This window comes from Paramormyrops kingsleyae, chromosome 20, assembly GCF_048594095.1.
Source record: "Paramormyrops kingsleyae isolate MSU_618 chromosome 20, PKINGS_0.4, whole genome shotgun sequence".
Lineage (NCBI taxonomy): Eukaryota > Metazoa > Chordata > Actinopteri > Osteoglossiformes > Mormyridae > Paramormyrops > Paramormyrops kingsleyae.
Window position 1 is genome coordinate 6,112,066 of NC_132816.1, and position 66,911 is coordinate 6,178,976.

Consider the following 66,911-nt stretch of genomic DNA (forward strand, 5'->3'; position numbering starts at 1 on the left):
TGTGTCAGCAGCACCTTCAGTAGATTTGCTACAAATTAACAATAAATGAAGTAAATAAATCAAATAAATAAATCAAAGCAGCTTATTGAACCAGCTTATTGAACTCCGGTGACTGAGGAACATAAATATATTACGGTATATATATGTTATCCCAGCAGACTAACCAGTGGAAATATCTACATATTATGTCACATATCTATCATGAGGTAGCATGAAATGCTTGATTTAGGTAAAAATGCAGATGTAACACTCAAAAATGCTCTCTAACTAAAATAATGTAACGTTCTCCATTTGATCAGAAATGCTATTTTATATGTGGATAAAACGTACTTAGCTGATAAACAGTTTACACAATGACAATCATTTTGTGTTAGCAATACAGATAGTTATCAAAGTAGATTAATCATAAGTAACTTTCTAAGATGTAAAACTAATGGGTATTTGTTACCAGTTGAGCTACAATAAGCTCAAATAAATTATGGCACATTTATTCCAAATGTTTTTTGCTAATAAAGCAAAATATTTTTTTAAATAATTTATCATAATCATATGTATATAATGCAGTTGTCTATGGTTTTGTTTTTCTAACTAATATACAAAAGTGGAGGTAAGAAATGGTTTTATATATATATATATATATATATATATATATATATATATATACGTATATACACACACACACACACACACACAGACACACACACACAGTACTGTGCAAAAGTCTTAGGCAGTCCAAAGAAATGTTTAAAGCTGTTTATCGGGGTAGCAAGTGTACTTTGGCTTAGAACAAAAAACACAATTTAACATTAGAACATATGCAAATTAAGAGTAACACAATAAAAACTAGTAATAATTACACTGTTTTCAAAAAAGTTACTGATATCCAGTTGGATGGCTAGATGAACAAACTTCTCTTTAGGGGCACCTCAGCCGTTCCATGTTTTTGTTAAATTTCACGAACAGCTCAATCAAATAATTAAATAAATTGGTTTAAAAAGTCAGTGACAGATTGACTTGCTGTATGAGGCGTGCTAGTGGCCAAGTCAAAAAATACATGGCTGCACTGGATGGTCACTGCAAATACTGGGGTGATTTTAGCAGAGGTTCTGAAATGGCTACACTGACACACTGAAGTGAAGCTGATAATTATGAGGATTATTTGTCGAAAGTCACAAATCCATGGCGATTTCTTTTAAAACACATACGCTTGTTGACATGACAACTGCATCCCTGAATGACATTTTAAAATATTTTACTTTAAGGAATTTTGGGCAGATTATTAGTAAACAGATAAAACTATAGTGCTTGTATACAAGCTGGAATTGCAATGAAAAATCCAAATATATTTCTTCTAGTCATGTACAAATAGGATCACACCACGATAAAACGAATGTGCCAATTTACATATATATTTTCTCTCTGTTATCATTTCTTTGCAGTGATATGACAAAGAGTTTAATCAACTAACAGCTGCAAAGTAATTATCTTGAATAATACATCAAGGGGTTTCTGACTGTAGATTGTTTTTGAGAAAAGTGACATGCATTAGAAATTAAATAAATGGGACATTCTTTTGGATGGCAGGAAATAGAGGGTTTTATTTTATTCTGAAATGATGTTCAGGCCAACGTATCTGCTTCTGTAATTAACTACCATATATATTATTTATATAAATACATTTAAGTCATTATGACTATCTGCGCCCCCTCATTCCTCTGAACCCCAAGAACCTTGATATCACCCTAGATTACAACCTCAACCTTTCTCAACGTAAGCCACAGTGCTGTGCAAAAGTCTTAGGCAGTCACCGAAACTGATACTGAAATGATCTTCTTGTTTGTGTAGAACTATAATATTATGTCTCTCAAAGTCTGTCAGCTTCGGCATTTTAAAACCTGTCCTGAAATCGCCACAGTGTTTGCAACAATCATTTAATACATACCTGTACTTTTTGACTCGACCACTACCCCACCTTGTTTGGCTAATCAATACCCCGTTGAGTTATTTAACAAATCAAGTTAATTATTTAATTGAGCCGGTGGAGAAAATTAACAAATATCTATAGCTAGCAAACAAAAACATCAGTAACTTTTTGGAGAACGGATGAAATTCTTGTTTATTTTTTGTGTTACTGGTAATTTGTATGAGTTATAATGTTAAATTGTGCTTGTTTTCTGAGCAAATATGCAATTACTACTACGATAAATAGCCTTAAACATTTGCTTAGACTGCCTAAGCCCCATACAGCACTGTATGGGATTATATCATATACCTTCTGGATCTACCCATATTTCCTTACACTGTCTACAGAGCCTGGTGATGCTCCTTTCTCATCTTGTCTTTTGATGTTCAGTTCTGGCTGAGCAGTCTACTCCCGTGACATGTCACTCCCCTGGCTACCTCTTAAGGTCCGTATCAAATTCCAAGCCTTGGTACTGGAACACAGAGCTGGTGAGTTAATAACATCATCTTGCCGGGCAGAGAATAATCCTGCACCTTGTTATGATCACATGATCTGTAATCTTCAGGAAATCAGGGTGCCGTCTGTCGGCGGCCAGAAATCTTTACCCTGTTTCTTTCCACGCTGACCTGTCAATAGGGAACAGAGCTTACCTCTCACTCTGATGGAAGGATCCCTTTCACTCTTCAAAAAAAGACTTAAAATCAACATTTTTAAATGGCAGTCTGTTTCAGAACACCTAACAGTATCTGTGTTGTGTTTTGATATCTTACCTAATTTACTGTCAATGGGTATAAATATTGTTAAATCAATAAATGTTAACCATTTTAGCTTTCATTGAAAACGCATCTCAAAAGGCATTAACCCCCAGCTCCCTGGGCACCCCAACAGGTGGCTGTCCTTTGCAGACAGCTTACTCTACAAAAGAGCAAGTTGAGGGAGGCATAAAGACAATTTCCCCACGGGCATCAATAAAATATCAATTATTATTATTATTATTTATATTATGCGTTTTACTCATAATAGTTATATTTCATGCAATCTGTTGCTTACCTGCATGACTTGTATAGTAATCTATAAAACTATATGATTAAATCTCACATACCACTCATGCCATTTTCTTATTTAAATAGCATCAGAGTATTGTTTCTTTTTTTGTGTGAATTCTTGTTTTTCACAAAAAACAATTTGTAGTTATTGCAATCAGTTATGTTTGGAATGCATTTGGCTCTGACACACTTGGATTCCAAAGATTAGTTCAGTTTCTGGACTCGAGATCAGCATTTAATACCGTCAACACTCAAATGCTAGCAGCCATGCTGCGAAACCTTGGATTCAAAACTGCTCTGTAACTGGGTACTACATTTTTTAACTGGACCCCAGGCAGTTATCATGCCCTATCATACCCAACACTGGCGCCCCCTAGGGGTGAGTGCTGAGCCCCCTACAGTACAGGCAACTAATCCAGAACTGCTCAGCTAAATACCAGAACAATAACATTGTTAAATTTTCTAATGATACCACAGTCATGGAACCCATCATTTAACAATCACTTATCTTATCTTATCTCATCTTATCTTATCTTATCTTATCTTATCTTATCTTATCTTATCTTATCTTTTATCTTATCTTATCTTATCTTATCTTGTCTTATCTTATCTTACAGTGCCAGGTGAGGCGAAGCCTTGTAAGGAGCCATGATGTCTGTCTTTGCAGATCAGTCAAGTCTAATTTTGGTGTCTATAGTTGTGTACAATTATGTAGATAAGTCTGGGTGCTTCATCATGTCATCTTTGTATATCAGCTTTTACTGTAATTTAATTCCAAAACCTGTGACAATTAAGAAATGCTTGAAATTCTTAGATAAAGTATCCATGCAGAGTTATCACTGAAATATTTGTGGATGACCTCATGGATGATCTGGTGGATTTTTGGCTTGTAAACATGAAAATAATGTCTTTAGGTACAGCTGTGTAAGTCAAACGTGTAGTAACATTGTTCTTTGCCTCCACAGCCAAACAGTTAAAAAATGTGCTGCTTATTGTGCATTAAGCCTTACTTAGTTACAATTAAACATTATAATAGAACATTGATTCACTACTATGATTCGCTTGGCTGGCACTACAGTAGGTGTGCATTTATAGAAAATTAATCAAAACCGCTCTGACCAATCAGTGGCATGGTATAATGGAATAAAAAATATAGGAATTAGAGAAGGCCCATCTTTTCAAAGGGGAGTATTTTTTTTTATTGTGGTGGCATGACCTTGTCACTCAGGTCACCCAAACTGTGCAGCGTTTCATTTAGACTCATTTACCCCCCCAGCCAGACTGACGCTGGAGAGCACACTGTGTTTGCATCAGCATTGGAGGTTCTGATCTGAGAAGTGGTGCTAGATGCGAGACAGCAGCTTATACTTCCTGCAATAAATAGGACGTCAAGTGCTGGACATGCATCCAAATCCGAAAAACACGTGCGGCTGAATCGGGGGCAGAAGAATGACTCTCAGCAGCTCTCTTCTAATCAGCTTTTATGTGCCAGCGGGGGAGCAAAAGCATCCACACTGTCTCAAGATATTTCAGCACAGCAGGAAACTCTTGTCACCAAAGAGTTCTTAGAGAAGTCATTTTTTTCACAGATTTGTTATAGTGATTCTGAGGATGCACCCGTAGCTTCTGGGATATGCTCCAGACGGCCCTGAATAGGACGAGTGGTTGGGTTGTAGAAAATGTTTTGATAGGTGGATGGCTGGATGGTTCTGGGGCATCCTAACCTGATTTGTTGTCCTATCATCCATCCATCTATCTATCTATCTATTAGGGGTGTGCAAAGCAGCCGGTATTTGTATCTGTATTTGTATTTGTTGAGGGGGGAAAAGTATTTGTATTTGTATTCGTATTCGAGTAAAATTCAAAATAGGCGTAAAAATCCAGTTTTTTTGCGTTGCACTTCTAATTTACGTTATAGTGTAAGTATTCTTTAATTATAATTATGGATATGCAGTAGACAGAGTAACTTAAACGTACCATATACTGTAACTCCTACAAGTGCATACAATTCGACACAACTACACAAGCATTGTTTTAACCTTTTTAACCAAACGTTAACGTTACTCTGTCAACAGCCTATTGTCTAAATTACCGAGCTAACAGAGCTACGTAAACAGAGCGAACGTGAGAGCACCTGACTGCAGACGTCAATAATGCAGCGTAATGGAATAATCTCCCGATCAAACTCCGCTTCCCGAAAGTTATAAACTGCCTCCGGAACCCAGTTAAGGTACAAAAATAGTGATAGTTAAGTCTTTTTTTCGCTCAGCCGAGCCTTCTCTGTTGCTGTGTGGAGCAGCCTGTGTCAGTCACCTCTTTTACTCCCCTCCCCGACTCCTGAACTCACTCACTCATCCGGGCATGCACTGCGGTCTCAAGAGGAAACGCAGCTTTTTAATATAAAGTTTTTCTTGTTCCCGAATACAAATATTTTTTAAAGTATTTGTTCGAAATAAGTATTCGTAAAAAACACATTATTTGTGCCTTTCCGAATACCGTATTCGGGTTCGGCTCCACCCCTACTATCTATCTATCTGACTGTCTGTCTGTCTGTCTGTCTATCAATCTATCATCTTTCTTAGGATTTTTTTAGAATCATCATAAATATCGCTGATTACTCCGGCACACCTGTAATCATACATGCTCTAGTACTTCAATAACTGCCCTGAAAAGACCCAGTCTATGATTAATACACAATACATGACAAGTCTGTGTATTACTTTGAGAGAATGAACCATATTTCTTTCTGCTATTTTTTCAGCATTTCAGTGCTGCAGCACTTTCTCAGTGTCAGTAACCCAACAAACATTTTCTTTGAAAATAAAGACGTCATTGTTTGCAAATCCTCAAGTTATTATCAATTGAAATATCAATACCGGAAAACCTTTGCATCATCTATAATTATGATGTACAATACAGCATTGTGCCATCCGGTACCTCAGAGAGATATGCAACAAACAATGTTTCTCTACAAAGTGTATTGATGTTATTTTGTGTTATCTTGTGTGCCCATCAGGAAAATAAGAGTTTGTGTAATTTCAGTCAGCTAGGAACAATGAATACCGGGTAATGGAAGCTGGGAAACAGACTGGAATAAGGTAGGCCAGAGAACATTTATTATCCAATTTAAAATTACAATATCCTCTTAAAAATACCATCCAGGCACATTGTCAAGACCCTAAATCTGCTGCTGTCTCCAAATAGTGAGAACAGAGTCAATTTACATTTCTTGCTGGCCTTACTCAATAGCCATTATCATAAAACAGCTTACTGATCTTTAAAATAAAAACTGTAAAATTTAAGTGCTATATAAATCACTGTCAGTATTCAATTCAATCAATTCTATATGATATATAGAAAATCTTTAAATACGTCCTGCTGTGATCTTGTAAAGTGTAGTAAATCCTGTGTTAAAAAGTAATTACAACAAAGTTGTACTGTGAAAAATAAGTTTTTGGACTCATCTCTCTGTGAGTCAGAAAAATAATAATACAGTACATAATAATAATTATACAGTAGTAAAAAAAGTTGCTACAGACAGTACTGTACTGCACCTCGAGCCGCCGAATCACTGAAGCCATGTAATGTTTTCACAAGCATCACAAAGTGACTGCGTTTCTTATTATGAACCATTGTATTCAACCTGAATTTTTCATATAATGGGCTTTATGGCAGTCCATTCATATGTACAAGATATCCGTATAGTTCGGATGTTCTTAACCCAGCAACTGCCTGCATTGTATCTTCCAGAGTCAGAGCTGCCATGACCCTTTCCGGGGCCCTAAGCAGAATTTGATTAACCATTTGATTAACCGTTGCCATTTGTCGTCTTCCTTCTCATTCCGACAGGCTGATCAGATGGGGGCCCCCTGGTGGCCGCTGGGCTCTAAGCGGCCAGTCTTCTGCTTACACCTTAGACTGGCTCTACTGAGTCTTTGGAACTTATCATTCAGTTCTTACATACATCTCTTGCCTGATTCATTGGTTTTTGCTCTTCATCTTCGTAATAAGGCAAGAGCTCTACCAGCCTACACCACTCTAAGGTCCCTGAATGTACTCAGTGTTGCCCTCCATGACTTCAATAGTTGGATTTTGAATAGCTGAATATTTTTTCCTTCCCTTTTCAGGTTATTTTGGATCCTCATGTCATTATCACACAAAGTCGTCCCCTATCTTGTGCCCTTTACTTGTGCTCCTGTTTTCCTGGGTTACTGGTTTACTGCAGCACTGTACTGGAGAAGCAGCAAGGAAAATGAAAGCACAGACGGATAAATGACTGTGTTGTTTGGTGGTTGGTATGAATACATTTTAAATGTGTAATAAAAAATGTGGGCAGTCTCACAATCTCCAGACAAAAGGTTTGTTTTAATGATCTGTCCTTCTTTCTTTAACCATAAAGGGTAAGTGAAAATGAATCTATATTTTCAGACTGGCAAAATCAAGGCAATAATTTTTCAATAAATTTTTCAACCACACCAGAATTTGCCTAAATATAAAGTACATTAATCTGACTTTCTAAACTAATCAATAAACTAAAATATGTGCAAGTCCAGTAAAACTACTTTATTATGCTATCTGAGGGGGAAATTAATATTGACTCACTGACCATAAACAGAACAAATTATCAATATGAGAGAAACCAAAGTGAAGATGAAAGTCAATGAAAGTGCTAACTGACCCAGAGAAGATTATGTTAAAATAGCCGGATAAAAACCAAAATTAAAATCCATTCATGCATCTAGTAATCGCTTATTCTGGTCAGGGTCACGCGAGCAAAATAGTGAGCCATAAAATAAATAGTGAACTATTAGCACTGAGGTGTTGTTATGAAAGAGGTAAGTAAAAAAAATGCTTTATGAAAAATGCTTACATTTATGTACTCATAAAGTATTGGATTTTTTTCATTTCTATCCATTTTTAATAATTTCCTATCCAGTCAGGGCCACTGAAATTTGTTCCACATCCAAGGAAGAATAGGTCATACAGCTAAATGCAGAATGTCCAGAAGAGACTCAATCAAACACTGAGAGAACACATAAATCCAGGGATGTATTCAGGCCCACAAACCAGGTGTGAGGTAATTACAATATTACTTGAGCCTCTGCTATACCTTACGTTTATTTGTCTTTAATAAATGCCTTCCGCCTATTTTCAAAACCTCTACTCTGCACGGGTCATAGGGGTTAGCTTTAGAGCCATCACACCATAATCCAGGGGAAATCTCGAAGAAGCCATGAGCAATGGTGGGGCCACCTTTCCAGCGAGTTCCAGCTGTTGGGTTTAACATCCTTACTGTGGTATCAGAACTGGCTTGGTTGACAAGCCACACCATTAGCATGTGGAACAGTGCAACATGGAGGCTACATTGTACTACAGAGATCTTGGACAGTACAAACACCTGCGTATATCCAAAGAAACTAGCAATTCATATTGCCTTTCAATAAATTTTAATTTAGAACATTAAACTGTAACATGTTTACACCGTACATAGCATCAAGCACAAGAGACAGTTCTACCTTTTGTAACCTGAATGATCAATCTTGTTCTTTGAAAGATGCTTATGGATTTCCATTCGCATTGATATTACTGCCATGTGAAAGGAATCCTGTGCTCTAATCCAGTGTTTCCATTCATGGATTTTGTGGATTCTGAGGCTGCACATGCAGTCTTGCTGGGGAGAAAGGTATCCTTCTGTTATTGGAACGTCCACCCAACCACTATAGGGTAGATTGCTTTAGAAAAGTAATCCGATACAGATTCCAAATTACGAGACTAAAAATGTAATCAGTGATTTAATCCTTTAGATTACTTGAAATGTGTAATCTAATCTGATTACAGTTGGATTACCTCTGTACAGTGACCTGAGCTAACTGGTGTTATTGGTTTCACATCAGGGCTGGGCGACATAATCTATATATCAATTTATCCTCATATAAAATTTAAATGATAAAATGAGAGACTTCGATACGAGGTCGATAAGGAACATTGCTTGATAGCACACATCACGTCACAGAAATGAATGAAATTCCAAACAGTCATATAGTAGTCTTTCAAGGACAGACTACCTATGCTCAACAAATACACAGCAGGGTCAACTGAGTTAGCAGAGCACACCAAGGTAGTGTGGACTATGTATCCTTCCCTTCTGTATTCGATCAAATTGATTAAGTTAGCAGCCATTGTGATGTTTTTACAGTTACATGCTAAAGGGTCACTGAATTAATAGATTTATTAACATTTGTATAAGCCTAAATAAAAACTGTAGTCTGATTATGAGTAATTTTAAATGCAACCTACCCAAATGGGGTGGCTTGGTGGTGTGGTACTCACTGCAGTTACCTCACACCTCTGGGACCTGGGTTCAAGTCTCTGCCATGGCAGCGTGGGAGGAATTTCCATGGTCTCCCTGGGTTATTGAGGGGTTTTCTGCAGGTGCTTCTGTTTCCACTGCAGTCTAAAATGGCTGGATTTGCCCAAATTACAAGTACTTAATTTTTGTAATCCATTACTACACTGTATTTAACTCTATAGTTGAGCAAACAGGATATGGCTGAAAACCAAATATCAATATATAATCAAGCTAATTATTTTTGCTATATAAAAAGGGGCTATCATGGCAAAATTGTTTATATAGTATGTACAATAACATAACTACTTGTCTTTGTGCCTGATGTCCCGGAGGTGAACTAGCATATGAAGAAGCCATCCATCCAAATGTGGTGAAGTGCCCTTTCTCTCTCCCCACTTAAGGACAGAACACCAGAAGTTGGATGCTTTTATGCTGGTGTGAGCTTTTTAAATTGGAGAGCAGTATGAGAGTTTGTGGCTGTGAGAAAGTGTGGGATAGAGCTTTCATAGGTAGCGCCATCTTGAGGTGAACAAGCTGTAACTGCAGCTGGACTTGGGTGACCACTGCCTTTAAATCATTCTGATGTGTCTTAGCTTTTTTTGTCAGTCCATTACTCCTGAAATAACCTCATACGTACCTGGCACAAAATCCCTGCCTCGGTCATATTTCCAGTTACCCAAGAGTAATGTCAGTTGGTGTCTTAGTCTGGTTGATTTTCCAGTGTATAAAACTAGTGATTTGTTGTTTTGTCTGTTCTTATTTGTCATTTTCAGTGGTTGTTTTTTCATTCCTTGACAATTTTATCTTTCTAATTTTTGTGACTTTTGTCAACATCTGCAAGGATCTGTGTTTTTTCCAGTTTAGATATACATGCAAGATATTACATCTTGACACAAACTTTTGCAATTTTCAGATGATTTTAAAATCTGAACTGTCTTCATCCTTTGCACCATGTGTGGTCGTTTAACTCTATCATTCCAATGGCTTCCTGGAAGTAAAAGCCAATTAGCCTTCCATTGACTGGTACTGATTAACAGACCATTAGCTGCTATAAGTAACATATGGTGCCATTAATCCTGACTAGACCTGGGCGTTATGGCAAAAAAAATGATCACGATAATTTTTCCTGTATTGACCGATATCGATAATTATCAATATTATAGTTTCACAATGCTGTTCCATGTAATAATAATAATGCCTTCAATAATGTAATAATCAAAATAACAATAAAAATAACCCTATTCTGACAAATAGAATGAATACATTGAAATAAACAATATTAGTAAACAAATATTTATTTTCCAACAAATTTTACTGTTTACATAAAAAATTCCCTTAAAATTATAAAAGGTTATTGATTTTCAAGTATTCAAAGAAACATAGCTCAAATTAACAAAACCAAATAATAATGTAACTGTTACGATCGCGGGGCAGGCGAGCCGAAAAGCAGGCGAATAGAGCCGTGATCACGGACAAATGGGGTTTTAATGGGAACGGAATCGCAGACAGGCACGAGGACTAAATACAAAAGACAAGCTAGACATAACAGGACTCAGGTGATCACAATCAGGGCTGAACACGAGGTAACGAGGTGGGCGTGGCACACATCGGGATCGAACGGAGCGGATCGTGACAGTAACAATGTGAAAAACAGTATAATATTACAAATATGTTAAAGTATTATGATGTAATACTGTACATCAAAGTAATAGTAATAACGCAGTAATAAGCACCTACATGTGGTACCAAACTGTTCGTGAAGTCCAGATATTATGGACCTTTGTATTTAACTCGAGTTTTTTGTATAATAGACTTTATGACAGTCCGTTCCTAAGTTGGATGTTCTTAAACCATGCACTGGCTGTAAATGCAACTTAATAATTCTGGCTTTACTTTCCAGACTGTAGGAATTAACAGCTTTCCAGGGAGGGTGTAGCTGCTTAGTTTTACATTTCAGATGTCCACCGATATGCTGTAATTATAGGCCAGTATGCTAGTTTTAGGGCAGATCATCTGTTTTAAGACCACATGTTTCAATATCTCAGCATCACCAAGGGCTTAAGGGTCTGGGTCCCCGTTGTGCGACACACTGCTTATCACTGGGTCTATGTCGTCACTGTCATTACTGGAAACACTTGGTCCAATTCATCACTATGATTGTTTGTCGATGTCTTCCTGCATTTGCAATTAGAAAATCCAGGTGAGTATACATTGCATATAAACTACACACTACATCAATTAGGAAAACATTCACTGACTTGGGACTGGGGACTAAAACGCTATAGTGAGTGTAATCAGCTATCGATAATTCTCAGCTGCTCCACACCTGCTGAAGCTGCGATGCGGAATTTGTTCGGAATTTAGCGAGGACATTGTTTTACCGTATAGCTCTGTTTCCATGACACCTAAGTGCTGCACTCCACATAGCCTCAGGGTCGCTGTACAATAATTATTAGAACATTGTGCTGGAGGCCCTTTCTTTCTAAGCTGTACAAACACTTTCATCAAGGTCTCTGCAAATTGCAGAGGTTTAGACTTCTGCTATGCTGGGTTTCACTGTGTTGATTAGAGACACATTCTTACAGCTGTAAAAAAAAAAAAAACCTTTATTTTTATATTTACATTGTGAGACTTGGCTGGACAATAAAGATATATTCTATTCAATTATTCTGTTCCAAACAAATGAAGGACTTTGCACGGTTCTTGTACAGTATATGTGATTTTAAACTGCCTTTTTGCTGTTACAAGTTAATATATTTTAAGCCTTTGAATACATTAAAGACATGCTGCATATATAATATTTTAAGTATGACTATGTGTTTTTAGCAGTAATATCATTAATATGACACTATATGTTATTCACCAACAAATGGTGGATGAATCCAGTCATTAACCACCATGTGTGGAACTTAAGTTTGACATAGAGTATTGGCTCATGCAGTTAGACTGGGATGGAGGATTACAGATTACCCTGTGGTGGGGCAAGGCTGTAAGCGCCCCCTAGTGCTGGGGCTCATGCATTCTCTCATGTTTTAATCAAACCAAACCATTGCAGGCATTGCACTTCAATTGAAATCAGACCAAAATAATTATATATATATATATATATATATATATATATACACACACACACACACACAAATTTGTCCTCAGTGCTTAACATAATTAAATGATTAATAGAACCTTTTAACATTGGATGGCTGTAATTACCCTGGAATGGCTTGGCACGGAGGAGGTGGATCAATAACAGGCCAGGAACACTCTTTCCTAACTAATGCAAGGAAACACAGAAGAGCTGCCAACACTGTTGACACAAGCTGAGGTAGGTATACTCCAGTAAAGTTTCTTTGCTGATTGCAGAAGTCTGCAGGTGGTATTCTTGGTACCGTATTGGCCAAAATATAAGATGACCCCAATTATATGACCACGCCCCCTCCCACCCCCACTGTTTGGCAACTATTTTTAGAGAAAAAGTTTTTCAGGATACGAAATCTTGCCTACATAAACAAAAATAATTTTATTTAACAAGAATATATAATAAGTTAACCAGCAACCACAGCTTAAAAAGCATCCACAGGCAATCGGATTACAAGTGCATTAAACAGCAAATGTTCCAAAAAACAAATGTATTATTGAGGGGAGGGTGGTATACAATGAATATTACAAACTCTGCAACCCTTGAGGGTGCAGACTGTTTTTGATGCAGCAGACCCTCATGAAAAGGGTAAAAAAAAACCTCTTTTGACAGCCCTATTGAAAAGAATGTTACTGTCTTTATTAAGAGCCACTGTCAGTTTAATACTAACAGCAGCACAGCCAGGGAAGCCGACGATTTACACGACACTCAGGGATAGATGCTAAACACACACATTGCCAGGGCTGTCAACTGGGACGCATCTGGCGTGGCGTCACGCTTTCAGACTCTCACGCTTTCAGACTCTCACGCTTTCAGACTCTCACGCTTTCAGATTCTCATGCTTTCAGACTCTCACGCTTTCACTCTCACACTTTCAGATTCTCACGCTTTCAGACTCTCACGCTTTCAGATTCTCACGCTTTCAGACTCTCACGCTTTCAGACTCTCACGCTTTCAGATTCTCACGCTTTCAGACTCTCACGCTTTCAGATTCTCACGCTTTCAGACTCTCACGCTTTCAGACTCTCACGCTTTCAGACTCTCACGCTTTCAAACTCTCACGCTTTCAGATTCTCATGCTTTCAGACTCTCACGCTTTCACTCTCACACTTTCAGATTCTCACGCTTTCAGACTCTCATGCATTCAGATTCTCACGCTTTCAGACTCTCATGCATTCAGATTCTCACACTTTCAGACTCTCACGCTTTCAGACTCTCACGCTTTCAGACTCTCATGCATTCAGATTCTCACACTTTCAGACTCTCACGCTTTCAGACTCTCACGCTTTCAGATTCTCACGCTTTCAGACTCTCACGCTCACGCTTTCAGATTCTCACGCTCACGCAAGAAATCTTACTCCAAATCTGTATTACTGCAAGAATGGTCATTACAAAATGTTGTATTTGCCGGTATCTATAACCTTTTTTGTCGAGACCCTGCATATAAGACGATACCACTTTTTCAGACATATTATGAGAAAGAAAAATCTCATATTCAGGCCAACACAGTATTTTTTTTCACAAATTGTCGTTTTTGGTGATTTTAAAACGAGTAAACAGTACAATGAAATTTTTGTTTAAAGGAATAAGATTAAATGAAGACACAAAGCAAATGAGACCAGGACCTGTGTGAGTGTCATAGTGCAGTCTAGGGTGTAAGAATGATTGTTTACATATACAGTTGTCAGCCAGGTTTGTGAAGGTCGCCAGATTTTGCATGTAGAGTGCAATTTCATGACTTAATGTCTTGTAATTTCTATTTGTGATACAAAAAGCCACGCTCCACAGCTGAGAGGTACTCACACTAATTCATAATCATAGATGCCGCCCTTTGATTGAACTCTCAGATAATGATGATGGGTGCATTTTTATATCCACTCTTCAAACTACACAGTGTTTTGTCTTCAAATTGCATGTGAATGCATGCAAATGTAATAATTATTGGCCTCCATTTACCTTTGAAAACAATGCAGTTCATTGTTTACAGCACCAACCTCGTTCTTTGAAGCCTTTTAAAGTTTTTCATTTAATCCATTGCAGTATTGATTTTACATTCATTACATTAGTCTTTTAATGTCATTACCTGCAGTTATTATCCACCATGTGGAGCTGCGGAGGTAAACAAATGGCTGTTATGGAATCGGGGAAGATTGTGTTAACTGGAAGGATCAGGGAAGCAAATTCGCTCCAGGACCTGCTGCATGGTAGACATGGAATGTCAGGCCATGTAAGAGTCCATTATAAGATTAAATGGGGGGTGTGGCTTAGCCGGTCTCTGTGCCTGTGATCGGAAAGTCATGGGTTCAGATCCATGCTCAGAAGAATGGTCACCCCTCCCCCAAACATCACCTGACAAATGGCTGGTCTTGCACTCAGATCCAAAGCTTTGCTCTCACCTGACCTGTATGTGTCTTAAAGGAGAGCAGGATGGGAAATGTGTAAAGAAGCACTGCAATATACCTCTACTCATAGTCGTACAAATGACAAATAAATTTAACCCTTATTTTTGGCAAAATAGTCATTGGCAGATTGACCAGAGGTAGATAAACCCTGTGCCTCAAAAATGCTTGGGATAGGTCTTATTAGATACATAAAAACTTGATTAATCCATTTATTATTCAAATGATTAATTTGATAAAGTAACTAAAGCCTCAATAGATAGTCCATGGTTGTCGATTCAATTCCCAGTTTGAGTTTGTGTGTTGATGTTTGCATGTTCCTCCCCTGTTTGTATGGATTTCCTCCAGGTCCAGTTATGGAGACCTGAGATTGGAGGGTCATCTAAGTTCTTATTAATGACTTTATGGTTAATAATCTGCACCAGGAGGAAGTAAGTTGCTCCATGACTGTGACATGGTTGCAGGGTTTGTGCCCCCTCAGTAATTTCAGATGCACATTTGGTGATTGTGTTCTGGATCCGGCATTGCAGTTATCTGAACTGGGGTCTCTAAACTGTCTGTAAACACCCATTACTTTCATTGGGTGCATCCTATAATGGACTGGCCTCCTGTGATAGTCTCCAGTCCGGATGTGACTATGCATTATATAAGCAGTTATGAGAAATGGGTGGACAGAGGGGATACACATTTCATCCGAGGTATTAGATTTAACTGCTTGCTGCTAATATTGGGGGAAAATGTTTTATAGCTGTGACTATGTGCAGAAATACTTTTGCAGATACTCATTGAATGCTAACAGCTGAATAAAGTAGTACTGATCTCAGATCTGTCGGTATTTTGCAGTTTTTATGGTGATGCATAAAAACATTAGTTTGTGTAATACATTCTTTACAAACTTCTTTACTTCTTAGTTTGTGGTTTAATCTATAAATACCAGGTATATCTAGCTATGTAATTTCTTACGAAATTACAGTTCCCTCGGTAAACAATTTATCACAATCGTCGATGATAGGTAAAATTCGTTGTACATTCATTGAAAAGGGGTATTAGGAATTTCAAACAAGGGGCACTTTCAATGATTAGGGCAAAAAGCGCATGTGTTTGCTTGAGGAATGAAGCTGTTGCTGGTGGTGCAGGTGGAGATGCTTCTGAGGGCGGAGATGCAAAGAGGTCAGAATTGCGTGGCTGACGTCCATGACGATGCTCTCAGTCCTCCATGATGGGTGGGTGGTGTAAAGGAAACTGGGATTTCAGGAAATTCACCTTAGACTAAAAAGGCACAAGACTGCAAGGAAAGTAGGTGTGGATATAAAATATGCAAATATTGTCATTTGCATACTAATTCTGGAACACTGCAGCGGGCAGCCGACAGCCCTAATGTCCACACAAAAACATGCATGTGTGACGAACTGAAATGAAAAATCCGCCCGGGGCTGAAATGCTTCTTCCCAGTTTTTGGCCTAATTAATTACTAATCAAGTAGGAGTGGAGCACAACACAAAAGCTCTAAAAGAAATTACAAGAAAATCTTCATCGATGCACTTCTATTAGCAGCTAGTGATGTCCCATGGCCTTTGCTGGGACAGCATACTTAATGTATTTAATAGTCATGCAATCTCTCAACAAAGGACAAAGTCATTAAAGGTGACGGTCAAGCTGTGAGGATGTTTTAGCAAAGCAAATGTAATTTTCCGTATCTCACTGCTAAAATGAAAAGCAGGGGCTATTCTGACTGGCTAGCTGGCCGCCGTCATCTGGATTTTTTTTTTTCTGTATTTCCTGTTGTTTTATAACAGTACTGCAAGGGCACAGTTAGACCAGCACTGGGGAATTTGCACTGCATCCCACCTGCATCTAGTATGTATAACAATACATGTTTAGATGGATGTGATGTTTCAATACAGTATTAAGATCTGTTTTTTTATTATTCAAAAATTCTTTTGTATAGAAAACTGTCAAGGATACATCATTTTTACATTGTTCAAATGACAGAATATATCAATACGTGTATATTCATTCAAGTGACAGCTATATATATATATATATATAGCTGTTGTCTTCCAAAATTAAATACAACCATTTTGATTGCTAAATCATGTCATGTCTATAAATCTAAAAAACCTTTTGTTTATGCACCACTGAAAAATGATTTTATCCTGTCTCTGCCATAGTTTCTTTACTCCCTATTTGAAGTATAAACCTTGATCCTGTACTAGAAAAGAGTTTCTGGAAGATGATGAATGAATGGCATATAAAGCATGAAAAGTTTATTGTTGAATGGAAAGGTGAAGCATTGAATTTCAGAAGTTTCTGAAAACTTTTTTTTTTCTTTTCAGAGCTCTTTTCATTCTTGCTGTATTGTGCACTTTGTAAGAGTGCTACAATGTATATGAACTTTCAGCATAAACTTGCATTACAAAGGGGTCACCTTGGGTTATGTGTTACTGGGTTATTTATTTAGAAGACTCAGTATTTATCTGTTTATACACATTTGAATACTTACACTGTTGGTACTTAGGGAACTAATTGCCTGCAAATCGAGATGGGTGCCTGGTTTGTTCAGCATAATTAAATTTGGGAGAGTCGTGTGCCCAGGCTTTGCTCTGTAATTTGTGCTGGGTTATATCTCAGAGTACTATAGCCCATCAAAAACTGTTGCATTAGCATAAGACTAGATTCAATTCTGGAACCTGTAACCTGGAAACTGAAATGTTCTGTGTTGTCTTTGAAATGATTTTGACCCTATGTGTCATTTCAGGCACCGTTTGTCATACGAATGCTTGTAAAGGAGAGTTGAAGACCAGGCCCCTAAGAGGACGGAGCTGCCCTGTTCATTACACACCACCACATCATTAATTATATTTTTCATCTCATTGCTCATCCTTCACCGCAGCAAACTCCCAAACGGAGGCGAGACATAATGGATGTGAAAGCGGAATGAAGAGTGCGGAACAGGCAACATTAATTAACTTCCTGTAAAACAAACTTTAGTGGCGCCTGTGTGAGTCATACTTGACATGTTCCCTCTCAGTCCAGTGGGGGGGGGGGGGGCTAGCTCTTCAGAAGTGAGCCAAATTTTTTTAAACTGTAAGAGAAGTTTTATCAAGCGAATGACATCCTCAACATCCAGCAGTCACCAAGGCAGCAGTCGCCAAGGCAGCAGTCGCCAAGGCAGCAGTCGCCAAGGCAGCAGTCGCCTAGGCAGCAGTCACCAAGGACTTCCTGTCATGGAAATGGGGGGGGGGGGGGGCATGCTGCTACTGCTGCACTCACACCTGTGCCTCCTTCAGTACAATCTGACACCCGCTCCTCAAATCTACACTGATGCTCATCAGTCCCTTCTGGGAAAGGGTGCGTAATGAAGGGTTTTGCTCTAAGTGGAAACAGAAATAATAGATCCATTCAAAAATGCTCCCATTTAAATTGCTTCTAAATTAGCTATTACTAAACTGACCTCTTAAGCAACTCAAATGAATGACCTTGCATTCCCTTTCTGCTGCACTTCTGCCTCACTGCGACCAAGTACTCGATAAGCAGATGCGGATGGACGGATGGATGGACGGATAGATGGATGGATTCACATCTGTCTTCCCCCAAAGGAAATGTATTTATTTTAATGTTAAAACAACATTAAAATGTATTTATTTTAATTTTATTAATGGCTATAGCTGTAAAAATGGTATTTGGCAGCTGACTAATATACCTGTCAGAATTAGCTGATATTCGACTGTTTTTATAACCATTACATTTAACCATAATTTTAAACTTGATGAAGCAAGTTAAGTGTCTATTTATGTAATATTAGCTGAGTTACATATGCATTCCAACATGGGCAATAAGGGGATTCACACAGGAAATAAATGTCGACAGCCCTGTCTGCTGGAGCAGCTTCATTTAAACGTGTAAATGACAGAGGATGACTGCGGCTCCTGGTGTCTCCTCCCCCTCGCCACGATTGCCAGAGAGTCTGTGTTGTCATTTGGTATTTGTCCACAAAGCCACCGTGTGACAAACACGACTGCTGGGTCTCGAGATACTTACCCGTCCAACTTCATTTTGAACCCTTTCTGCATGATGTGCTTCTGGCTACTGAACACACAGGTGTATTAGGAATATGTTGCATTTACTAGATTATTTATTTATAAATTTCTCCTGTATTATAATATACTGTACTACTACAGCATGTTTGCACTGTCTTTAAAGAATATATGTCTCATTCATTGAAGTGTATAAAGTGGTTTAATCTTAAGAATCACAAACAAAAACATAGCAAACCACACTGTATATTACAGAAATACCCCAAGCAGAAGCAGATATCTAGCTGCAAATGATCAGTTATATTTGAATTTAAAAAAAAGAACTTTATAGCGGCAGATGTACAATATTCAATAACATTCTAGTATGTATATCCCATAATAAACGCACAGCATCATTAAAACAGTTTTGGCTTTCAGTTTTATTACAGTCAAAGTGTACACTTCAGTCAAATGGTTATGGTCGCTTAGCAACATGTCTTTGCTTATGACCATTAATATATTCTGAAGGCGTTCTCCCAGTAATGAAGGCAAACTTCACAGTTCCAGTTGTATAACGATCATATTTATTGTTCTTCCCAAGAGAAAACCAATAAAAACCATTAAATGTACAGAGATCACACCCAGAAGGGGTGCATTATACACAGTAATTTAGTGAAATGTCAGTTCTACAGCAGGATTCACTGGTGTTTAAATTTAATGCTCCTTTTTAGAGCATCTCCAATATTAATGCCTCTTATGAAGACATTTTTATAGACAGTTAAACCCTGAACTATGTACATTTGTTCATCATAACATAATCTTATTTTTTAAATATTTTAGGCTATTAATTGAAATTGAAATATCAAACCACAAGCCCGAAAATAATTGTATGCAAAATAAAGGCAAACCGAAGAACAAGGAACTATTGTCGTATGATCATGTTATATTCTGTAACCGTAACTAGGAGAAGTGGCTAGGAAATGGAGAAAATGGACGGACGATGATTGTGGTATATTACAAAACGGCATTAAAAAGGTGCCAGATAGGGGAGATGGTTTGTCCATTTGAAAGAAAAAGTGTTATATCAGAAGTCCTTCTGCTCATAAAGAATGAATTGGTTAAGAATGAATATCATGCACGAGTCTGAAAGCCCTGCTGGAAAGTCAGTCTCTGCTTACGGTGGACTGCTGGGTCCTTCACATTGTTTCTCCTGCTAGGAAAAGCTGAACTGTGACAGACACACATCTAAATCATATATTGCACTAAATATTTAACAACATCTTGAAATGTTTTTAGGAATTTTGTTATCATTTCAAGATATCTATAAATCAATTATTCATCTTCAAATCCTTAAGTTATCTAAATATTTAAATATAAGAATATCTTTAAATATCCCTTTCAATGGAGTATCTATAATGAATTACAAAACATCAAATATGAATTATGAATTAACCCCTATAATATAATATATATAACCCCTATAATATAAACCCTTTCTGAGGATCTGAAAACAAAGTACATTAATCTTGAAATGTGTTTAGAGATTTCTGCAAACAACTTTTAAAATATTAGTCAAGAAGAAAATTGAGCATACATACACACAATAAACAATAGCTTAACTTGGATGTTGTAAATCATCTGAAACATTTAATTTGGAAATTGATTATTTTTGTTTCACTGCAACAAAACTTTGTCGAGCGTTCAAAATATACTGTGACAACCATGAAAGAGCTGTCCTAAGTACTGTATCACAATTTTACGGAAAGTAACCTCTGTGCATTCTGTCAGAGCTATGCCACTTAGAATTAATTGAAATTCGGCCTCCTACTGAAGCCCATCTTAAGCATTAATGTCCTTACAGCTGTTTGCTGTTGTGCTTTGCAGCTTTATAAGTAACAGCAGAAATCTATTATGAGAAAATGCTTCGTCCTATTCCACTTCCTGATCAGTAAGCTCAGCCACAATCTCTGCCATCTTCATCACTCTGTAGTCTAGACACTGTGCTTAATTTAAATGTGTCATTCCTCAAATTTGATCTCCAGACATTAGAGATATTTATGCTTTTTCACAATCATGTGGAAAAACTCGTAACTCATTATAATGGGACTCTTGTACTGAGATTATTCTTAAAATTGTTTTCATGAATAATATGAAAAAGCAACAACAAGAAGTGTCTTTTCTCCTTAAATAAAAACTCAGAAATATATCTTGTTTTTTCAAGGTGTTGCAGTCACAAGTATACACATTTTCTCTGTACCCTCACGCTGACACAGCCCCACTGTGCGTAATGTTTTCCTTTCCCTCAAGTACAGTTATTTGTACCACAGTAGGACATAATTTTTTTTAAAAAAAACAAGTGTTTTCCTAGATTAGTAATATTCTGGCTTTTGTGGCCTGGCTGCCGGTTCCCACCAGTGACTCTGATACCACATGAAATGACGGACAGCTATAGCTCTGAATAGCTTTGCTGGGGAGTTATGGAAAGGGGCCATTTTTCTATTTTAGGCCTGTTTGTTTGTCCTAATTATGCTGCAAGCATGCAGGGACGCCTCTTGGAAATCTGGGGCATGAATTTGGATGAAAACGAAATCAGCACTAACATTACTCTGCCGGGCCAGACGGGGACGTGCTTTCAGGAGATGTAGGGAGAGCAGGACGTCAGACAGGCAGTCGCTCTCGTACAGATTTACCCTACATGCATGGCTGCTGAGGCACGAAAGGCGTCCAGCACCAGCCCACGGAATCTCATGGCTCTGCTGTCGGCCAGGAGCGCCAAGACAACGGCAGGAACTAGAAGGGCAAGAAATAATATAGCCCCAGACCACAGCTCCGCCTGGCCACCTGAGGCCTGTGTTTGGCCAAATCAAAAATGTCAAATTCCATTTCAAATGTGTTCACCCGCTAAGAAAGAAAGTAATTATCTGAGAAATAACACTCTTAGGCCAGAATATCAAAGGCACTGTCTGGTTAACCTGAGATCTGCGACTGCCTGGCAAAGAGCACTTACCGGAGCCACATAATCATTTCCATCCCTTATATCCCTTATATATATATATAGGTCAGCTGGACAGTATCTAAACCTGTATGTTAAAGTTAGGCATATAGGCAGCTCTGCAGGAGGCAAGGAACTCAATTTATGTATCGTGATTTGTTTTTAGACACCGGTAGTACAAGCAGGCAGGAATTTGTCATACTATGACATTTAAAATTCAGTGGTGAAGAAGATCATTTACGAAGGGAGAGGGAAAGAAAAACTTTATGGCTCTGCTATTTTACTTTTTAATTTCCCTTGATGTTTTTTTTTTCTTTTTTTCCCCAAGAATACTGCTACAAGAAAGGGTTTCGTTATGATTAATGCCGACTTCGGACGGAATCTGACAGAATCGCCCGCTGGCTGCAGCCACAGTTTCCGCGACGTGGAGGCAAACATAGCAGGGCAGCTGCCGATGCTGTCGCGGGAGTCGCTGTGTCTCGGGGACCAGCCTCTTGGACCGTGCTGCCTCTCTCTACCCAGTGACGGATCCGCTGCTGTTTGCATCTCTTCTGTCATTCTGGCTTTATCCCCACCTTAGGTGACAGTCAGCAATCCTGGGTGAATTGCCTGTGAGCTTCTGACTGCCCACATGCTTATTCGCTAGGATAACTCAATAATCAAGACTAGTCTTGGTTATATCAATCTGAACTACGGTGTCAGTTGGGGACTACTTGATATACTGTAGTCCCCAACTGACACCGATAATGTACATGAAATATCATTTAATTCTCACTCACGGTAGACACCCGATACTTTGTGTGGCCCATCGTAATTTAAATGCACTTGATTTATATTTTATTCATTTAGCTGATTTTTTTATGCAACATGAACCACAGTTTTGAGAAAGCAGGGTCAGCAGGACCCTGTAGCAGTAGGGGGTAAGGACCTCGCTCAGGGGCCCTGTACTGTAGCAGTAGGGGGTAAGGACCTCGCTCGGGGGCCCTGTAGCAGTAGTGGGTAAGGACCTCGCTCAGGGGGCCTGTAGCAGTAGTGGGTAAGGACCTCGCTCAGGGGCCCTGTAGCAGTAGGGGGTAAGGACCTCGCTCAGGGGCCCTGTAGCAGTAGGGGGTAAGGACCTCGCTCAGGGGGCCTGTAGCAGTAGGGGGTAAGGACCTCGCTCAGGGGCCCTGTAGCAGTAGGGGGTAAGGACCTCGCTCAGGGGCCCTGTAGCAGTAGTGGGTAAGGACCTCGCTCAGGGGCCCTGTAGCAGTAGGGGGTAAGGACCTCGCTCAGGGGCCCTGTACTGTAGCAGTAGGGGGTAAGGACCTCGCTCAGGGGGCCTGTAGCAGTAGGGGGTAAGGACCTCGCTCAGGGGCCCTGTAGCAGTAGGGGGTAAGGACCTCGCTCAGGGGCCCTGTAGCAGTAGGGGGTAAGGACCTCGCTCAGGGGGCCTGTAGCACTAGGGGGTAAGGACCTCGCTCAGGGGGCCTGTAGCAGTAGGGGGTAAGGACCTCGCTCAGGGGCCCTGTAGCAGTAGGGGGTAAGGACCTCGCTCAGGGGGCCTGTAGCAGTAGTGGGTAAGGACCTCGCTCAGGGGGCCTGTAGCAGTAGGGGGTAAGGACCTCGCTCAGGGGGCCTGTAGCAGTAGTGGGTAAGGACCTCGCTCAGGGGCCCTGTAGCAGTAGGGGGTAAGGACCTCGCTCAGGGGCCCTGTAGCAGTAGGGGGTAAGGACCTCGCTCAGGGGGCCTGTAGCAGTAGTGGGTAAGGACCTCGCTCAGGGGGCCTGTAGCAGTAGGGGGTAAGGACCTCGCTCGGGGGCCCTGTAGCAGTAGGGGGTAAGGACCTCGCTCAGGGGGCCTGTAGCAGTAGGGGGTAAGGACCTCGCTCGGGGGCCCTGTAGCAGTAGGGGGTAAGGACCTCGCTCAGGGGGCCTGTAGCAGTAGGGGGTAAGGACCTCGCTCAGGGGCCCTGTAGCAGTAGGGGGTAAGGACCTCGCTCGGGGGCCCTGTAGCAGTAGGGGGTAAGGACCTCGCTCAGGGGGCCTGTAGCAGTAGGGGGTAAGGACCTCGCTCAGGGGCCCTGTAGCAGTAGGGGGTAAGGACCTCGCTCAGGGGGCCTGTAGCAGTAGGGGGTAAGGACCTCGCTCGGGGGCCCTGTAGCAGTAGGGGGTAAGGACCTCTCTCAGGGGCCCTGTAGCAGTAGGGGGTAAGGACCTCGCTCAGGGGCCCTGTACTGTAGCAGTAGGGGGTAAGGACCTCGCTCAGGGGCCCTGTAGCAGTAGTGGGTAAGGACCTCGCTCAGGGGCCCTGTAGCAGTAGTGGGTAAGGACCTCGCTCAGGGGGCCTGTAGCAGTAGGGGGTAAGGACCTCGCTCAGGGGCCCTGTAGCAGTAGTGGGTAAGGACCTCGCTCGGGGGCCCTGTAGCAGTAGGGGGTAAGGACCTCGCTCAGGGGCCCTGTAGTGAAATCATTCTGCCAAACTTGGAATTTGAACCGATGACCCTCCAATCACAGGCAACCCCCCCCCCCCCAACATACTTGTTAGAATAGGAACCTAAATCAGATGCAACGGATGCTCTGCAGAAGGACTCACAGGTCAGTCAGAGTTCACGCTCTTGCTTGTACACACAGTTTAAAAATTGTTTTTGGAGATGAGAATGAGAAAACATTACTGGAGGAAAATCGCACCCCTTGGTGCCCATTCTTTGCCTTATACATCATGTAGGTTAAATGCATCTTTTGATGATAAAAAAAAAAAAAACAGATTTTTTTTAAATGTTGAGTTTTTCTTCTTTCACCAATACGGAATTCATATGCATCAGGTCTAACAAAGACAACAGGACACTGACAGTCGGACGGCTACAGAGTGTCACGCACAAATGGGCTATTTTAAGGTCCTGAACAAATATTTTTTATCAAATATATTTTAACAAAGCAGAAGAGCATTTTCCAGCTTTGATCCTCAATGAACTAATTAATCCATTTATAATTTATTAGGCAACTTTTGTTAAAGTTTCAGTAATGGTAAAATAACAAAAATTTATTTTATTTGCATAAAAACATGAGGATCAGGAATAATAACAAGGCTAAGGTAGGCTCATTATTTTATGTTCATTGCCCACAATGGTGTATAACAACATTACTCACCAACTTCGTTATTTACAAGATAATGGGTTCAGACAGAAGAGTGACCAATCCTTTTCTTAAAAGGTTAATAGGTAGACACATTTATTGGGGACCACTTTGGTCAACAGCTCCACCTACTGCCAAGATTTCATAGAGCAATAAAATGTATTTTCTGCAGGACAGCATCTATCAGTATTTTGACATTTTCTGTGCTGTAAAAGCCATCCAATGTCCACCAAATGTAAAACAGCACTGAAAGTGACCAGACAAAACACTTATTTCCCCATAACAGCTTTTCATTTCGCTATCATAGCACCATATTACTTAGAAAGACCTTAATAATTGAAAGTTCATTGGTCCCCATAACATATTATAGCATTTGTCAGAATACCTACAAAAATATTTAAGCACCATTGATCACTCTTACAACTCAAAGAACGAAGCAACAATGGGCTAACATGTTTTTCTTTTTTTTTTTTAATAGTTTGACATTTGCCAGTTTCATTAGTTACAATTGTGGTAACACTCTCAGAAAAAAAGAACTGAGGTAATAAAGCATTTGTACAACAATCAAGGCTGTAACCAAAAGCCTTTTTATGTACAGTATGTACAGGTCTGTAGCCTTCTTCAGTACCTGGAGCCCTAACATGGGTCCATATCTCTGCACAGGCAGTCTATGGGTTGTCAGGCTCCGCCCCCACGTTCACTGAGCTTTCTGATGCAGAGGCATCTTCCTTCGGTCCTTCATGGCGTTCCTCTTCCTCTTCTTGCTCAGGAAGTTCTCCAGCTTCCCACTCCTCTTCAGGTCGCTATACTTCTCAGCCAGCTCCAGTTTGCGCTTGTCAGCTGAGAGGAAAAGCGGGGAAAAGCAGGATGTGGAGTTAATGGCGTTCAGTTCCACCCGGAACATGCCTCCGTTTTTCACCAAATGCTGACAGTGAGCTAAGACCCACAATTTTATTAATTTTAACTAGAACCGGGAGACTGGAAGTCATGCTCAAAATACACACTCAATCACAGTGCTAGTACTAAAGACAAAGCAGAGTCTGGTTAATACGGTATTCTATCAGTAACTATGGAAACACAGATATGGGTAACACCTGGCTGATTAGGTTACATAATATTCAAATGACTGACTGCCAGGTAAACGTTCACTAAGGGTGCTTTTCCATCACACCAGGTAGCATACTTTTGGTACATTCCCTAATCCATTGACACTCAGTCGAGTACCAGTACCAAAAGTTCCAGTACCTAAAGTACCAAACCAGCTGGGGTACTTTTTTGATACTTTGGGGTGACTTGCAAATGCTTTCTCTGTTGATTGGTTATATAAATAGCCTGCCTCTGAAACACAATACAACAAACGTCTTGAAAAAAGTCAGAACTTAACGATAAAGTAAAAAATAATAATAATAATAATAATTTAAAAAAAAAGTAATAATAATGGATGTATAGACAGACAGATCCAAGCTTTAATTCCAATCTGGTCAGAAAAACAGATACAATAACATCAGGACGGCATTACTAGAAATAAATAAAAAAGTATTTTGCATAATATACTAGGGCAGTACGGTAAATTTTTCAAATATCGCAATGTGATTTTGTTGTAATACATAATGGGGTATAAATAAAGTAGAAAAGAAGTTCAACTAATTTCTTACAAACCCATTGAGTGCTTTAAATCACCAAGGATGAATCATTGATGCAAAAGCAGCAGAGGTAAACTTTAAACTAGAGCTGGGCGATGTGGCCTAAAAATAAAATCTCCGATTTTTTTCACAATAAATCCGATTTTCGATTTTAATCGATTTTCCCCTCCCCTACTCAAAATCAAACTACAAATGACAAATAAATGGTTCAAAACAAGTTTTAACTTTTACTTTTTTTTTTTTTTTTTACTACAGAGTTAAAGTGCAATCTGACAAGGCAAAAAATATGCTTGTAAGTGAGATGGCAGACCACGCCATTGTAAACACTCTTTTAGAAACTTGTAAAAACTTTTAGCATGTTAATGAATCCCGGCTTTTCCACAGTATGTATGGGCACCATGTGTTTTGCAACATACATGAGAAATGCAGGGTACCAGTATCAGTTGAACCAAGACAACCCACAGAGCCACCCTCCGGGAAGTCCAGTCATTACTCTAAAGCAGGGTTCACCAATTCCAGTCCTCAGGGGTTAAAGTAAAAAAAAATAAAAATCATGAGCCTGAACTTTTTTATTTGAAGGACTTACTTCAAATATTGACAATAATAACAAAAATAAAGTAAAAAAAAAAACTGCTAAACAATAGCAAGTGCTTAAACTGCTTAAATAACAAGTGCTCAAAGTGCTAAAGAACTGAACTGCTAAACTGAAGATTAGAAGTGAAATCAAGGCCATTATCACTTATTCACTTATTCAATTATTATCACCTATTCAATGCTTCATCAACATTGAGTGAGAACATGCATTTTTTTAGCTTCTCAGACAAACATTTTTTGAACTGTAATGCAATTCCATGAGTGTTCATGTAACTCGCATGTTGATTTGAAACCGACAGGCTAGTTAACGCTTTTTTGTCTTCTGCCAGTTTTTTACACAGGGTGACCAGTGGATGCGAAATTCTGAATGACAAATCATGTTCTGCTATAAATGTGCACAAACGTATTTTTAAATCGCAGACACGGTCAGTCATAGACAACGGTGTGTCAGCTGTAACAGTTGCTCCCGGCAACGTCGTGGTAAGTTTGAGTGCACGGGCAGCGGCTCTATGACCGGAGTCTAAATCATGACGAGCAAGCACTTTCTTACCGCTGCTGACATACAGTAGCTTCCTCGAGCAAGTCGTGCAGAAACAAGCCCCCGGCTCTCTCAGTTTCTTGCACCAACTGCCGAAAGGTTCACCATCTCTACTTTCTTCAATCCACGCCCAGCGCCATTTATTTTTGAGTCCTTTATCTATTGCTAGGACATCATCCCCAGGCTTCATAAACTTGCGCTCCATTTTTTTTTCTCCGACAACGCTAACGTGACATTGACGTATGGGTGTCAATCATACCGTGTTGCAAGGACCTGCCCTTCTCTGCTTCTGATAGGCTTGTAACGTTAGTTAAGGCTGCGTTCCACTCATATGATTGGTAGGTGAAATAAATTGGCTCGAAAATATTAAACCGCATGCACAGGCTATAAAATATTATAATTTTTTTCCCTCACGGCCGCACGCCGGAGATCCGGCACAGTGCCGGAATACTTTAAGCCCTGAGTCCTGGAGGGCCAGTCTGCACCACGGTTTGCAGATTTCCCTGCTCAAACATACCGACCACATCTGGTAATTAGCAGGTGTGCTAAATAAGGTGTGATTGCTGGATGTGAGGAGCACAGCTACGCAGACACACCTCCGGAGATAGCCCACAGTAGGCTGATGTTTTTCAGCTACCGCAAATTGATTGCGCTGACACTTACATTTCTTGAGGAAGAAGGGCCGGTGGCCCTGCTTCACCAGCTCCCGTTGCCTCCTCTTGTGCTCCAGCTCTTTCTCCCGCTGTAGTTCCCTCTGCTTCTGGGCTCTCTCCTGGTCCACCTGGAGGTACATTTTTTTAGATTCCCAGTTCTCATAGTTCCTTGGCTCTGTGGTCATGAAAACCTTCAAGTGTGGTTCTGAAATGCAAGGAGATGCAGAAGTAGCTCACCATTCTCTTCAACAAGTGATCAAGCTGTTCCTTCTTCTTCATAGACTTGACTTTCTTAATCTTCTTCTGAACTAACTGAAAGAGGCAAGAGACATTTCTCAGGGGAGTCATAATTGAATTCATCAAGGGGTAAAAAATCAGAAGCATCAGATATGCATGTTTTACACAGGCACTAGCACCTCCTTCTCCTTCTGCTTGATGGTTTTAATGAAGCTGTAAGTCTTCTCGAAAATCTCCGGCTTGTACTCTCCGGAAAGGTCATCGAACCGAGGATCTCTCGGCATCTGGAACAAAACGTAGAACCTACTCAAACACCAACCCACAATAAATTAATAAACATATATTTCAAACTATATAACAAACATCAATGTGAAACACTTCTTATTCAGATGGCAGACAGACAGTACATGGGGTTTGGGGATTATAAAGAGATGGTTTGATTAGTACCCTTGGGATACTGTGAGCAGGTGAACCAGACAACATTAAGAATTACAGCTCTGCTCTCTAATTCAAACTTGGCAAACAGCAAACACACAAAAGTCACATTGTTGCTGCTGGTTAGTCTTTCCTAACACACATACAGCGAACTCGCATTACAATCTTAATTGCATACAGGTAAATAGAGGAACCTGGATACATCCACACCCCTCCTTGTGTTTTACAATGATAATGTTCAATTTCGTTGATAGATGACTGTTTTCCCCATGATGGATTCTTTCATTAACCTACTATCCTCTGTTTTTAACTCACCTTTTTCTTAACAGGCACCACATGTCTCAGAAAAGGAACAGACTGCTTGGCTGAGACTTCCATGGGTCTTAAATCAGAGAAGGGGAAATTATTTCAGCAACGCAATATGAACACAAAGAATCCTTTTTAGATACATAGCTCATTCACACAATGTATATCATATGAGAGTCTGACATCTTTGATCTTTTTCCATTACCGCTATCCCATAATTTTAGAGGTGAAATTGTGGTTTTCAAGGTATATACACTAAGTGTAAAAGAAACGGTGACAATTAAGATGAGGTCATTCTCACAAGTCTGCTTAGCATGGTGTACTGAGCAGCTTCTGCAAACAAATACTGAAAATAGCATCACCCAGTGGATAAATGGATATGCTGTGCAAGACAGTGCTTTGCTGCTCCGTAATTCCCCACAACACTGCATGAGATGGGACATACCTGTTCTTATTGAGCCGCTTTTTCCCCTTCTCTGCACCCTGCTTCTTTTTAGTCCCATAAGCCACTTCATTGAAAACCTTTGTACCCACTTTATTCTGCAGCTTCATGATCTCCTCAAAAGACATCGCCGACAATTCTATGATTGGAAAGAACCCCATGTAAATATTATGCAAAAGTCACCATGCAAACGCCTGTTTAAGGTGACAGACACCACACATTTCATAATTATTTGTACGGACCCCCCCAAATTTAACATTAAATATTAGTTTTATACCAGTGTGCCCCCCCACCCCCCCATTCAAAATGCTTCTGACACTCCTGGTGACAGATATAAGATGACAAGTTACCGACGTTATTAAGGCAGTTCAAGCCCTTTTGAATTATTATTTCTTATTACAGGAGCGGTATAACCACCTTGGAGCTGAACACTGATGTAGTCCAGTGGATTTCAATCCTGTTCCTGGTGCCCCCCTCCCGTCAGAATGTTTTCATGCCAAGCCTACCTTAATCAGGCTTATATATGGCCTATATGGCTAATAATGAATGTGGCAGGTTGAAAGCAGAACATTCTGGTAGAGGGCGCCAGGAACAGGATTGAGAACCACTGGTATAATCACAAGGAGGGTAACCTTTTTTAAACTGACTTACTAATAACCAAATTTAAGACTAAAAATAATATGCCACCTTATAAAGCCAAAGTAACGTTTAAACAAAAGCTATAAAGTCTGCTGGTTACAGAAGTACATAAACGTCTGAAATCACCTTTTTTTATGTCTTCTTCACTTTGCCTTGCTCTGGGCTCGGAGTCCGGTCCAGCTGCACCGTCAGAGTCGCTGTCAGTCACACACTCTTCGCTGGCGCCATCGTCATCCTCACTCGTTTCTGCGGGATCTACCTCTTGGTCCTCACCGACGTCCCCATCCTCACTGCAACCTTCAGATCCACTAGGCTCGTCTCCGGCCTCCCCTCCCGTCTCTTGGCGTCCTTCTGGGTCCCGTCTTTCGATCAAAGCGAAGTTCCTCTCCAGCTCCTGCTCCGAGTCGCTGTCGCCGATGGCTCCCAGCCCCTTAACACCAGCGCCCGCTACGCGGTTAACTTTGCGCTTTTTAGGGGCTGCTTTCATTTTAGGGGCCATTGCTATCATTGAACACATAAAAAACCATAAATTATATGTCCTACTTATCCAGAAATTCATTACACTTTCAACACGAAATGCTCTGACCAAGGTACCAAACTAAGTAAGGAAACGTTAAACAGAAAAGAATAACGATAAAAACGCTCAGTCGCTTGTCACGAAGTCTACAAACTAGCATCAATGTACATATTTAATCTGAGCATTTAGGTGATTTTAAATACTTTTAAGATATCGAGCAGGACATCTGTGTCGGGCCGAAAGCGAAAGCTTCTTTGCCCGCCTGGTTTTTACTAAAACCCCCGGCTTCAGAAAGGCCTACGGTACATAATCCTCAAACCGTTCACGCTGGTTTAGATCTTTTCACTAGGCATATACAGTCCTTTACAAAAATCACAATTACATGAATTATACAAAATTAGAATAAAATTGCCTAACAAAATACATACAAGTCGGTTAATTTAGCTCAGTGAGTAACCACGCGAAAGCATGTCGGTGAAGCACCTGGAGAGCGCAGATCGGGAGTTTCTGCTGCGGCTGTTGGTGACCAATAGAGGGCGCTACTATAAAGGACAAAGTGAAAAACTGCAGGGATTCAGATGTTACTGTACTCCCTTAGGCTATACATATAATTTTCTTTAACATTGTTTTTGTAACATTACTGCCTTAAATAAATAGACTTTATTTTCTTCAGCCTGCTAAATACAGCTCATGTGTTTAAATGCTCAAGTTTCCAAGCCCATTATATAAAGTAGGTTGTATCTTTTAATTAATCATTTTCGGTGCTATATCCTCCTGACTACCGGCAGTTAAAATTTGTCCTCTCTAGAGGACATTTGTAAACTTGAATATCTCCCATATCCTGCATGCTACCTAATTAAGTCATGTTGTGCTTTAAAGAGGACATTCAGGACTTTTAAATGATACCAGATTTATAGGGGTGGGGCTTTGGGAACTTCCTCTTCCTCCTTTAAGAAAATGGCATCTATCACCACCAGGACATTTTATGGAAAAAAGAAAAGTAAGTGCTTAATCTTTTTTATTGATAAAATTTTATCTTGAAATGTTGTTGTTTTATTTTACATGAATCTCTAAAAAACACTTTAATTTTCTAATGTAATGTATGAATGTTTTTCCATGATAAGTGAGCATCTATAAAATGTCCTCCTTAGTGGACAGTTGTAATTAGTACCAAAATTTTGATTATCGTAAGCAGGAAGGGAGTCACTTTCAGAGGCAGAGAGAATTTTGCTGCAAATTGTTGGTGAAAACTCAGATATTGAGTTGTCAGATGAGGAAGATGAAAATGCAGAGTTTGAGGCAGAGTCAGAGGAGTCAGAAAGCACAGATGATGAAGTTCAGACAGGGCAAACAGAGACAGAAGAGTCGACGAGAGAACAACCATCCACATCTGGTCGTCGTCTCCTCTGGGCCAAGACTACAATGTACACCCTGTCATTGTATTCTAAATATATATCACTATTAACAGTACCTATAGGTTTTTACTTTTTACTTATAGTTAGTCACAAAAATTATATATTCTGATAAATCTAATAACGTTTTTAGAGACTAATTTTCTTTTTCTTCATGCTTTTTTAAGATTCAACCCCCAACTGGATGATCCTCCAATCATTCACAGCAGTGATGCCCCTACACGCAATAACTGGACCCCAATGCAATATTTTGAACAGTACATTGATGACTCTGTGTACAAAGAAATGGCTATGTTCACAAACCAGCGTGAGGTCCTTGTGTCTGGAGCACCACTTAACACCACCCCTGAAGAGCTGAAGACATTTTTTGGAAGTTCTATCTACATGGCCTGTCTTGGTTATCCAAATATTCTGATGTATTGGGCCTCAAACACCAGAGTTCAAATAGTTGCAGAATCCATGACCAGAAATCAGTTCTACAAGCTAAGACAATCTATTAAGATCATCAATGACCTGGATGTTTCAGATGAGGAAAAAAGAAGAGACCTCTTGTGGAAGGTCAGGCCCCTTCTGAACAAAGTGAGGAAAGGATGATTGAGTCTTCCAAGAGCACAAAAACTGTCCATTGACGAGCAAATGATTCCATTTACTGGCTGCTGCCCAGTTCGCCAGTATGTTCTGGGCAAACCATACTCAACTGGATTGAAGGTGTTTGTCTTGGCCACACCAAATGGCGTGGTCTTAGATTTTGTTGTGTACCAAGGCAAGACCAACTTCCCAATCACAGCAGGACAGGGCATCGGAGCACAAGCTGTTCTTCATTTGACTGAGTCCATTCCCAGAGGAACCCACTTGTTCTTTGACCGGTACTTTACGACCGTCTACCTTTTGAACACCCTGGTGGAGAAGGGGCTGACAGGAACTGGAACTCTGATGAAGAACAGAATTCCAAAGGAGTGCAACATTATAGGGGACCAGGCCATCAAAAAGAAAGGAAGAGGGACATCTGAGATGGTGGTCAGACGAAGGCGTCCTGAACTTGCTATCATTAAGTGGTTTGACAATAGGCCAGTGGTCATGGCATCCTCTGCCTATGGCATTGAGCCTCAAGACACACGCAATAGATGGTCTAAGAAGGGCAAAAGGTATGTTCAGGTGTGAAGACCACTGGCAGTGGTTGAGTAAAACTGCAACATGGGTGGGGTAGACATGGCCGACCGAATGCTAAGTTTCTACAGGATGGCCACTCGCACTCGGAAGTGGACGGTGCGTGTAATTTTGCACTTTTTTGATTTGGCAATCACCAATGCATGGCTTCAGTACAGGAATGATTGCCAGCTTCAAGGGAAGAAACCACTGAAGTTTCTTGAATTCAAATTGCTCCTTGGTGAGCAGCTGATTACCCATGGTCAAGCTGGAATCTCTAGTGAGAGTGAAGATGACTACACTCCCCCACGTCAAAAGTGGAAACCTCAGCCGAATGCATCCCTGAGACACTATGGAGCCATCCATCTTCCAGAAATGGTGGATGAAGCACATGCATCCAGGTGTCGCAGATCAGGATGTAACAGCAAAACATATGTGATGTGCACTAAGTGTAAGATCTTTCTCTGTGTTTCAAAGAAGGGGAATTGCTTCTTGAAATATCATACCCCATAAACAAGAAATACATAAAAGTTCCAAAATACTGTACAAACACCACACTAACAATGATGTGTTAGTTCCAGTCAAAGTTCATACTGATTCTTGATATTTTCTTTGTAATTTCCTAATTGTGTTCATGGTTCGTTTTTGGATATACTAACTTCCGTTGTCCAGTGTGGTGGACACAACATATTGTGAAAATAAAACTTAAAAAAAAAAAAAAACTTGTCAGTATGTTCATTGCCTTTCAAACAATTGGAAAAAGGAAAAATAAAAGTAATTTGAAAATATTTTTTTTCCTGGTAGTCAGGAGGATATTTAAACAGTGTAATGTGTATGTGTTTAACCACAGTTCGGTACTTATTTTTATTTTTATGTTCCCCCACTTATTTATTACCATCCCCTTGTGTTATACTTATTTGTTTGGCTGCTCTGGTGCCACAGCAGTTAGCACTGTTGCCTCACACCTCTGAGACCAGTGTTGCCGTGCCATTTCTTTAAATCAGTAGTAATTACCTGTTAATTATCATATGCGGGCATTTTGTGTGAGGCTCTGTAGCAGTCGTTGAAGGTCACGCTTGACGCTGATTGCACATCCCGTTTCCGGTTTACCTGTTCTTTTAGTATGGATTCTGTGTCGGAGGCGATTATCTTGTGGATCGCTGTCAGTAATAGTTGGTACTAGCATGATATTCATAGGTTAGCCTCTTCCCTGAGATAAGATGCCCCGAAATCAGGACTGCTAGATTGGGTTGACGTTTGACTGGGGGATTACAACTACAACTGCTGCTGCTTTGCCCGCTGTGGTACCGCTTTTCCCGCTGTGGTACCGCTTTGGCCGCTGTGGTGCCGCTTTTCCCGCTGTGGTACCGCTTTGCCTATACCACGGCTGTTTGCCTTCTTCCTCTGCTAGCAAGTGGACAGTGCTGACTCCAAAACCTTAGCTCTGAATTATCATTGGCCCTTCTGGATGATGTGTGGATTGTAATTAATGGGTTTTTGTTATTTGTTATTTTTAATTATTCTATATTTTTCTTTTTGGTCATTGTTAATAAAATTGTCAGTGGATTGAGCCACATCCTTGCTCCTTACTATAATGAACCTGCATGCCTTTTGGGTTATTGGCACTGGTGTGGTAAATATTTCTTTGGGTGAAATTCCCAGGGTGGTGTGATCGGACCAATATCCTACAAGACAACAAACGCCTTCCACATAATCATCTCCATTATTGCCACTGTTGTATCTTTAGCGTTGGTGTTGCTAACACTTGATTGCCTGGTGTTAGTTGCACTTGATTTCCATTCTTTCTTAGCCGGTCTGACCGGTTTCCTCAGTGCAAGGTATTGCTGACAGATGTCCAGTTACCAAGTGCTTCTCTTCCCCTCTCTTTCTGAGCATTTGGGCTCCCTTCCCTTCTGTGCTTCTCCTGTTCCCGCGGCTGGTGTGTGTGTTTGGACCCCCTCTTAGTGTCAGTGTGTGTACTGATTACCCTGCATCTGCATGTATATTTGCCTTTGCCATCACTCCAACAAGACAACCCGTATTGACCATTGCTTACATCACTGAGTCCAATTCCTGTCTGTTGCATTGACTCTCTGTTAGCTCTGCCTATCCTGTGACAGGATTCCTTGTCACAGCAGAACTCTGTGGTACCCTTGTGCTCCTGGAGCGGTACCTGGAAGATATCTATTCTTCCAAAACCTCTGCCCTGCCTCAGTCCCCAACCCCCCTGCTTTCCACCGCTGCCACGTCTCCAGATCCGGCTCCATCCTATCATCACCCAATGCCAGACATTACAATGGATCTCCTGATCACTGTCATGGGTCTTTGATGCAATGCCAGCTATATCTTCAGCACAATTCTGTACAGTTTGCCTTTGACTCAGATCAACTTCCTCATCTCCCTTCTGACTGGGAGAGTAGATGACTGGGCCACCATGCTCTTCTACATGTATAGCCTGGTGTTGCACTCCATCGATTGGTTCATTACCGACTTTGAGGACATGTTCAACCACTCACTGCTATGCAGGGAAGTTGGAAACCAGTTACTCCAACTCCAGCAGCTGCTGCACCATTTGAATCCCAGGTCATGAAGCAGTACATGGAAAAAACACTTTGTTCTGTGTTCATTTCACCCTTCACCTTGCCAGTGACATCAGCTTTCTCCTGCCGCTGATTCCCACTGCACTGGAGCAGACATGGTCAGCACAGTACTTCTCCAAGCTGGACTTGCGGACTTACAACCTAATCTAAATTCGTTAGGAGCACAAGTGGAAGACAGCTTTTATCACTACCCACGGTCACTATGAATATTTGGTGATCCCTTTTGGGCTCTCTAATTACCTCTCTGTATTCCAGTCATTTATGAACTCAGTCTTTTGAGACCTCATTGACCGGTGCCTTATCATATATATACAGACCTGGACAAATTTGTCGGTACACTTACAGCTCATTGAACAAGCGCTTTTTGCCTCCTGAAAAGTGATTAAATTAAAAGCAGTTGTGTATACCTGCATGCCTTTGATATGTCATCAAGTAAAGCAAAGCGAGTGATTATTGCTTTATTCTAAAATATACCTGCATTGATATGTTGGTAGCCCTATATAATAAATAATTGGATTATAGTGATTTTTAAAAATTAATTGTTTTTTTTAGTAGTACCTGTCACGCTCGTGGGTGAGCAGGCGGATAAACAGGCTCACGGAGTCGGAGGTTCGGGTAAACGAGACTTTAATGACGAGCAGGGTAGAAGAGAAGGGACGACACGTAACAACACTCAATGACCAACCTCGGAAACTGACACTGACAAGGACTAAATACGCTACACAAGCTAAGGAAAACGAGCAACAGGTGAGATCCATCAGGAAAAACACGAGGTAACGAGGTGGGCGTGGCACACATTAGGAGCGGACGGAGCGGGACGTGACAGTACCACACACGTATTCATTCTTGTAATTAGTAATTCAGCCTTAAGACAGTACTGTGGGTTTCTACTGTGGAAAGTTGTTAATAAAGATTATCAGCTGGGATGGGTTGTCATGGGGTTGTTATTTCAAATGAATAGCACCCAGGTATAAACTCACATATAAACAAATTACAGTACTTCATTGTAAAATTGAAAATATTTATAATACTGTATTGTATTGCACAGTATAATTTCAGTTAGTTACTTCTAAAGGTGCAGTTCACCCTAAAACTGAAAAGAGAAATATTTTAGAGGGGCTTTTCTGTCCATCTAGGTCATTCTGCTGGGGATGGCCAGTTTTGGAGGTGTCGGCTGTAGAAATGTCTTCTCTCTAATATAATGGGAGTGAACAGCATTCTTTCTGTGGTGATTAAAGCGCCAAAAAACAACATTTGAGATATGTAACTGCAATGTCCCTTACCAGAAATCAAGACCCAGTTATTGAATATAATCCACAGACTTTGTAGTGAGTTTAATGGACAACTATTTCCGTCTTCCACACTTCACGCACCAATCGTATCACTGCGCACAATTAAATTGTATAGGTAGTCGAAACTAAATCAGTTCAGGGTGAACTGCCCCATTAAAATTTACTGTAAATTTTATTGTATTTTACTGGCAACTCTGCTGCCAGAAAGTTACTGTAAAGCTTCAGTAAGGTATGAGTATTTACATTAATGAAGTACACCTGCACTAACGTACCCACACTAAGCCCTCAGTCTCTCCTGAGGCTTTTCAGTCAGCTCAGCATCTCCATCAGCCATAGCAGACTGTGGTTCCGCTTTCTTTCCAGCGGCCACAGCAGACTGCCCCCCCGTGGGCGGGAGGTCTAATTTGCAAGAAAAAAAAAACATGAAATCCACCACCACTACAAATCATGTTTTACAGTATATTACTTCTGTTTGAAGTCCACCCGGAGACGGTTGATTGTTAGTTTTGGCCCTGGCGCACACCGGACAGGCTCGCACGAATTCTCGGACATCCCGATCCATGGCCGACCACCAGAAGGCGCGCTGGAGGTACTGGAAGGTTCTTTTGGCACCGGGGTGTCCTGCCAGTGCAGAGGAGTGAGCCCAAGAAAGGACTTCCGGCCGGATGGATGTGGGAACGTAGAGCCGGCCGGATGGAGAATCTGCCGGAGCGGGCTCCGTGGTCTGAGCTTGGCGCACTCTGGTCTCCAGATCCCACTGGAGAGGGGCGACGATTCGAGCGGTGGGCACCACCGGTGCCGGATCCATCCGAAGTACATCGGCCTCGTGTTGGCGGGAGAGAGCGTCAGCCTTGGTGTTCTTGGACCCCGGGCGATATGAAATGTGAAAGTTGAATTTTTCAAAGAACAGGGCCCATCGGGCCTGTCGAGGGTTGAGCTGTTTGACGTGTTGGATGGTGATGAGATTCTGGTGGTCCGTCCAGACCATGAATGGTTCGCTGCCACCCTGGAGCCAGTGACGCCATTCTTCCAGGGCCCATTTAATGGCCAGCAGTTCACGGTCCCCTACCCCGTAACGCTGCTGAGTGGGGTTGAATTTCCTGGAGAAAAAACTACACGGATGCAGTTTCTGGTCCAGACCCCGCTGGGAGAGAACCGCTCCGACGCCTACGTCTGAGGCGTCCACCTCCACCACGAAGGGTTTGGTAGCATCCGGGTGAAGAAGAATAGGGGCAGTAGTAAAAAAGAGACATAGCTTCTGGAATGCGTTGATGGCATCCGGAGTGAGGCTGTAAGGATGGGTGGAAGGACGGGTTAGAACGGTGAGAGGTGCAGCTACTGTACTGAAGTCCCGGATAAAACGCCGATAGAAATTGGCGAACCCCAGAAAACGCTGCAGCTGCTTAAGCGTCCTGGGCAGGGGCCAATGACGCACAGCTTCCAGCTTCTGGGGATCCATGGCCACACCCTGGGGTGAAATGACAAAACCCAGGAACGTGGTGGAACGCTGGTGGAAAGCGCATTTCTCCAACTTACAGTACAACTGATGAGCAAGTAATCGCCTAAGGACCGCCCGGACATGTTGGATGTGCTCCTCTAGGGTATGGGAGTAGATGAGGATATCGTCTAGGTAGACGAATGCCCAACGATCTAGCATGTCCCGTAGCACATCGTTAATAAATTGTTGGAAGGCAGCAGGGGCATTGCACAGACCAAAGGGCATCACCAGACTCTCATAGTGACCAGTGGGAGTGATAAAAGCCGTCTTCCACTCATCGCCCTCCCTGATGCGCACCAAGTTGTATGCGCTCCGGAGGTCCAACTTAGTGAAGTAGGTAGCACCGGACAGAGCGTCCAGGGCGGTGTTGGTCAGCGGAAGTGGATGACAGTTCTTCACGGTGATGGTGTTGAGCCCCCGATAGTCGACGCAGGGACGGAGCCCACCGTCTTTCTTCTTCACGAAGAAGAATCCCGCGGCCGCGGGTGAGGAAGAGGGCCTGATAGTGCCCTGACGGAGAGCGTCAGCAACATATTCCTCCATAGCCTTGGTCTCTATGGGAGAAAGGGAAAAAAGTCTGCCGCGGGGTGGCGTCGTACCCGGTAAAAGGTCTATGGCGAGGTCATAGGGCCGGTGAGGAGGTAATTTAACGGCCCGTCTCTTGCAGAAGACTTCCGCTAGGTCACGGTATGAAGGAGGGATGGCCTCTGGGTCGACATCGGGGACCTCGGAATCCCCGACACACCCCGCTGTCGTCTGTAGACACAGTTCAGAGCAGGTCGACCCCCACTGAAGAATCCGCTGTTGGGTCCAGGTGATGAGGGGGTCGTGCTGAAAGAGCCAAGGGTGCCCTAGGATGATGGGAGGTGAGTGGATGGATGTGACAAAAAACTGGATACGTTCATGGTGTTGACCGATGCTTAGGGAGATAACTTGAGTCTGGTGGGTAATAGGACTGGTGGTCAGCGGTCGACCATCCACCGCAGTGATCGAAACTGGCTGAGGTAACGCCACCAGCTCCATCCCTAGTTGTTTGACATAGGCTAGATCAATAAAGTTCCCTGCGGCTCCTGAATCAATAAAAGCCGAGGTTTTAACTCGTTTGTGGTCAAACTGGAGGTGTACCGGAATCGTGAGGTGGGAAACCGCCGTAGTAGTGGAGAAAAGATGTAAGAGACCCGGTGAGCTCCTCCCAGGACTCACCGGGTCTGACCATTTCCCGGACGGAGGGGACAGACGGCGCGATGGTGCTTGGGAGAGGCACAGTAGGCACACAGACCTTCCCTATAACGCCTCTCCCTCTCTGCTGTGGTCAGAGAGGCACGCCCTAATTGCATGGGTTCCCCAGCTCCCAGGTGGTCCACAGATCGAGGTGGGGTGATAGCCCCCGCAGATGTTGGGAACGCAGCAGGTGAATGAGGTGACGATGTGGATGGCAGGTTACGGGGAATTTGCCTCGGACGCGAGCTCATCCGTTGGTCGATCCGGAGGGCCAGTTGAATGAGACCCTCCAAAGTGGCGGGGAGCTCCCTACCTGCAAGCTCATCCCGAATACGGGGAGCCAACCCCTCATAGTAGGCCGTCCGGAGAGCGGAATCACCCCAGGTGGTTTGTACTGCGAGGGTGCGGAAATCCGCCGTATAACGGCTTACGGGCGAGCCCCCCTGCCGCAGATGGTACAACCTTGAATCGGTCTCCACCTCACTATCCGGATGACAAAACGTAGTACGGAGTTGATAAATGAAGTTGATAAGTGTCCGATGTCGGATCCGGACCGAATAATGGCAGTAGCCCACTCCGCTGCTTGCCCGGTAAGAAGGGAGACGAGAAGTGCAATGCGCTGCCTATCTGTGGAGTATCGGGTAGGTTGGAACTCAAACACTAAATCTAACGCAGTGAGAAAAACATCACACTTCCCGTCAACCCCGTTCCATTTCTCAGGCAGTGAAAGATGGGAGTCAACAACGGGTGACGAAAAACGAACCGCCGCCCGCGGTGCGTGCCGCTCGCTAGCCAGCTCCCGAACAGCTTCGCGAAGGCTCGCGACCTCCTGCCGCAGCGCTTCCACCTCGCCGCGAGACGCAGCTTGGGTTTGGTTGCTTTGGCGTAATTCCGCGACCTCACGCTGGAGCTGATCGAGCAGTACCGATTGATTTGCGACAGCGTCGCAGATAGCGGCGAACTCCGCTGGGTTAACCGCACCGGGCTCAGTCATTCTGTCAGGAATTCCCGTAGCAAAACACGGTGAAGATATGAAGACAGCGGGTTTTTAATGTAGCGTGGAAGATAACCCAGACGCGGAGTGTACACGAAAAGGTAGGATAACCACGCGATTACTCTAAGAACGCTCCTTTTATAACGAGTAGGAATTCCCACCGGAATCCCCGTTCTATATAACACACAATCAGAATCCTGGAACCAAAGGCTGAAGTACTCACAGTACCGACGATGGAGGTAGAAGCGGCTTGGGTCATTTACCAATGACTGAGCGGCGAAAGACTGTGAAGCTCCGCTATTTATCTTCCGGACGATCACCTACTTCCGGGTCCTAGTGGCGATCACCTGGCTGGTGCGCATGACAGAATGGGTGTAAGATGGTCTAAAAGGTCCTCTTCATGTCACACCCCGCCTGTCCGAACCTCCTGTGTGTCATGCCCCCCTCGTTAACCTCGTGTGGAATCCCCGTGTTTACCTGCTGTTTCGAGTTGTTTTCATTAGTTTTGTGTATTTAAGTCCACATCAGAGTATGTTTCTCTAGTCCTGTCATCGTATTGTTTCGACAGTGTTTCCCCCGCATGCCTCTCCATCTCCCCATTAAATCCCTTTTTACTCCAGCCTTTACGTCCTTTGCCTGCTTCCCCAGTTCGAGCTTGCCAGGATATAACACTTCAATTACAAACAGAAGGTCTATTTTATTTTCCACTCCTTGACTAATTAGTTACATAATAATCTTCTTTACAGTTTCAGCTGGAACATTTGGTGTGAGCTTTAAAAGCCGCCATTCATTAAGGTCGGAAATCTCCAAGGAGGTGTGATGGAGAACTATTAGTGACAGGTCAAACACTCTGTATTCAGGAAGAGGACTGTAGTCTACCAAGTCTTCTTGCTTAACATATGCCCAGTGTGGACTATGTGGCACAGAACTCAGACAGTGAACACCCTGATCAATAAAACACACAGAATTATAGTTTTCAGTGATTAAGTAAACATCCAGATTGTTCTGAGCAAGCACAAGCTTGATTCTGCCAAATATAACACTTTCATCCTCTTTGGGAATAATTACATACATGTTCTTTTTGTAAATTGTGCCCTTGAGAGTGACATCATGTGCCGCAAAAGTATTCTCAGGTTGGAAATTGAAAGTGGCAATTGACTGCTTTGTCTTTTCACAATAATCATCGTGGAAAAACTCTGTTGCCTTTAAAACTGAAGTAAATTGTGGAAAACAGCTCAAGTAGGCTTGTAAGAGGTGGCGATGCTAGCATTCCACACAAATTCTTGAAATTCTGCAGCCTTCTTGAGTGTGGCATAAATTGAGTGCTTGCTCTCAAAACCTAAAGTGCAGAGACGTATTAGTGGACCAAGGTGAACAATCAGCCTGGGGTAGTGACATAAATAATGGTGCTGGGGCTTTGGGAGAAATCCAGGGGATTAGTACCTGCAAGAATGCTATTGATCAGTAGATATTTCTACAGCACAGAAAGTTTCATCCATCTGTCTGAGCTGTAAGATAAGCTGCCAGACCTCATTATCGGCAGACGAATCAATCTTGTTGCTAATGAGCAAGGGGAATAGCCTCAAAAAGGACCATTTCAGTGTATCTTTCCACTACCTGCAACTACTTCTGAAGGTTTGTCATTCCCGTCATTTCCAAGATACTGACATTGATTAATTCATTGATTCAAATCTAAATAAGTGAAATGTTTCCCTTCACCCACAATATAACTCATCAACACTAGATCAATAGACACTGCTCCTTCAAACAGGTCATGACCAAGGCCAGTTGGTAAACCAGACTGACAAACATGGAAATATGTACGTTTGTTAAAAACTGAGGCGCATTTCATCCCACGTTTTGTTTGTCCAGGCTATGTATTTTGTAAATGCATTTTGTATGACTCTCTTGTTCTTAATGGAGCCTTTGACAGTGATGTACACAAAAAAAAACGTGTCTCTGTTAATTTCACAAAACCGACACAAAATTTGATCTCTTCCTGAAATTTCCAAGAAACTACCCTCTGTTGTATCAGCCAAGATTGTCACCTGCAGTGAGACGCACACTGGCTCTGAACACAGCCCATCCATCAATTCCATTGTCCTCTAGGTCTTTGACATCTGTAATTAGTGCATGAATCACTAAATGCTAACCAAAGTATGCACAGTCTTTTTCTTTACAATGTAAGACTAGCTGCATATGATCAACACTTGATCGATTATGTGGAAGGACCTCAGCTAGAGTGAGATAAACACCCAGCGTCTTGTGTTTTTTCCTTTCAGAACCAAGTGGGTTGACATCTTCAAATGAGTCTTGGTAAAGAATCAGCGCTAAAGAATTAGCACAAGTTTGCAGCAGTGAATTTTCTTTGATCATCCTTCTATCCCATACATCCAGTAAAACATCCTAAGATGTGATATGGGTTTGGGATTTGCCATATTGTTCATTAAAGGTTTGACACTGAAAAAAAGGGATTTTAAAGTTTCCTTTATATGAACACAGTATACAAAGCACCCCTTCCCTATTTCATTTTGGCAGTGGTTGAATATATCTAAAGTTTTCCTTGAAATATGTCTTCTGTCTCTGGACAGTTTTTAATGTGTAATTAGTAGAAGTTCTGAAGAGATCTTCAGTTTGCAATGCAGTTTTATGAGTAACACACTCAGAAATTCTAATTATATATAACTTTTCTTTGATTTGCAAAATAAATGAGACTGATTTATATTACGTGAAATCCTTCTATTATTGTCTGAATGGTTGATGCTGGTAGAAGCAGTTTTGCTTGCAATTTTAAGTAAAAATGAGCTAAATCCTTTAGGAGTTCAGACTGATTTAATGTGCCTGGTAATTTTTCAAAAGGCTCACTGGTAAGTGGTTCATAGGAAAGACTGTCTCCTATTGAAGCAGATGCAGCTGATGTTCCTGTTGTGTAGACAAGAAGACGGACATTGAGCATCGCTGTTTTATTAATTCTCTCCACAGAGATGTCAGAGGTACCCAGGGCTGAGCCCGGAACTGCAGTCGAAACTCAGGCGGGGAGGTTGGGTGATCGGCGTCGGTACAGATGGGGAAGAGGCGCAAAACACGGTCGGGAATCCAGGCAGAGGTCGGGCAGTTCCAAGAACATGGTGGTGTAGATATGATACATGCATACATGTGCTTTTGGTAACTCTGAATACTCCAGCATGAAGGAGAACATCTCACTTAACCAGCTGAACAAGACTACAGACACAGTTATTGTGTTGTTAGTACGACTCGTACCGGTGCAATAAAGGCCATCTAGTGGTCAAACCCGGAACTGACTCTGCATCCTCTACTGGTCTCAAGACGGCTGGGCAGCCCTCCTTTACTGTATAATTATAGGTCAAGTAAGTTTGTATCTATAAATGTAAGTGACAGGAAGCAAAGGTATTACTGAGTAAAAGTAACAAACTTCAAGAATACTCTTAAGATTTTGTTTGCAGCTTGTGTTGGATTCAAATGGTGACTGCATATGTTAAAAAAAATCACTACATTTGTGAAATAATGTAGCAAGAGAATTAAATAAAATTGAAGCTGAAAAAAATCTCAGGAATCACTGCTAAGTTACTTATAAGCTAGTTTTTGTCGAAATGAAGATGGTCCTACATGTTTTAGAAAAGTCGGAGTTCAGAGATCCACAAGGGCCAAAGTGCATCAGAAGCACAAAGCTGCGGGTCCCCTGCTCACTGCACCACACTGCAGCCCCCCAGTGATTAAATACAACTGGATTCTGTTGCATTTTTGTGTATTTCAGTTGGTGATTATTGGTTTACTACAGTACCTGACATCCCAATTTTCCGTGTATTGCATTCTATAGGATTCTAGCAGAAAATAACAAAACTAATCTATGTGAAACCAGCCCAGTCTATTTCCATGAGAACATTTCTAATCAGTTAGTGCAAAAAGAACGTCCGGGGAAAATACCCGATAGACACCGCAACCACAATTTTGCAGATGCCCTAGTGGTGTTTCTGAAATAAAAGAACCGCTTTGAAGTTGAATATAATCTGTCTTAGTAAATGTATTTTATATAAATAGTTCTTTAATCTGTACACACATTTTTTAAACAGCTACTCTTGATGAAAAAGGCCTATGATGATGAAGGCAGGAAATGTTACTCAGTAAATACAGGTATTGTCAGGGGTGCTTCAATGCACAGGCTTACCCGTGCTGATGTCCAGGGGCCTCTGCTAAAAAGGTGCTTCAGCTAACCTTGTTTAATGAAACCCATCCTGCATGTACCCCTGCTTAATACCGTGCGCCAGGCTGCAGCGCCCCCGTGCGACCCTAAGCAGTATAACCCGTCAGAAGGTTATAAGGATGGATGGATTAACCTATTAAGCGTTTTGCTGTATCTTTATTATTCTTTTTGTGATTATTTCAAGATATCCGTTTAGTCAAATACTCACAGCAAAAGGGACGTATTTAATATATGTGGTATTAGAGTGTTTGCGAACACCTGTAAGTAGGAACTTACTGTTTACCTCGGCGTCTGTCGTGCCACGTGACCCCCTGAAGCCTCCTGCGTTCTCTGCGTTTACAGAAGAGCGACTCCACCGCGATAAGCAAGCAAGCGCTGCGCTTTACGCCGGTATGTATTATGATTTTGCATTTGGTACCTTGGCAGATCCGTCTTTATGAGACTTTTCTGTCACAGAATAATTTATATTAAATAAATAGTGGCGTTTTACAATAACGGCGCAACTGTAAATAATGACTACGGAGAATTTATTTTCATGCATATAAATTATTAAAGTGTTACAACTCCAGGATTACTGCAGCATGCAATATATTGTAACAACCACTATCTGGGTTATTGTCCCTAAATATAATAATTTGTTTGTAGGCTGTTACTACAGTGCAGAGTTTTTGCTATTATTTTCAGAGCGCAATGTATTATTTATCGCTGAGTGCGTCGCCTTAATTGTGTCCCGCCAGCAAAGAAGCTGACCTACTTTTCAATATTGCTTCTAATGAATGAGGCTGAGGCAGGATATTTATTTAAACTGGCTGTCCTACAAAACATTTGCTGTTTAGATACGATTATTCTTAAACGACAGTTTTTGATGTTATAACTTTGCGTTGTATTTGTTGTAAAGTTTTTCTTTACACATATAATTAGTTTTTAAACAATTAAAAAATGTATTTTAGTGTCGCATCCATTGCGACATCGTGACCACCGTTTAATAATAAAAACAATAAAGGAGCATATGTTCAGTTTGAAGTAAACGCAGTTTGATACGAGTATGTTGCATTGGGTTTTGTCTGCTGTGTGTCTGCGGTACTGATAGACGCCTTAAGTCGTTACATTTTGTTATGTTGATAAACAGTGTTTAAGAGGCACTTGAGAAAAAGCAGCATCCATCTGAAGCGTTAGGCTCCGGAAAATTATCCTGGAGAAATTAAAAATGTTAATTGTGGGTTTCAAGGAAATTGGGTTTTACCGCTGGTTTTCAGAATTTATCGAATGTCTTACACAGATATGTGGGAAAAAATAATTATAAAAAACGTACAAGCGCATTATTTTTCTATTATTAAATAAGACTGAAAAGCAAATTATTTTATTATAACTCTTACCCTAACTCTAACCCCCCAAAACCCTTACCTTAACCCTAACCCTAACCCCAAAAAGTATTTTATGACAGAACACCGGCACCCCTGTTTATAAATATGCATCAGTCTGAACAGTGTATGAATAATAGGCCAATACTTGTATAAAACTATCTGGGTAATAGAATTGAGTCGTGTAATCCTGAAAAGCCACGGTATGATTTTTAGAAATCCAATTTTGCAGTTTATTATTTCAGAGGCGCGCATCCTAACATTTTCAGGCTTTTTTTTAGTTTTCATAGAAGCGTCGGAGCTAATGAAAATAACGAGTGGTCTTGAGAATAAAGACACTCTCACGGGGTATTTTATGAAAACGTCAACTACCATGCTGTGTGATCAATCTACTAGTGAAAAGAAAAAAAACGCTCTTTTTCTGACTTTTGAAAAATAAAATGTGTTTTGTGAAATTATACAATGCCTTTTCCTCGTAGTAGCTACCTGACTATGAGGGATATATTTTGAGGGGATATATTTGCATATATAAATGTATTGTGTTGATTTTTATAGCCTTCTTTTCCATCAAAAGCTATTGAAATCTTTTTTCCAAATTTTGAATTTTATTGCAGACTTTCTCTTCACAACTTCACCTGCAATTTACTTTGAATAATGTAAGACATACAGTATAAAACATTTTGATAAAAGAACATTACTAAGGTATTAAATAAGATATCAATAGAAAACATATATACAGGCTTAATAAGTATCTGCAGCAAAAGTTTGGATTCTGGTTTGGGATGGACTTAATTCCAGATTTACTTAAGTGTTGACATGAAGATCATGTTATGTTTTAAGGCATATATCATCTCGGGATATTTAATGTATTTATCCAGTTGCTGCCCCACGTACCTCTGCTTCTGACTGACCTCCAGCTGGGAGACGTGATGGTCTGTTGGTGTTTGTGTTCTTCATGAATTTGTTCCCCCATCATAATTAGTCACTTGTAGCTCCAAGATGTCTGTACCAGGAATAGCCAAGCCCTTATAATTGTGCAACTGCTTGAAGGATTAACAGCCTTCACTGACTAGACCGACTGAATAAGAAGGGGCCACCACTCCAATTACTTCACGATTCAGTTATTTTAATAGGGTGCATCAGTCAAACCACGTTCCCTTTTGCTGTACTACAGAATAAGTTAAATAATGAAGGAAATGTCATATAAAGACAGATTTAGTCATATAAACACAGATTTAGCTGTAAATGTTTGAAGATACTGAAACTAATACCTCTGTTATGGCGAGTGTAGCACAGAGCGGGGAAGCAGGCGAACGGAAGCCAGGGATCGGGGAATACGGCGTTTAATCCAAAACACAGAGAACAGTACAACAGAACAGTACAACAGAACAGTACAACAGAACAGTACAACAGAACAGTACAACGTAACATCACAACGTCAATGACCGGACTGGGGATACAAACAGGAACGCGGACTAAATACACTGAACTAATGACAACAATCCGAAACAGCTGTAAAACACTGGGATTCCACATGAGGTTAACGAGGGGGCGTGGCACACATTAGGATCGGACGGAGCGGGGCATGACAACCTCTACTAAATAGTAGTATTAATATTAAATACTAATACTGAGAGAGTTAAACTAAGTATAGTTTTATGAACCCGTGTTAATGGAGCGCCATTCTGTGTCAGAGCACATGCACAGTCGCATGCTCTGGGAATTCCTGAACCACTGGTTAACCAGAACAGTGGCCTGTACTATGAAGTGGGGTTACTGGCTTATCAGGGTAACTTGTCGGATTTAAGGTACCACAGTTTAAATGGACTTCATATTTGTTCACTTACATTTTGCCCAGACTACCTTACATCCGACAAGTTACCCCAAAAAGCCAGTAACGCTGCTTTGTAGTACAGGCCCCAGAATATCATATCAAATACCCATACAGATGCGGGAACATTACATCTGTGAATAGACAGGTCCTTGTGGTGTGAGGTGACTGCCACTCCCCTTGTTCATCCATCCAGCCATCCATTGTCCAACCTGCTTATCCTACTGGGTCGTGGGGGGTCTGGAGCCTATCCCGGAAGCAACGGGCTCGAGGCAGGGAACAACCCTGGATGAAGGGCCAGCCCATCGCAGGGCACACTCACACACCATTCACTCACACCTAAGGGCAATTTAGCAATGCCAATCAGCCTCAGCATGTCTTTGGACTGTGGGGGGAAACCGGAGTACCCTGAGGAAACCCCACGACGACACGGGGGGGAACATGCAAACTCCACACACATGTGACCCAAGCGGAGACTCAAACCCAAGTCCCAGAGGTGTGAGGCAACAGTGCTAACCACTGCACCACCATGCCGCCCCTCCCCTCGTTCATGTTCTATTAAATCTTTGTGTTTAGATCAGAAGGGTAACAATGTTACTTATTATGACAGCTGCTTAGAACATGGCCTTAGGATTACAGCTGATATTAAATGTCCTGATACAGTAAAACCTCGGATTGCGAGCATAATTCGTTCCGGAAACGTGCTTGTAATCCAAAGCACTCGTATATCAAAGTGAATTTTCCCATTAGATTTAATGGAAACTCAGATGATTCATTCCACAGACCAAAAATATTAAAGTAAAAATACATAAAACAAATTAACCTGCACTTTAACTTTGAAAAGAATCGTGAATGGTGTGAGGGAGACGAGAGAGAGGAGAAGAGGAGGGTTAATATAACAATGAATGTAGGGGTACAAATTTTTCCACACAAGAAATTCATAGTAATATTCCTCTGTTTCTGAAACGAATATCCGAGATTCGTCTATTCAAATAAGTTGTCATATGACGGTATATAGCTTTGTGTAATGCATTTAAATAAGAAAAACTTGCATTGGAAGTATGCAGTATTTTGATATTTTGGTCTGTTCTCAACATACAGCAGCCAATTTTCACAGTGAAATGTTATTTAGGCAGTCTGCAAGAATGGTTACTAATAGTAATTAGCTCTCTGGTCTTTCTGGTGTATTTCAGTTGTCCTTTAGCTGCAAAAAATGGCACTAATCTCCATTGAAGATCTTGCCGAATTGGAAGATGAGTATTTGGATGATGTCACACAAAATTCTGAGCCAATGGAGGACAATGACGAGGAGAGGCTGTATGCCCATTGGCAGGCTGTGGCCAGCATGCATCAGGTTTCCGTCCCCCGAGGTACAGGCCTCGCCTTACATCATCCAATTCTTCTTTACACACATATTGTTAGGGAATAATGTTTGAACCTAAAGCATTTTAACCAAAACTCACTCCAGCTAAAATTGCAGGGCCAGTCCCACTGAACTGGAAAGTCACAAATCATCCAGAACAGTTAAAAAAGATGATAAAACATGGAATAGTGGTGCTACCATGGCCCCAGTGGTACTGCCGTGGCCCCAGTGGTACTTCTGTGACTCTAGTGGTACTGCCGTGGCCCCAGTGGTACTTCTGTGGCTCCAGTGGTACTGCCATGGCTCCTATGGTGCTGCCGTGGCACCAGTGGTACTTCCGTGGCCCCAGTGGTACTTCCGTGGCCCCAGTGGTGCTGCCGTGGCCCCAGTAGTACTTCTGTGGCTCCAGTGGTGCTGCCGTGGCCCCAGTGGTGCTGCCATGGCTCCAGTGGTACTTCTGTGGCTCCAGTGGTACTGCCATGGCCCCAGTGGTACTTCTGTGGCTCCAGTGGTACTGCCGTGGCCCCAGTGGTACTTCTGTGGCTCCAGTGGTACTGCCGTGGCCCCAGTTGTACTTCTGTGGCTCCAGTAGTGCCATGGCTCCTATGGTGCTTCCGTGGCACCAGTGGTACTTCTGTGGCCCCAGTGGTACTGCCATGGCCCCAGTGGTACTGCCATGGCCCCAGTTGTACTTCTGTGGCTCCAGTAGTGCCATGGCTCCTATGGTGCTTCCGTGGCACCAGTGGTACTTCTGTGGCCCCAGTGGTACTGCCATGGCCCCAGTAGTACTTCTGTGGCTCCAGTGGTGCTGCCGTGGCCCCAGTGGTACTGCCATGGCCCCAGTGGTACTGCCATGGCCCCAGTGGTACTGCCGTGGCCCCAGTGGTACTTCTGTGGCTCCAGTGGTGCTGCCATGGCCCCAGTGGTACTGCCGTGGCCCCAGTGGTACTTCTGTGGCTCCAGTGGTGCTGCCGTGGCCCCAGTGGTACTTCTGTGGCTCCAGTGGTACTGCCATGGCTCCTATGGTGCTGCCGTGGCCCCAGTGGTGCTTCCGTGGCCCCAGTGGTACTGCCGTGGCCAGGGGCGCCGTAAGGGGGAGGAAAGCTAGGACGATTCCAAGGGCCCCTGAGTGACAGGGGCCCTAAAAAATTAGGAAAATAACTGGATTGGTTTGGACTGGGGGGCCTAATATGATATACTTTCATGGGGCCCAAAATCTCTAACGGCGCCCCTGGCCGTGGCCCCAGTGGTACTGCTGTGGCTCCAGTGGTACTGCTGTGGCTCCAGTGGTGCTGCCATGGCTCCAGTGCCTGTTGATGAGCACCTCTCATCCCTCTGATGAGTGCACCCTAAAAGCCTTGCTCTCATGCTGGATTGGTAATTAGGTGAAAGCTTAACGAGCCTCTCCTTTGTCTACCCTCAGATCCCCTGCCTTTTATGTGTGTCGGGTGCTATTCATTTAGCCGTCATTTAGCAATTTCGCTGAGAGTCTCTCTGGGGCAGAATGATGCAAATGTGCCAGTCGGAGAGGGATGGGGGGGCTTCTGCAGCACCCATAATAAGGCTTGAGCTTAGAGCTTGAAACAAACATGGAAAATGCTGGCTTTTATTTCAGTTTGGATTTTTCTACTCGTGATGTTTAATGGGGCTCCTTACTAAAATGCATTTAAAAAATAATAAGTTTATGAGCAGTATATTTATTGAGTTGCTTGAGATGGTTTTGCCAATATCAGTATGGCAGCGGTGTGTGGCTCAGCGGGGAGTCACTGGAATGTTGCCATTCATCCTGTAGTTGGCAAAGTGATTTTCCTGTTGGGCCCTTGAGCAAGGCCCTTAACTCCCAGTTACGCCAGGAACTAGCTGACCCAGTTTTCCTAATTATATATTGCTTTGGATAGAAACACTGGATTAATTTTTTTCTGGTATGTACATTAGGGTGGCCTTTATTATATAGTGAAAAAAATAAAAGTTTGAATTTTATTACTCTGACCCTCTAGAATCTTTCCTTTTATATTGAAAATAATTCCCCTAAATTTTTTTTACATTTCAACAAATTCTACAGGTTGCTCAAAGGCCAGGAACATAAGGCTGGCCAATCACGCAATAATTCTACAGATACAAAAACCAATAGCTATGAGAAATTGAGAAACATGAATCATATTTATTTTAAACTACTAAGTGACAAATCGCAATTAGTCTCTGTTAATACATAGTGTAAATTGGAGAAATTATATATTATACAGTAATGTGCAATTGGCAAAGTTCAAGTCTTCATTAGTGCAGTGTGGGGGAGGACGGAGGAAAGCGCCGTAGCTTTGACCTCCTCTGCCCGTCTGGGTGGAGGAAGCGCAGTAGCTTACCACTCCTACCCGTGCACTTCTAGGACTCAGGAAATAACGAGACAACACGCTTCTCTCTTTTACTTGCGCAAGGGTGCCCACTCACTTAGATGCAACAGACAGTATCTGCGCCTCAGTTCAGTGTCACCCCGGGCAGTCCCTTGGCTTCTTTATTTATACTTGGCGGGGAGGGGTCTACTTGGGGGGTGTTTTCAAGCTGTTAAGGCTGATGAAGCTTCTTGCACACAAAGGGTTATCAGGAAACATTGCATTCTTCCGGGTGGGCCCCTTGCCACGTTGACAGAATCCCACTATCGCACCCAGGGTCATGGTTCCTGTTTCACACCCTTTGACGCACAGGGAGAACATCCTGCCTCAACGTATTTTCTAAGTTTAGGGAGCTGATAATATGTTTGCACGTACACACATAATATGATAAGGTATATACAATTTTCACTCTAACATGCAGTCTTCGTGGCATTTGGGTACTGCTTCCGATGATCCGCTATCACTTGTAGCAGGTACTGCAGCTGCTCTTCATTCTTTGTTGATTTGTTGAAATCTTGCACCAAGGCTACTGCTCTTTCTGCATGATCATTCACTACAGAGAGAGCAGCAGCTTTTTTTGCTCCATCCTGGAAATCATCTCTTTCTAGCCATGTAGATGGTGGAGTCCTCAAGAATTCTTTCGAAACTTGCAAGGCTTCTAGGAGTTCAACTGTGCTTTTGGTTGTGAAGTCTTGAAGGTCCATATTTGCAACAGAGTGGAGATCAACAACTGCTTTCTGCTTTGCACTGTTGTCACTTTGAACTTCATTCATTGCAGCAACCATTAGGACCTTGGTGTCATTCGGTACCTTCATGTCAAATAGCGCTAACCCTACTAGATGCTCTGACAGATACCAGAGATGCTTTGACAGCTTCTTTGATGTGGAGTCAGAAATGGGTTTATTGATATCTCCATAGTTTAACAGTGCTTGGAGGAAGGAGAGATCATTTCTTGGAGCACTGACAGCATCAGGGCAAGTGAACCATGACTTTATATACAGCTTTGAGAAGAAGAGACAGAGGTCACGAAGAGCTTTTTCTTCTCGTTTTGTAAGGTGAAACTGTGCTCGAAACAACCAGATTTTGAAGGTGTAGAGGACCTTGGCCATCCACCTTGCATGATGAACTGGACCTGGTGCAAGAAATCTCAGTGGCTGTGTGGCAGTTGCTCCAATGTAGATTAAGACTAGCTCTAACAGCTCCTTGTAGTCATCTCTGTCATGATATAGTTGCTGTTGTTCTTTGATGAATTCCTCTATATCCTGTTTGAATTCTTGACATGTTCTGCAGTGTAAGGATCAGTAGTTGCATCTTGATATGAGGTTTTGTCTATTTCACTCCATTGTGCTTTGAATCTCTTAAATATAGCAACTTCTGGAGCAGAACTTGGACCAAAGCATGTAGTAAATGCTGCACCTGCTATCAACTCCATTATATGATGGCGGCATGCAAGATGCAGTAGCTCCTTGCCTATAATATGCTCCACCAGAACACAAGCTCCATTTTTACGTCCTGTGTTAGAACTTGTTGTGTCAAAGCACATGCCACACACTTGCTGCTCTGTATTCCATGATTTTAGTGTATCCATAACAGCATTAGCTTGAGCCTGTCCACTACTGTTTGGAAGTTTTGGAACAGCAAGCAACTGAGAAGCACCATTTCCTGTCACTAGTACTGGCAATCGATCAACCTTTTCGGTTCCTGTGAGGTCTTCTAGAAGTTTACCATCCCAGTGAACAACTAGAGGCACATCTGGGTCAAAGTTTTCCTGGATACGGGCTGCTTCATCTTTGCGGATTTTTTTTCTCTGTCTCTGTATTGTGCTACGATTTAGTGCATAGTTTTCAAGGTTGCATCCTAGGCTTTTTGCAGTTTCAGCCACAACCATCATAGCTTTTCTGTCTGACAGTCCTGTTCGGTCTAGACACACTCCAAGTTCAGAAGTGACAAACTGCTTACGACCCCTTTTAGCTCTTGGCTCAGAAGAGCTGCAACCAGCTACTGGTTCTGTCTGCTCAGTTTCTGATTCTGTTTCAGACTGAGATGTGGTGCAGCTGGTGCTATCATCTAGGCTCATTGTTTCAGTCATTCTTTTAGACTCTTCAGCTGCCTTAGACTTTCTCTTCTCCTCTTTATCCAGTCTCTCTCTTTTCATATTTTCCCTTTTCTCTAACACCTTGTCCACTGATGTCATGCTACCTCTACGTCCTTTTTGTCAGGTTTCTGGACGGCACGGGAACGGGAACGCGGCATGGTGCACGAAAAAGGGCTGACGACCCACTTGCGGCTCCAAGGACAAGGGGATTTATTACAGAAAACAGAAAACACTACAAACGACTAACCAAAACCAAAGGGACCACGAGGGGTCAAAACTAAAACAGGGAGGAATTAACTAGACTAAATACACACAAGGAAAACTAACAAACTAGGTAAACTACACTCAAAGGAAAACCAGACACGACACGATGAACAAGAGTTTAGACACGATGAACCAGCGGGGAACAGAACAAAGGCAGGAACTAATATACACGGGGTAATGACTAACACAGGGCAGGTGAGGCTGATTAACAAAGACTAGGTAAACAGGACACAGGTGAAACCAATTAACTCAAAGACACTACTAAATCAGGGAAACTAAACACTAACCAAGGAAGCATACATCAACACACGGAAGGTACAAAGGCAATAACAAAGGCAGGGGAACAAGAAACAAAACCAAAACCAATAACAAAGCAAACACCAGGAATAATTAAGCATAAAGAAAAACACCAGGGAGCTAAATACAAAAACAGAGGAGGTGGGATTCGAACACAAGACAAGAGGGAACTCATGGACCGAGGGGCAAACAGACAGCACATGCTAAATACATTAAGCCACGAGACCAGACAGGAGACAGGGGAGAACAAGGACTGACGTGAAGGACGGAATGACCAGCACCACCTGCTGGTCAAACGGGGAAGGGGCACGAAAGGACCACAGTGGGGGCTGACCCTGACACTTTTTCTCTTTGGGCAATCAAGAAGTCTTTATCTTCAGGGATGTTCATTATATTTAGTGCATCTTGATGTGCCACATCAAAAAGATCTTCAAAATCTTCAGTAAATACCTTCTCATTTTCAATTTGTTTAGCAGACCTTCTGTATGCATTCTTCTTTAAAGCCTGATATGTCTTGTACAGATTTTCTACTTTCTTAATCATGTCTTGCTTGTGCTGAATGGGAATTCTTGCTCTCTTCCAAAATTTCTCTACTTTCTCAACAGTATTACTTGCAGCTTGTCTTAATGGATTTTTGTTTTCAATGTGACAGTACAGAAAGTGTCTTAAAACTTGCTTCTTAGAAGGCAACTTTGCACCTGTGATATCTGCTTCAGGCGATAGCAGGTATGACTTTTGACGTTTGGATTTCTTTACTTTCATTGCCTGTTTGCCAATTGCCTCCATTTTGTCATCAAAGCTGAATTAGCTGATGTCTGGTTCCTAAATTTGATCAATACTCTCACTTGCACTGTACAGTGTACATGTATAAATACAACATTAAATAGGTCTTTTGATACAGTCAGTAGACTCAGTACTAATTTATGTAAGCCTTGTTTGTTCACTGTGGCTTTGGTTGATGATGAATATACTCAGACAAGGCCCAACAGAGATCATCAATAAAGTAGGCCTATACTATGGTACCCTACATGAAATATATGAATACTGAACAGACCAGAAGTGTAATTCCCACTATAATACTGTATATTGTCATTATTGTGACTATAGTGGTTAACACGGCCTATTTGTCATATAGCGCTGATTAGCTGACCATTGAGCAACCTGTTACAATTGGTATATTGCCCTCAAACTTTACCAGAATTTTTTAATTATTATTTGGAAACATATAACAGGGTCAGAGGAAGAGTTTTCAATACTTCAAAAATAAGGGCCACCCTAATGCACATACACATGTTAAAAGCAACTTGTCGCTTAAAGACAAATGTCACTTTTTTAAAAGTTGTGAGCTCCAAATAGGCACGAATATGCATTTATGCATTGTGACTTATTAGAAATGATCGGACCAATTCAGGAGATGACAAGAAGGAACCAGGCAGCAAACGAACGTGAGGAGGTTCCATCTGTAACCCTGTCGAGGCATGAAAAGGTATGTAGGTGTCTGTTGGCAGCACAGTGTTTGGCAGTGGTTTAGATGAAATGGGGGTGGTTCTCTGGGGTATGTTGCTGCTTCCTGGTTTCTGGTGCCTGCCTGTATGTGTATGTGTGTGTGTGTGTGTGTGTGTGTGTGTGTGTGTGTCGCCTCAGCTGGGGGAGAGTGTGTATGAAGAGAGGATCTACCCGCCAGGAAGGTGGGCCTGCGTCACTAGGACCGAGAAGCTGTACGAGCAGAGCATCTCCATGGGTTTCATGAAACTCATGCGCTACATCTGCAAAGAGAATTCCACAGGTAGGAGCCTCCCCCTGTCCCTGCAGATCGATCTGAGGCCAACCTGAGACATGCTAGCATTTCACAATAAGACCCTTCAAGGGACGTTGGATTTGTGAACGTTTCAGGAGTGTGTGCATGGAGTAGGTCACTGATGAGTCTACGCATCATCATTAAAATTATGTTGCTTTCCCTTGTAAGAAGAGGGATAGAGTGATTCTGATCTGCTTTCTGTCATGCCGGGTCTTACCTGGGTATGACTCTGCCTATTGTGACCTGAACTCCAGATGCTAGAGGATGGGAATGGATTTCTCAAGGAAGTTGTGACTGCTTACTACCTGCCAGCGGCATTACAGGACTACCCACCGGAACCTGCAGATCCTGACATTTATATAATCCACAGGGACACTCTGCGAGTTTTCACCAGGTGGGGCTGGAGGGACATTGACGCCTCTGGGTACTGTGATCCCTGACTGGACTGTCTGTGGCACTGTTCTGATTACAAATGGGCCTTTATCAGACTACTAAAGATGTTTGGTAAAGAGAAGATGACTGACGTCTATAATAAGAAATGGGTCATGTTCCAAAGATGTCCATTGAAGCCAATTGAAATTACAGTGCATTGTAAAGGATCAAACAATATCCCCTTGTGAAAATAATCCTAGGTACTGAAATGACAGCACTGCAAAATGGCAAATCAGTGCCAAATGGTGAAATGTATCTGTAAATTTCTGCCCTGGCAGGAGTTTCCGTGGTACAACTACAGAGGAAACTATCATGAATCAGGCGAACCAATTGTGGGAGCTGCTGGAAAACACAGAAGGTCTGCGGAGGGACGCCTACATGGTGGCCGTCTACGAGAACCCCGGGGTGTCCTGCCGCAGGAATGAGATCTGGTTCATTCGCCAGGAGCAATAGACACCGACACCTACACCAGCTAAATCCCCCTACCCATCATGCACCAGAGCATTGCAAAACACACAGCAAAATTTATGTCGAGCCAACAGAACACAAAAGAACACAACAAAATGCCTGAATTTCTTATATGTTTGTGTTTACTAGTGCTCAGATTGTCATTGTATTTCTTGTGTTCTATGTGTAAGATATAGGGCGAAAAGGACTGTCGACAAGGCAGTTCCTATTCATTAGCTTCTGATTTTGACCATGTGTGTGAATTTAGCTAAGCAGTGGGGTTTCTTGTAATAGTCATACCACCGTGTCACCTTGCTTATTGGGTAATGAGGTGAGCGTGGCACATGAGAGGGCTGGATGGAGGGACGTGACACTTATATTCATACTCTTCAAAGCCCAGGATTTGCCGTATAATTTGGCAGCCTTAAGGGTGCTCCTCCTGGGGATTATGGGTAAAGTCATTTTATACAAACAGCCATGCAAAGACAGGAAGAGGAGCAAATGAAATTCATCACTGTGAATCAGTTCCTGGGCTATACTGCTGTATGTGTTCTACCTCAGCTCGACATTTTTATTTGTAGAGAAAATGCCCCTTGTCTGGAATTCAGACATTTTACAAATCACATTAGTATTTAGTGGCCTTGCCCAATGTAGGAATTGGTCTATAAAAAGCAATGTTCGCATAGAAGCTTAATGGTCAGGCATGGATGTCATGTGCTGTACATCAACATTATTGTTTCATAGTATGTTCCTGTTTAACTAATCAACTTCAGTTCTATGAGGAAGCTATAAGATCTCAAAATGGCATACGATGTGATCTACTTAGATTTCCACAAGGTCTTTGATGTTGTCCCCCACAAACGGCTCCTGCTTAAGCTCAAAGCAGCAGGGATTTTAGGAACTGTAGCAGCTTAGGTTACCTCAGGGTTCAATTTTAGGACCACTATTGTTCCTAATTTACATTAATGATATTGGCAACAATATATACAGTAAACTGGTTAAATTTGTAGAGATTACCAAGGTGGGTGGTGTAGCAGATACAGAACTAGCGGCACAGGCGCTACAGTGGTATCTGGATTTAATTAGCAACTGGGCTGATACTTGGCAGATGAAATTTTACAGATAAATGTAAGGTAATCTATGCAGGGAGCAGAAATATAAAGTACAGATATTTTATGGGTTCCACTGAAATAAGGGTAGCTGATTACGAGAAAGATCTCGGTGTGTATGTTGATGCTTCCATGTCCCACTCTCGCCAGTGTGGGGAAGCAATAAAAAAGGCCAATAGAATGTTTGGTTATATCTCTAGGTGTGTGGAGTTTAAGTCAAGGGAGGTGATGTTACACTTATATAATTCCTTGGTAAGACCCCACCTTGAATATTGTGTGCAGGTTTGGTCACCATACCTTAAGAAGGACATTGCTGCCTTGTAAAAGGTGCAATGTAGGGCTACGAGAATGATTCCTGGTCTTAGAGGAATGTCTTATGAGGAGAGGTTAGCTGAGCTGAATTTTTTCAGCCTCAAGTGAAGGAGACTAAGGGGGGACATGACCCTGGTATAAATTTTTGTAACAGGTCTGGATGCTGTTCAACCAAATAGTTACTTCAATATCAGTTCGAATACAAGAACTCATGGCCTCAGGTGGAAATTAGTGGGAGAACATTTTAAACTGAATTTGAAAAAGCACTTCTTTACACAGTGTTTGGTTATCCTGCTAGTGTAGTGCAAGCTACAACCTTGGGTTCCTTTAAATCAGAGCTAGATAAGATTTTAATAACTCTGAGCTATTAGTCAAGTTCTCCCCAAACAAGCTTGATGGGCCGAATGGCCTCCTCTCGTTTGTAAATGTCTTATGTTCTTTTAAGAACAACATAAGTATGGCAACTTTCATCATATTAAAATTGTATAATAAATTCCTTTTTTTATTCGCAAATGCATAATCAAGGAATGATTAAATTGATTTTAACAATATCACATATCCATTTTCTGTTATTTATGGGCTTACAATGTAGTGTGTTTACGAGTAGCACATATACATGTTTACAAAGAACAGACCAGATATCACCTGTATGTACAGTATAATGTCAGATCATTATAAAGTGAAGTGGTTAATCGTCATTGTTGACACACCACAGCACACAACAACAAAATATGCCCTCTGCATTTAACGTAAGTGATATAGTGGTGGGCAGCTATTATTTAGCGCCTGGGGAGCAGTGCTTGGGGGCGGTACCTTGTTCAGGGTACCTCAGTGGTACTTTGCCAGGCAGCGATACAAACTAGCAACCTTTTGATTATAAGCATGCGTCTTTAACCATTAGGCCATTAAGTTAGGAAAAAAATGCATGAATCAGCATTTGGTGCTGGTAATGAATTTGTGCCCATTCTCCAAAAAAAACAGGAGAGCTTTAAAATAGACCAGTCCTGTGAACAAAGCAGATTGTATTTATAAGAGAGAACGAACTGAATAGTGTGCTTATGTAACAGTCAGTGTTTTGTTTACATTTTAGCATAAATTTGTCACACAAGTACTATGACCCGCCAAATAAGCTGTGAAAGGAATGACAATCATTTTCAAATTGCCCTTAAACATTTACAGAGCCTTTGCTAGAATCATATTTATTAAGAGTTTATATTTGCAAAGTTTTATTTTGTAGGTAATTTTGTGTATATCACAGTGGATAATGTGAATATTTTCGCTTACAGAGATGGCACTAGTAGTGCCTTTCTCTGTTCTCACTGACCAGCATATTCATCTTGATGTTTTTGTCCAAAGTTTCAAGGCTGTTTTTGAAGGTCCTCTGTGTCCTGTGATCGTCTGCTATTGTATAAATGTGGTGTCAACAAGTTTGTGTTTCTAGTACAAATTGTGTTTTTTTTTTACCATTTAGGTTTACAAAACCGTGTTTTGCTTTTTATTAAAAGTGTCGGGTGATTGGTTAAGATCGACCTGTAAAATTGCTCCTGTTTCGTCAGACTTGTACTCTGCTTTTGTTATGCTACATAGTTACATAGATTAAAAGTTTAAAAGTGATTTGCATTAAAGTTGATTTTGCAAGTCAAAATGCTGGGTCTGATTTTTTTTATACCAAATAAAAGTCATTTACATTTGCTCTTCAATTATTTTATTATCAAACAGCAGAAATTAAAAAGCGTGAATGTAATTTCACTACGTCACTATGGAGCCACGGTTATATATAATGTTAGTTACTATCAACAGACTTTCCTGCTACAATTGCAGCTCTGCTTTCCATGCACCCACCACACCTTCAGCCATTACCTGAGATAGATAGATAAATAAATATGATGCACTATTATATATGTGACATGGCACTTCTACACATTAAAAGCAATTTAAAACAAATCTCTTCAGTGCTGTTTTTTTCCTTTTTCTTTCTTCGTTTTACATCTTTTGCTTAAACGTGAATCAATCTTACACATAATTCTGTCATTTTAAAAATAAAATACTTTGCAGCCAGTCAAGCTTATTAAAGAGCTGACATCTCTATCTGTCATGAAGTGCGCACTGTCACCACCAATAGTGTGGATGTGAAAACAGCCCAATTTTTTCACTGATGGCATACAGTCCCAAAGTGTGTTTCTGAGTGCTTTCTGCTGTGATATTCCCATATTCCCGCGTGTGCAACTCAGAACTTCTTTCCCTGCAAAGGACTGGAGTTTGATTGGTTAGTTGTTCTGCAGCAAGGTCATGTGGGCTGGGTGAATAAGGATGCGGTGATCAAGGGCAGGGCTGCCTTTAAACAAGACAAAATAACAGTACAATGTCATTCTTTGCTGTATGAGATAAACCGCCACATCCAAGCAGTAACAAATATTGAATTAACACTTTGAACAAAAAATGTTTTTTTTTTATTGTGGTTTTGAATATGTCATGCATCTGGTTTTATTAAAAAAATTAAAGGTAAGACTGGTTCACAGTGAATTCCAGATGGGGAACATCTGTCCACTGTGTTAATATTGTATTATTATATTACATAACTATCGAAGGCAGGGCTGGACTGGGACCAAAAAATGGCCCCGGCATTTTTTGGTCATGGCGGCCCACTATGATTATTTATACGATATGCACATGACATAACAGAGGATATATGTGTACATTGTGTGATTTCAAAAATTAAAATAAAGTGCAGCAGCTTACAAGGAAGAGAGTAACCATGTTAAAAAATTGATATGCTCTTTCACTACTCAGGGATTCATCTTGGGAGAGATGGCCACAGTGTCACAATTCCCACCTTGAAGTGAAAGTGGATGTCAAAGAAACAGAGAGAGAGAGAGGCAGGAATGTTAATTTCACTAGTGTTATTTCTCTGGTTACCTATTAGTGATAAATCATACATTTCAGCAAAGCAAAGTTTTACTAATATTGCATGATAATAATAACTGTGAGCTGTAACAGCTGCAAACTGTAACTTTATGGCAGCTAAAATACCATAAATAAAGTTGGACACCAAATCTACTCTTAGCATTATTTAAAAATGAAGGCTATAAAGGCAATTTTCTTTCTCTCTCACACACACACACAGTTTTTGCACAAAATTGTATTTTTGTACACAAATGACACATAACTCTATAGGCTATTATTATTATGCATGTTTTAAGTCTGACTGAATAAAATAAATCTTGTAATAATTTCCTATGTTGAGCATTTGCACACTTTTGGCCCAGATACTATATTTAGTGAAGATGTGTCTCTAATCATTTTTTATCATTTTAAAATTTTATTCATTCTTACCCTTCTAACTTTTTTCTTATTTTACGTATTTTACGTACTATTGCTATTATTTTTATTAAACACATCCCAAAACATTGTCAATGTTAACTCTGACTGTGTGCAAGCTTACGTGCAGGCAACCCCCCTGCCGCCCCCCCCCCTCCTCACTTACTCTCACACAAACACACTCCAGCCCTTTGCACTCCCTACATGAAACGTCCCTCTTCATTAACATTTCAGCTACTTTTAACCGGGCTGGTAGCTAATCTGACCTCTTCCTCAATCTTTCTCTGAGCCACGTCTCTCTCCTCATCCTCCTCCTCCTACGTATCTCCCTGAATAGCTAATTCTGCCCCCTCCTCTGGCCCTGCGCCATCTGCTGCAGCAGTAAAGCTTGTGGTGGCAAACATATCGGTAAGTTTTGCGCATTTTGCTGCATCCACTTGAAGGCTTTTTTGCCTCTTTTCTCTGGGCTTTTCTGCGCCCACTTGTGCTTTTTTGGTTTGTCCATAGCCGCTCCTCTCCAGCTCCGGTCAGCTCAAATGGCAAAATTTGATAACCTTGGTTAAAAAGGGGAGGCAGGGAGGGGCGGGCCGAGGGAGGCTGAGATATTTCATTGAATTAGCCCAATGTCCTTCAAGAAAATCAACCAATGAGACATCGCAGTCGATAAAAATTTTTATAATATAATTTTTTTGGTAAATTATGACAGCCCCGGGCCTGCCCAAATATGTGCATCGGCCCACCGGGCATTTTGCCCGGTACGCCAGATGGCCAGTCCAGCCCTGATCGAAGGGGTAGTGAGGGACCAACATGGATTGTTAATCCTACAAGACAGGTAGGGAAGGAGAGTGCAGGAGGGCCAGCAGCGCCATCTGCTGGCTCTCAACGGAATAGGACAGGGTAGTCCAGAGCAGACAGTGACAAAGACTAAGAACATACAGTATATGGACATATTTTGGTGTTTCAAGGGGAGCCCCTTGTTGTTTGTAAAATGTGCCTTATGGAGCTTAAATATACTGGAAAAACCACAAACTTTAGACTAAAACTAAGGAACTTCATGATATGGACATCGGTATTATGCTAATGCAACTGTAAACTTTTGATAAGTAAAGTGATATTTCTGAATTAAAACAATGAAGAAAAAAGATTATTATTGCAAATTTGAACAGATGGTAATTTAGAAAATTTTAAAATAACAAAGATTTTATTACATATAAGCAAGTTTTACATTATCTAGTAAACCAGTTTGTGTATAATCGTATTTTATCGTGATGCGGTTCATCTCGCTCAAGGCTTGGCAACACGCAACCCCATGCAATACAGCATTAAATTTTAGTTCACATTATTTTTCCTACATATTGTTATATTTTTATGAAAAATACTGATTATTTACAATGGAATTTCATAAAATTTCCTGTAGTTGTAATGGCCAGGTGTCCCTGTATTTTTGTCTTAATATTTAATCTGTGATATGATTTTCTGTCTCATGAATTTCTTGCACGATATGAAGAAAATGGCTTCTTGAGTGGGGGTCACCCCACCATGGCACTAAAGGAAGCTGACCTGACTGAATCCCCAAATGAATTACATTCAGAATACTACTTTTATTTCCTGTTAAATACTGCAGTCCCCAGAGGTATATTTCTATCATATCTCATGGGTGCTTCTTTTTAATCATTGCAAGTTTTTATGACTTTCAAATTGTTCCTAACGATGTCACATCATTGTTTTCTATTTCTGCTTGTTTTAAAAACACAAATGTTTTGGGACTAAAATGCACAATTCCGCCTGTGCAATTTTGGTAAATGTAACTATTTAATCAGTTAATGTTTCCCATGGGTCCTAATTTAGAGTTATCACACAGCATCAAGGGTAGGGGCTCTCTGACTATCTTTTTGAAGACAGACACAGGTGAAGCAGCCACAGATTTCCATATGTACTCTGTTGACAACTTGAGATACTATTGTTCCAAAGGCAAGATGATGTTTAAAGTCAATCCGTCCATCCATCCATCCGTTTTCTGCAACTGATTGTCCTATTCAGGGTTGTGGGGGGTCCAGAGCCCATCCCAGAGGCTGTGGGTGTAAGGCAGGGAACAACCCAGGATGGGGTGCCAACTCATTGCAGGGCACACACTCACACACCATTCAGATACACATGGGCAATTTAGTAAATCTAATTAATCTCTGCATGTTTTTGGACTGTGGGGGGAAACCAGAGTACCTGGAGGAAACCGCACGATGACTCAAGGTGAACATGTGAACTTCACACACTTGGAACCTAGGCGGAGACTCGAACCCTGGTCCCAGAGGGGTGAAGGGTTTGGTGCTAACCAACGTGTAATAAAAAATACATAACTTCATAATGAAATGTTATACAACTATCAAATTTAATATGCCATGCATATGAATGCCATGCAGTCAGAGCATGATGAAGACAGGGTGCGAGTGTGGAAAACACAAATATAACAATATTTAGGCCGCAGAGGGGGAGGGTGGGAAGGAGGGACATTTAAGGAGAAGGGGGTTTCTCCGAGCTCCAAGATGTGTTTGCTGCAATGAATCTGGAACATAACTGTATAATGTTATTGATAACACCAGCATTTGTTTTTAGGGAAAAATGGCAAGCAGATCAAACACTGGCCAAATTTGGTATTGCCTGTTTACATGTGGCAATACGGTGCAGAAGCGAGTCGTACAGCTGTTGTATCCTCCCACCCTGTGGCCCACAGCTGGTGTAACTGGCCCTCGAGATCCTGCAGATTGGCACTGGGTCTGAGTTGACTGGGGAAAGTTTTGAGGACCTGGCTGGCCACAGGAGGACCTCAACATGATGCATGCAGTCCATAGACACACATTCCTTGGGTGGACGGGCATTGTCTTGGTGAAAGACTGTACCAGGGTGATGTCTCAGGAGGGGTAAGACATGCTGACACAGGATGTCACTGACGTAGCGCTGTGCCATCAGGGTCCCCCGAATCACTACCAGAGATGACCTGAAGTCACACCCTATGGCTCCCCACACCATGATGCCAGGAGTAACACCGTAGGCAGGATTGGTCCTCTCCCCTCAGCGCCGCCATATGCACGCACAACGGTCATCCATGGAAATGCAGAGTCGAGATTCATCGCTGTAGATGGTACGACGCCATGGTATGATGGTGCCCTCACGTGCCCATTGGTTCCAACATCAGGTGACTGTGACATCTGCATGCCCTACATGCCGGGAAATTGCACAATAAGACCCAGCCTCATGCAAACCCACAATGCGACCCCTATCAAACTCCGTCAAGTGCTGCTAATGCTGTCTAATATGTTTATGAGGCATCCTATGTATCTGGTGACTAGACATGCCAGCTCCTGGCAAATCGATTAATTACATACCCATTGCTGGTCTGCAAATTACATCCAAATTGGACCATTACTCCTGGGTGCTTAACTACTCTCTCTGCCAGTTGCCCTAAGTAAAAGTGTTAATTGTCATATGCACTTCTGCATATGTATTAAACTGATCGCTCACAATCAGTCTGAATGCATGTTTATGGGTACCTGTAGGACCCCAGCCAATGGGGTGACCGTATATGCCCCTTCAGTTCAGAGTGAACCAGAGCTATAAATGTTCCAAAATACCTTGTAACTGGATAGCAGCAATTGAAACTGATGGAAATATAAACTAATATTTCAGATATGGAATATTTATTTGATATGTTGATCCAAAAACTGGAGTAAGCACTTAAAATAACAAGCAAAGAAAATTGATTTTTTTCAGTCAGCGGAATCATTAACAGCTTATCACTAAACAATAAAGCAACCCCTTAAGTTTGCTGTAAATTCAGATGTTCACAAACCGACAGAATGACTATATCAAATGTCTCTATCACAGGGCCTCTTTCATGTGTGATGTATTTGAAAAACAATCCAGTATGTGAGCTATTGGCATGAGTGAGTGTGGTATGGATTGGGCAGTGACACACACTATTACTGGCTGTTGAATTTCTATGTAAAGTTTGCAAGTATCAGTAGGAGGACATAACATATCATGATCACTACAACAGCAAAGTTCAGTTTGACACCCAGAAGAATTTTCTGCTGACATAAATTTTAAGAGGAAGTGGTGGAGCAATAAAGGCATAAACAGGAAAAGAAAGGTACCTATCAGACAGGAAGTGAAGAGAAATCTAAATGCTCGAGATAGATACAGGTTTTCCTTCTGTTTGTGGGTGTTTGTCGGATGTGCAGCTTTTTGGTTGCTAAGGGCTGAAGTCAAGGAGGGGAATTAGTCAGTATAAAGAATGAGGCCATCCGACTTTTTGAGCAACATTGCCTGGCAGTGTTGCCAGCAGTGGGCAACCAGGTGAAAGACACTGGGCAACTAATGAAGACAATGGACAGCTGGCAAGAAAAAAATCAGAGAAGAGCTAATATATTTCCAAGTAGACAGACACCGTAAAGATGGATGCTGAATCCTGTACCAGGACTAGCTAATGTAGTGAGAGTG

At 41.6% G+C, this 66,911-nt stretch overlaps 2 protein-coding genes across 3 annotated transcripts; one reads left to right on the forward strand and one right to left on the reverse strand.

Annotated features, from left to right (window-relative positions):
• Positions 1 to 25,465: 25,465 nt before the first annotated feature.
• rrp36 (ribosomal RNA processing 36) lies at positions 25,466 to 31,880 on the reverse strand. Of its 2 annotated transcripts, none has more exons than XM_023825034.2 (8): positions 31,502 to 31,880; positions 30,628 to 31,002; positions 29,866 to 30,001; positions 29,430 to 29,496; positions 28,859 to 28,963; positions 28,680 to 28,754; positions 28,453 to 28,570; positions 25,466 to 25,854 (listed from the first exon to the last, which is right to left on the reverse strand). In XM_023825034.2, the coding sequence occupies exons 2-8, from the start codon at positions 30,998 to 31,000 to the stop codon at positions 25,712 to 25,714; spliced, it is 1,017 nt and encodes a 338-aa protein (XP_023680802.2). In that variant the 5' UTR covers positions 31,001 to 31,002; positions 31,502 to 31,880; the 3' UTR covers positions 25,466 to 25,711. The 2 variants fall into 2 exon arrangements, with proteins under 2 accessions (XP_023680802.2, XP_023680801.2); XM_023825033.2 differs by having other exon boundaries at positions 31,447 to 31,880.
• Positions 31,881 to 45,753: 13,873 nt separating this feature from the next.
• On the forward strand, positions 45,754 to 60,667 carry soul4 (heme-binding protein soul4). Its single transcript, XM_072703898.1, is given in 7 exon segments — positions 45,754 to 45,793; positions 49,789 to 49,965; positions 56,393 to 56,487; positions 56,646 to 56,792; positions 57,014 to 57,043; positions 57,045 to 57,193; positions 57,510 to 60,667. Coding segments are annotated over 6 exon segments (753 nt in total). The 5' UTR covers positions 45,754 to 45,793; positions 49,789 to 49,808; the 3' UTR covers positions 57,685 to 60,667.
• Positions 60,668 to 66,911: the final 6,244 nt, after the last annotated feature.

What these genes read in the sequence shown, in the direction of transcription:
- rrp36 (XM_023825034.2), bottom strand. Translation starts at nt 31,000, where the DNA reads ATGGCCCCTAAAATGAAAGCAGCCCCTAAAAAGCGCAAAGTTAACCGC. An exon ending in TCAAGCAGAAGGAGAAGGAG is followed by an intron (nt 28,755 to 28,858) that starts GTGCTAGTGCCT and finishes TGCCTCTTTCAG; the next exon opens with TTAGTTCAGAAGAAGATTAA. An exon ending in GCCCTTCTTCCTCAAGAAAT is followed by an intron (nt 25,855 to 28,452) that starts GTAAGTGTCAGC and finishes TTTTCCTCTCAG; the next exon opens with CTGACAAGCGCAAACTGGAG.